This window comes from Lagopus leucura, unplaced genomic scaffold, assembly GCF_019238085.1.
Source record: "Lagopus leucura isolate 7727_CA_CO unplaced genomic scaffold, USGS_WTPT01 Super-Scaffold_100157, whole genome shotgun sequence".
NCBI classification, from domain to species: Eukaryota; Metazoa; Chordata; class Aves; order Galliformes; family Phasianidae; genus Lagopus; species Lagopus leucura.
The window spans coordinates 23214246-23286334 of NW_024962334.1; the positions used below are offsets into that span (position 1 = coordinate 23214246).

At 36.7% G+C, this 72089-nt stretch overlaps 1 long non-coding RNA gene across 1 annotated transcript; it reads left to right on the top strand.

Moving 5' to 3' along the window:
• The first annotated feature begins 27464 nt into the window (after positions 1 to 27464).
• On the top strand, positions 27465 to 52332 carry LOC122189189. Its single transcript, XR_006181737.1, has 3 exons — positions 27465 to 27531; positions 32336 to 32548; positions 52171 to 52332. It is a non-coding gene; the product is annotated as an uncharacterized LOC122189189 (long non-coding RNA).
• Positions 52333 to 72089: the final 19757 nt, after the last annotated feature.

Genomic DNA, 72089 nt, shown 5'->3' on the forward strand with positions numbered 1-72089 from the left:
ATTCTATCTCTGGATACTATTAAATTTACCCCAATTCACTCCTCTGCTTCCCGTCTGTTAACGTCCTAAGGATCAAAGCTCAATATAACTATTTTAGGCCAAGAGTTCAAAATGCTACCATTCATACTATAACTTAACAGGAAAGCATGAGTTGCTTTTACTCCTAATAAATCATAAGTTTTTGGATGTATTATTTTTTTTTTTGCTGAAGAATTAATTCATTTTTTCCCCCATTTCTATAGCCCTAGGATTGTAATCTCAAAGATTACATCAATCTGTTTTCATGCATTTCATCCATTCCATGTCAATTATTTGATGCAGAAGAAATATATCTCTAATCTAAAAACACTGAGTAAGAAAAGGGTAGCTGCATTTTAGGAAGAAGTGTGGGTTTATAATGGAGGAAAAAAGTAAATCTGTCCGTTACTTGTGAATTACAAAAATACTTTTCTTTTAGATCTCTGCTGAATTCCTAACAAATATTCTTAATAGCCACTCCATTTGCAACCTGGAGATTTTGCATGGAAGGGGTTGTTTTAATTAGCTTTTAAATGTGATATCATCAACAGTGGCTTTCATAAGTTTCTGCATTCTCATCCAAAATGTGTTGGCTGAGTGTTGGTTTATCCTGAAATCATTTTGATTTAAATGGCAACCAATCTGTACTCCACATTGAGATTTACTAACACTTTCCATATTGTATTTACGGCAGGACTGTCCATTAAAAGAAAAAAATTCTTTTTCTGTGTTCTCTACATGGCAGCGTTTGCCCCATATGCATTTGGCGCTTGTAATACGATGCAGTTGCAATGCGTCCTGAAGGTGATAATCACATCTCCCTCTAGTGGCTCTCTGCAGCCGGAACAACAGCCGGCTGCCTGCTGACGGCTGAAGAAAGAACTCATTTAACTCGCAGTTCACTGGTTTCAGCTAAGCTTCTTCCTAGGATTCTAGCTCAGTTTGGCCAAGAGCTAGAACACATCTGCTTTTGTGAGTGATGGGCTGTTTCTTCCCTAAGCAGTACAGAAGAAATATTGAGGGTGAGAATGATGCTATGTTGCTTCAGCCTATTAAAGATGGTGGGGAAGAAAAGAGGAGCTCTCAATGGGTGAGCATGCATGCAAACATGGAGACAGTATCATTAGAGTAGTCCCTGCAGATGGTGAAAGTAAAAGAACTGAAAGGTTTAATCTGAACAACAGCCTCAAAGTACTTATTTTATTTTAATCTTTGCAGTTTATATTTAAATCATATTAAATTTGATGTTGTAATGCTCCATCCTTTGTATCAGATGTGAATTTTTCCTTGAAAACAGGACAGTAGAGTGTAAGCGTAAGCTGAGAGATTGGAAATTCCAAACTAATCGTTCTACACTGCTTGCAAACTATTTATCCAAGTCAAATACTTACCTAAGTTATGTTGTTTATAAAAAGAAAGGATAGCTTTCCTCTCAACTCTTACAAAATACCCTCTGATGGAAGTCAGACACTTTGCAGAAATAAACATGCACTTTGGAGGTAGTGCTGTTTAAATGGTGTAGCGTGACTGGCATTGGCTCCAGCTCAAGGTCTGAAACGTCCCCCTCTACAGCCCACCACATCAGGCTCCCTCCTCTCCTACTTCCACCCACCACACCAGCCCTTGCCTTTCCTGCTTTTAAGTTGAGGCCCTGGACTTAGTGAAATAGCACTGTTCAGTTGTACAGTTTGAAGAATGCATATTTTTCCTTCTGCAAAGTATTGTCTTAATCAGTAAAATTTATCTGAAGCTTGACGTTGAGAGGGGTGAAGAGATGATGGGAGAGGGGAATAACCCAGGCCAGCTGTGTGTATTCTGACTGCACGTTTAAGCACAGCCAGGCAAAGGCAGTCAGGCTGTGTAAAATATTACAGGCTTTATCTTAAGGTTTGGATGGGAACATAGGTACACAATGCTTCTTTCACAGATTTCTGCTGTAAACCTTGTCCTTTATGGGGTGATTCAATGCTTTGTAATGAAAAAGGTACTCTACTCTGAACTTCCCTCCCTTATTTTTTTTTTTTATTTAAATTTCTGAAGAATAGTAATAACAGAGACCAAAACAAAAGACAGAAGAAAATATACTCCAGCCTTGTTAAAGGAATCTTTCCTGGAAAATGAAAAGCCATGGTACCACTGGGATTAGCTATTCAAAGGATCTGAAACTTTGCCATAGCCTCCACAGCTGCTCCAGAAATTCATTTGATACCGTTCTGCTTTCTGTGTATGGTTAATTCACACTTATCTGAGAGGTGACCTAACCAGCTTGTGGACAGACAGGGCAGTAAGTACATTAGAAGACATTAGAAGACATTAGAAGACATTAGAATTCAGAAGCAGTACAGTTATTATTATACTGTATGTATTTCCTAGTTCAGTTTCTACATTGAAACATCGGGATTTTACCACTTGGACTGATCTGGGAGTTGCTGTAAAATCAGTATTTCACTATCCACTTAACTAAACCTTAGACACCAAGCACCTGCGGAAATACAAGGCAATTATCTTAATCTTGTTGCTGTTGCGCTTCCAAACTTGTTGCTTTCTCAGAGAGATTATTTATTTGCTATGTGCAGATCTTCATCAATTAGATGTCTGCCTTTTTCTCGGGACATTTGTTTACAAAGTGTGTATGTATTAATGCATGTATGCATACAAATTGCCAAATTGCTCTCTACATTCTTAACTAGTTTAGTTAAGAATTCTTTAGTTAAGAACTTCTTACTGTAATTTAATCCTGACTATGTTAGATATGCACACAAATTCCTAGAAAATTACTGGTCCTTGTTTTAATGTTGAATATTATCTCATGGATTGACAGAAAGCTAATCTCTGAATCAAACGATTAGATCTTCCATACACAGATCCAGGAGACTATATTGAGTTCATGTGCTTCTATTCATATAACCAAAGGGCACTACCTGAAACCTAACAAACTGGAATGCATTCTATCAATATATCAGTTTATCACTAAAGCAAGCTCATATTCCAACTGAGAAAATATGAAAATCAAGATACCAATAAATTGTAGACTTTTTTTAAACTATGCTTTAAAGTAAAGCAACTTGCAAAGTCTTTATACAAAAAGATTGTTTCACATTTGGAAGGAGAATTTTATTAGTGTGATGGATATTAATGATTCAGTCCAATAAACAGAAAATTTAGAGATGTATATCAGTACAGTTAAATTCTTAAAATGCACAAAGAGCCAAGAATGTTTATTTTTCAAGTATACTGTGTTTTATGTTTTGTAGAATAGCAGCTAGGGATTCTTAAAGAATTATTTTGTAGTTCTCACAGGATGTCCTTTGTTTTTTCAAGGAATATTCCCCAGTGTTTCTTTTTCCATCAGATGCATCCAGCACTATCACAGGAAGACATTATTTCCCTCCTACTATACAGGAATATGTATCAACACAGGATCCATGCCTTGCTGTTAAATTAACAATTGTTCAGTAATGTAGTTCTCTCTTATTTCTCTTGTTCCAGTGGAAATTCTTGATTCAAATGTGACTGAAATGTCTGCAGGTTCTTTTGTTGACTTTATGAGCATTGGTGCAGACTCTGTCTGTGATACAAGAGAATCAGCCATGCAGGATGGGAGTGTAATTCCATCAAGGACTCTGGTGACCTCATAAACTATGAGAACTGGCATTTTCTTTAATGGGCACCACGTGGTTAAATTCCCATGCATCAGTTTGAAAATGTAGGGCTTCATTTGATATTGCAGAAGGATACCAGACCTACCATGTCAAATTGTTTCTCTTTCTTCTAAAGGAGCCACTAGCTTTATGTTACAGTCAGTCTTCTTTGGTAGCAAATGAAATATGCTATTCTGGAAAATGAGTATTTTCTCTGGCAAAATGAACTTGAAAAGTACATTTCATAGCAAAGCACATATTTGGGTTATATTCTTTTAAATAAACTTTCTAAAAAGATGGCAATAAATTCAAGAAAAGGTGTGGTTTGTGCAGCATTGGCTTGCTTGCAAATTTTTAAGTATGAGGCGTTTTAAAAAAATTAATCAGCTAAAAATACAGGAATTGAATTGTTTTAGATCAGTTGAAAATCTAGACTATATTAAATCTTTTTTAAGTTAAACTAAGTGAGGTGTCTCAAACTGTTGATGTTAACTGTCCACAATTCAAAGTTACTTTCACTAAAGCAATTGTACTCAGTCAGTTTTAGTCTTGTGTTGCTAGGAATTTTCGAGGGTTCATTGTGATTGACTTGAATCGTCACTTCTGTGGAATTTGCTCAATTGCTTTTGTAAGACACTTGCAAATTTCCTTTGCCTTCACTCAAACTGTATTTTATCTTTTTAAACCACTGTACAGCCATTATTTATACCTATAAAATGCAGCCTGTGACCAGTCCAAAAAGAAGATCTGACAGTCAGATGATGATTCAGGCAGTTGTGGTAACAGGGCCAAAGTCCAAATTTGTCAGCATAGCTTTTTTTTTTTTTTTTTTCCTATCCTAAATGATATCGGTACATAGCAAGGAAATGCTCTACATGTTGCCCATACTGGTGAGTTCATACCGGAAAATGATCTATCCTTCTAATTATGAGAGAAAAGATCAGTGAACTACCTGATCTCTGTTTTCCCCTGCATGTTGTATGTAATTTTATTGTTAGCTCTGTCCATAAATACTGAGCATTAAATACAGACTAGGATATGCTACATTTTATCTAGCTTCAGGTCACAAATCACCTTAAAATTGAAGGGGGAAAAGAACACCTTCTAAATTCTTCAAAACGTGCTTACTGGGGGCTTTCTAATGTGAAGTCCCTGGTACTGGTCTTTCTGTAGGATAAGTTTTGAACTTTATGTGTCATTGTTCCTTACGGTATAATTGTACTCCATGCTTTTCACCAGGTGCATGGCTCAATTGTATGGTATGGCATATACACTTTTTCTGTAGTTTTATCCCTTGTCACATAACCAGGCAGAATAATTATGTATCTTAAGTTTAATTTATGTGACTTAAAGAATTGAAATGTGAGCACATGGGATAAGGTTGCTCCTCCCATGTTACTATCGTAATACAGCTAATCAGATTTAATGTAAAAAGCTCTTTCTTAACAGCACTCAGAATAATTCCAGTTGTAATCTCATGGCTGAGATTGTTAATAAATTGCAGGTGGGTGGGAGGCTGCAATAACCTTGGGATGCAAGTTGTGTTGCAGTAGGTTAGTTTGTACAGGAGGAGGATCTCCAAGGCTTGTTGAATGAATAGATGGATCTTTTCTGAACTCCATGGAAAATAATGTATGTTTTTCGTTTGTTTGTATTACTTTTTCCACATGAAACCTGTGTTTGGTCCAACAATTCTGTGGTTTCTTCACTTTGTGATAATAATTAACATTCTCACTGAAGTCTAAGCAGCGATGACATTTGTTTAGAAGCTCGAGTCTGATCTCTGTTGCTGTTTTGCTTTATGTTACTTTCAGTATGCAACTGAAACCATTTTGCAAAATCTAATGGCTTATGATTTCTTGTTGTTTTTTTTTTTAAGTGTTGTGACCATTTAGAAACTGTTTCATACAATGCGTCCTTTGGCCTTTGAGGTGTGTACCCAAGGGACTGCACTGACAGTAGTAAGTTGAAGGTAATGCCAGCTCTGGATGGTACTAAACACAATAGATAAGAAAGGTTTCCTTTTTTTTTTCCCCTCTCCTTTTATTTTTTATTTTTTTCCTGAAGATACAATTAATACAAAAGTAAAGTTGTCATAAGGTAATTATTCTTAGAAGGTAAATGGGCTAGGAGAGAAAAAAAGAAAGAATTAAACCTTTACTTTTGGGAATCCTGAAGCTTTTGTGAAAACTTATTTTAGGAAAGATGATAATGGTTTTCTATTCTTCTCAGTAATCTTGTAAAAAAGATTAATAGCTTTGGAGTAGATGTACATATTTTGAACTTCCTTTCTGGACTGAGGACAAAGAAAACCTGGCTTGTTTGTGGTTGTAGAAGAATCATAGGTGGCTTTGTAGAAAGGCAGGTAGCTGCCAGGGTGTACAAGCCTCTTCTCTTCCCTTTTTCCTTTCTTTTTTTTTTTTCTTTGACAACATTTTTCAATATATTGTCATTCTTTCCCCCATTTTTTCTAAATAAAGTGAAATGTCAAATCAGCAGAGAATTAAAATGTATTTATAAAAAACAACCAAAAGGGCATCTGATGTTTTACAGACATTCCAACACCTTCAGGAAATTTGAACTCACACCAAAGGGTCTGATATTCATTTGAATCTCCATCTGTGCTGAAGCACATGTGTGCACACAACACACATTGAACCACTACAGTGGAAAAAAAATCCCTGCTCTTAAATTATAGCAGCTCTCTACAATTATTCTGTAGCCACAAAAGCTTTGGTAGTTTTGAGACATAGCAGTGGCTTCGGGCGATCTGATCATAGAGCTCCGTTTTGTTAAAGAAATCCCTTTGTTGAAAGGTATGGAAAAGCTGAAGGAGAAACACAGGGAGCTGCAGGCTCCCAGCATGAGGGCAGTTTGGAGTAAAGGGGAAGGGTTCAAGAAGCTGACGTGACAGCAGACACCCAACAGCCAGAGTTAACATTGGAAACACTGCAGTTTTACTTCCCATACCAGAAATCTCCATGCTTGAAGAAAGGGATATAGTCATTAGTCCTCAATGGGAATATGACCTTTCCCTTAAAATATCTGTGTGATGCTTTTGATCCTTTTGACTCCCTCTAAGGGATAGATTAAATACATGGCACAGTGTCTACTCCTGAGCAAGGATTAAGCCTGGCTTTTGGAAGTAGAACTATATTGCCTAACTTATCATCATTTATCTCGTTCTCTGAGGACCAGTTTTCCATTTTTCTCCCCTTCCCCCATGCTTTTTCTCTGGGGTTTAATATTGACCTCAGCTGCATTGGCCTTGGTTTCACTGTTGTTACTTCTGATTTTACACTTAAACAAGTCTTATGTCTCAGATATCTTGTTAAACAAAATGCTGTTCTGAGGCTTAGTTCTCATGCAATCTGCACTTCCCTTAGCACATTTTTGTTCATGCATTTTAATAGTAAATATCCTTAACATGATTTATAGGTTTATGTCACTCAGTATTTAGGTGGAATTCCCTGAGGATAAGCCTTGCTCTGTGATATTTGTATTTTCACTTAATGAAGCAGTGAAGTATGTGAGTATCTTCAGGACCTCTGTAAGTTCCACTAACTTCAGTTAAGCCCAAGAACACACTTTACTGCTTTACCAAACGGACGCTTAAGACTAGCATGCACATACATATTTTTTACTGAATCAAGTCATAGTTGAACACTGTGTACAATCCATTTTTGTTCCTATTTCTCTTCTAATCTGATGATGTAATCATTTATGTCTTGTAGTATCCTTGTACATTGTTTCCAAGTTAGAAGCTACAGTGGGACTGAAGGTCTTATTCAAGGGAGGATAAAATTAATCCATTCTGCAGCTGTGAACCAGAGAAGTCCCAGCAAGCTTCCCAGTAAAATGAAAAAGTGATGGTATGCCACGCTGGCTCATAAAAATGTAATTTAAGCACTGCCCTCTCAATAAAAATATCACATTTAGGACACAGTAATCCCCTTCTGAACCTTATCTTACTTTTCAACAGCTCTTTGGACTCATACAATTGATGCACTTTGAATTTCCTGTTGGTCAGGTAGCATGACTTTCTGTACCTCCCTCCCACAACCACAGCTTTGCACTTCGCTCTAAGCAGGCAATATCCAGACTCAAGCAGAAAACTGAATACATGGTCTAAAATTCAGCAAGTTTAGGAGCTTTTAGGTACTTAGCAGGCAGTCTTCAGAGCTACTAGTGCTTAGAGCTGTGGCCTTTACACATATTGCATGAAAATGTATGAAACTTCAAAAATGCTTTTCAATTGTTTTCTCAAGACTCTTGCCAGAATCTTTGCCTTCCTTTCATACTTTTTTCATTTTAACGAGCTCCTGATTTATGACAAGAAATCACCAGACACCTAGGTTTTCTGGGCTTATTAAAATAGACAAATTCTTTAGTGTTAGAAAATCATCATAAGAACGTATATTTTTTCCATACTAGATTGAATTGCATGCAAGTTCCCCAATCCTCCTCCCACCTATGGTCTGGAGGTTATGTTTCAGTACAGGGCAAAAATAACCCATTCCAGTGTCTGTCTCAATAAAGCTTTTTGATTTTTTTTTTTTTTTTGTCAATTGGAGGCAGAAGTAAGGTTCCTTTATTGTCCCCAGAGTATTCTGCATTTTATTGATATAAAAAGATCTGCTTGCTTTGCTTTAGCACGTATCATAGTTAATCTTCAAAATAGACGTCATCTTTCTAGCTTCTGTGTCTGAAGTGCACTGATGATTTATAAGCTCATAGTCTATTTTTGTGATGTCTTTCCTGGCTGTCTTCTGTCTCTCCCCTGTGGAGCACTGGGCCTTAAAATCACTGCAGTAAGGACAGGCAATCTGTCTTCTTTAGATATGTATTGCATTTTCCCAGTGCCTGAGCCTATAGAAAGCGCCAATGCTTTTGTGGTTCTGGCAAGGAAGCCTCAGGAAAGTGTGGAGTTTTGGTTTGGATAACAGAGGAGTTGGTTGGGGCTTTTAAAACAAAGTGTTCTTTTTTATTATTCTTTTCATCAGATTATGCTGGGAATGAACAAGTTTCAGAAGGAGTTTTGGAACTCCAGAATGATGTTTCTGCTCAAAATCACAGAGACAGATGTTAGCTTAGGGTTCATTGTTTGCAAGGTGCAGCTCTACTTCAGGCATATGGGGGACATAAGAACGGGCACACCAGACAGATTAGTATCCTCTCCAGATCAGGATCTTCTGTCTGAGAGTAGTCAGTGTGAATTACTAGGGGTTATTTTTGTTTAAGGGCGAGCGGTTATGATAGTTTTCTGACCAAATACAAATTGCCATCAGTTATGTGCAATTTGACTGCGTAATTAATATTATTTAATCATTTTACCACGAATATTTCTGCTCACTTTTCACACAATATAAAATCTAATCTCCTGGAACACCTTTTAGAAAGGATTCACTTAGCTTGCATGTGCTTTGCATGACGTGTCTTGCATGAAGAATCTCTTCCTTCAATGTGCTTTGATACTGCCAACCAGTACTTTTATTTCATAGTTCTTGCAATGGAAGAATCCATTAACTGTTATTCCTATCCACTTTCTTTTTGCCATTCAGTGTTTTTATAGACGTTTATTACTGTTTCTGTGGTCTGTTATCCAAGCAGAACAGTCCTGGTCTGCCCAATCTTCTTCACATAGAAAATATTCCACACCTTTTTCCACTGAAATTTATCTGAAACAATTCTGTGCCAGTCTTTTGTATAGCAGATGTGCATGGTCTAAATTCAGACTATTTTTTTTTCCTGGTATGAATAAGTAGTTAAATATTAGCTGATATTTGCAATCTGGTTTCAGAAAAGGTAGATGCTCCATCGCAGAATGCATGGGCAGACTCTTCCTTCTAGTGCTTCAAAAGATCTTATTAAATACAAAGAAGAGCATTATTTAATAGCCCATAAAGAAGGATGGAACCTCTGTAGCCAAGAGCATTTGGCTTGTGATTAGAAATCTTAGGACTCACTGAGTTTTCTGAATGAACAGGTTATTCTTTTTTGTCTGGGATGATTTATGAGGCCTCTCTCTCCTTTTGGATTTCTCTTTGAAAACTGTTTGTTATATCCCAACCAATCATGAGGGCTGAGGAATGTAGGAAAATAAATATATGATTGCAAAATAGCCAGTTGTAGCTTGCAATGACAGGTGGGACAAGATTATACAGCTTACACACATTCTGTCCAAACATCTCATGTTCATTTGCCTAAATAAAGATGATGAGTACCATTTGAGATGCAATATGGTGCCTGGGACAGCAGTGTGGGGCTGGCAATAAGACTTGTGTCTTTCTGGAGCAATGTCTGATGAGTTGACTGGAAATCTTCAGGCATTTGAAATGGCATAACATACATGTGTTTGACAATCACACTGCATTCACTATTTCCTTTATTCTGGCATTGTCTCTGCCTAGTAGATTTGCTTCAGTTTAATAAACTGAAGCCTAAGTACAATTCTATTTGTAAAGGATGTGCACAGTAAAAATAGCCAATATTTTGAAACCTAAGTTTTGATATACTCAGGTCCAAGCTCCAGAACCATTCTCCCCATGTCTTCTTGTGCTAGCCTCTTGACTGTTTCCTTTAAAGACTTCTGGCTTCTCACCTCTTTTGGTGCCAGCTCTGTGTTCAAAGCAGAGGATCTCTAGGCCTATTTGACTTTGCCTAGAATTAGATCTTCCTATATCCTTTGGACATGTTTTCTGCTATTTCCACATAATCTCCTTATATATAAATACATTTTTCTCTTGCTGGATCTGGAGTGTTTACATAAATCAGTGACAGCCTACTGATCATAATAAGAAATTCAGAAGTTACCAAAGTAGAGATTATAGGGAAGTCAAACAACTGCAACTGAACATAGGCAAAGCAGTAACTAAGAGATCCAGTGAGATATATTGAGATACTTTTATATTTGTTTTTTAACAATGAAATATGAGACCATTTCAAGATTCACTTTTATTTTATGATTTGATTAATCTCTTATTAGAGGCATGTCCAACCTGCAGCCCCAGCAGTTTGCACTGCAACTACACCCTGCCCCAAGCCACTATGGCAGCAGATCTGCCTGACGTGGCCTGGCCCAGCCCAAAGTGCACAACCATTACTCAGCACCAAGTGAACATCAGTGCATTATTAAACCTATCTGGGCTGAAACCAGGGCACTGGGAGGGTGCAGTGCAGAGCCAGATCAAGTTAAGACAAATAGTTATGGATTTTCATACACTGGCTAAACACAATCCTGTGAATAGCAAAAAATATGCAGCCGTACTGTTTTGATAAAGGAATTTGAGAAAAAGTTTCAAGACTGCCAAAATGTCATGATTTTTTTTTTTATTATTTGCAACTTCATTTTCAGTCAACATTGTCATGGTTTTATGATTTTTGGTTATCGATATTCCACATCATAACGTCATGAAGTGCACTGGGAGTTAAGGTGTTAATGCTCCAGTTCCGGGCACCTGTCCGGAAGAGAAGAAGAACTACATTCCCCAGGGGACTTTGCGGTCAGAGAGGAGATATAACCCTTGGCAAGGTCACCTGATGGGCTCTTCTTCATCAGGCTCTTCTCCCTGCTGCTCAACTGGGCTGAGTATCTCACGTCAGCGTTATGGTGAGGCCTATCCACCCTTTGGACATTCTCTCTCTCTCATTGTATTTGATTTATTAGCTTCAATTCTAATTATATTGTATTATGGTGTGTTATCTTGTATTCTGATACCATATTTAGTAAATTAGTTTGTTTCTCCTCAGATCGTTGCCACTGTTTTTAGTTATTTTGGGGTCCCCTGTTTCCCTTCTCTGGAGGCGTGGATTTTGCGAAATCACTCTGTCCCACTAGTCATGGAACTGGGCCAAACCATCCCGTAAACTGTTGACAAACATAAATACATTACTTGTGAATTTTCAATGGAATGCATAGAGTTTCAATCTAAAATTTGATCATATCTCTACCAGACTTCTGTAAACCCTCTCATACCAGAGGGAAATACAGCTCACTTCACAATCACACCTTATTCATTGTCGCTTTTGGCAGTATGCACACTTGTGAACAACTCTTTTCAAGGATGAAGCACAGGAAGAGTAAGATTTCATCAAAAATTCTGATGAATGTCTTAAGAACTCATTAAGAATTGCAGCCATTTCCATCAAACCAGCCTGATGCGATGGTTTCATTAAAACAAGGTCAAATATTCTGCTAGTTTTATGTCTTTGTTTCTTTTTTATATATTTGAATTAAAAAAAACCACAGAACATTAACAATTAAAATGAGTTTTGTTCTTATGTACATTATATTATATATTTCATGAGGGCTGCTCTGAAAGTAATGCTTCCTATTTTATTATTGTGGCTCATGATGTCAGAAGTTGATGTTGGTGGTATGACAGTAGAAGTTATACCTTCCTACCAATACTCCATCACATTTTGTTGCCATACATAGCAGAAATGCTAAGTCAGGGCTTGAACCAGTGATTCAGCACCTGGTGGGAAGGCAGAGCCAACCCAGTGGTGCTCAGGTGAAAGCAATGCACCTGAGTGATGGAAGGGTTTGAGCCATGATCCACCCCTTCCCAGACCATATTTAAGGGCTGGCAGTGGAGACAAGAGTCTCTTGGTGGAGATTCCCATGTACTTGAGGCCACTTCTAAGGGTAAGTAGGTTTTTCCTGTGTTTCTCTGTCAGCGGCTGCTGCATATCCTTGCTTGATACAGCCTACTACTTTGTTACTGTGCTGTCATTGCTGTACTTTCCATTGCATTATAGCACTACACCATGTGACAGACAGTAGGAGAGGGGTAGTCTAACAGAATGGTGATTGACAGAATGGAAGTGCATATGAAGCAAAAGTGTCACTGAATTCCTCCATGTGGAAAAAGTTTCCATTCATCAGCACTTGCTGAACACTGATGGAGAATGAACAGTGGGTGTGAGCACAGTGAGGGTGGTATGTGTCAATAGGGGTGACAGTGGGTCACCTCAACTGGTGCAGATTGTTACTGCATGCAGGCGTTTGTTCATTGCTGCTGAAAATGCTTTGTCAGTGGTGATGACTATGTTGAGGAGTGCTTTGTAGCTGAGCATTTGCTCTATTAAGTAGTGTTATTGTTGCTGTTTTTATCAGCTGCTGTTTCCATGGAAATAATTAGGAGGCATTAGTTCTGGAACAACCTTTGTAGATGTGGCACTAGACAATTTCTCTTCACTCAGTGTGGCCCAGGCAAACCAAAGCATTGGGCACCCATGACTTACTGTGTAGTTACAATTCTTACATCAACCTCTAGTATTATACTCTGAAATAAAGCTTATGAGAGTACGTTATCTTGCCTAGTGATGCAACTTTAAGGGGAAAAATTGCTTTGAATATGTTTGGATTTGTGTTCTGTGTTCTCTCAATTCCTTGCAAGGTTTTGAGGAGAACTGGTAAGCAAATTCTACAAATAGATGGGTAAACAAACAGTGCTGCTGCAGTCCAAACAATCTAACACAACTGGGATGTTGTACGTATGTTCGTTAATGGTGATGACTTGCCACGAGGCAGCAACTTGTGACAATTTTGGTATAAACTCAAACTGAACTCTGGAAAGAGGATGAAGCCCTGCTGGTCCAGGGGTGAAGGGAATATACCTCAATGAGGTTGGGGAATATATTTTTCCTAACTGCAGTAGACATATAGTGATGGAGGACCTGTGTCACAGAGTAAAACTTCTGCAGTAGGAGGCCCACAGTGCATATAGCATCAGAGACAATAAAAAGATATTTGGCCTCATGAGAAGGATATGAACTACCTGATATTTATTGAGGGGACACCATAGCAGGGCACAAGAAATCCAGAATCTTGCTGGAGTGTATAGAGGTTAACTTCCTGACACAGGCAACTGAAGAGCCCATGAGGAAAGAGGCTGATATTTACAAACATTGAATTCACTCTGAGCACAGTGATCAAACAGGATCAGACAGTTGTGAGGACAACTGCTGCTCTTCCATTCAAAAAGGACAAGAAGGTAGTGGGCTGATCAATCTCACCTCAAATGCTGGGTAGGTGAAGGAACAATTAATTATGAAAAACACTTCTAAACTTGAAGGAAAAGATGAGTCGTCTTACAAGTAGTCAGCATGGGTTTGTGAAGGTGAAAATCACGATTGACCAAGCTGATAGCCTACATTTGAAATGACTGTGTTGTTTGATAAAGGGAAAGCATATACATTTATGTAGTTCTCAGCAAGGTTTTCAACTCTTTCTCTTGTAACATTGTCATAGTGAAAATGAAGTATGGACTAGAAAGATAGAGCAAGGTAGGCAGAAAAGTAACTGAACTACTGCCATCAGAATGTTATGATCAGATGCATAAAGTCCAGCAGGACTGCACTCACTATTGGTGGGACACCTCAGGCCCTTGTACTGGGGTCAGTACTCTTTAACAGCTTTGTTAATTACCTGGATAATGGAGCTGCATGCACCCTCAGCAAGCCTGCAAACATAAAGAATAAAAGAGCAGTTAATACACCAGGTGGTTATACTGTCTTTCAGGGGTACCTTGACATACTGGAGAAGTGGGCTAAGATGAATGTCATTAAGTTCTACAGGGAAAAACAAAGTACTGCACCTGGGGAAGAACATCCTGCATGCACCAGTATATACTGGGACCCACTCATCTGTAAATCAGCTTTACAGAAAAGAACCATCGTACTTGGATGATAGGAAGTTCAATGGGAGCCAGTCGTGCACCCTTGTGGCCATGGACAGATGTGGGTTTTGAGAAACCCATTTGAATACTGAACAAGAAAGACCTAGGGGATCTAGGTACCACTGGAATTTGGTGTAAATTAAGGCTTTTGGGATGAGGGTTTTTTGTCTGAGGCTTCTGAATTTTCTGTCCATCTGCACTTTAAGTTTCCAGGTTGCTCATTGTTTCTCATCTTCAGACCTAACCATGCACAACCAAGAGATGAGTGAAAATGTCCACAGCCATCTCCAAATGAGTAAAAGGAAAATGATTTTTTTTTTTGATCTTTCTACACATTCCTAACTTTGGGCCACATCATGAATGGTGCTCTGTGCCAGCAGCCCTGCATTCTTAATTTGAATATGTATGTAAAATGGATGACCCCCACCTTCTTACAGCTGTGCAACCATTATAACCTTATAACTTCAAATAATGTTTTGCAGCTGAGGTACAGGGCTGAAATACATGTGGTTACTTACTACTTTTTGTATGGTATCTTTCATTTACAGTGTATCTGCTGTTCCTCAGTAGGGCAAATATTGACATATAGTGTTTTGCTCTCCTTTACCTCTTACACTTCGCTTTAACCAGATGTACCAAACTCTTTCCTAAGCTATTCTATGTCTACTGCTATGCATGTTGAGACCAATAGACTTGTGAGAGAGTAGGCCTGTCAGCAGTGGATATTTTTCTCTTCCATTCCACTTGGAATAAGGACATCTCCTTCTTTATATGATTTTGTGTCCTACAACCCAATAATCCAGTGCAAACCTCAGTGTCTGGCTGCGAAATACCGGTCTGTAACTTCTCTAATAAACTCTAACAATGAACATCCTTGACTGTAAGAAAATGGTGTGCTCTGTGTTCCTACTATTCTGCTTATTAGAGAGTAAAATTGCTGTCCTCCATTTCTTCTTAAAGTCAGACTTGTTCATTATACCTATCAGTATGGCCAAGATTAATTTAAATTATGGCAAGCAAGATAATACATTGTTATTTTATAACAGAAAATTTACTTGTTATTTCAAGTATTTTCCTTTTTTTTTTTTTGTTTGTTTTTCTTTAAAAGAAGAGTATGAACCTTCTAGAACAAAACGTGCTCAGGATGGCTTTCAGCTGCTGTATTGTTAGCTAAAGCCAAGGCCCTTGGAAGTGCAGGTATGTTTACATCTGGGTTTTATTTCTGGCCCATCATTAATAAAGATGCAACAACAGTAAAGCCAAACGCAACATGATAATATATGGCACATAATACAGATCTGCCGTGAGTACACAAGGGGTTCAAATTTGCTTTCACTCTATCTCTGTGAAACTCCACTGTTCAAGGCTTAACCTTTCCAATTGTCAGATTTCCTTGTGGTTCAGAAGGAGACATTTTCCAGAATAATGAGGTCACCTGTTCCTCTATGCCATTCTACAGTATTCTGTTTATTCCTAGAATCTCTGTTCTTTCAGCAATAGCTGATGCTCTCTATAGCTGTTACTCCTGGGGGAATTGAGATTTTAAACATTCATTAAAAAGTGAATTGCTATTGTTGACAAAATACAGATGGCCAACCCTGAACTAGGGACACCTAGGAATACACTTCCAGTGCACTGTGATTTAGCCACAAAAATGCTCTGCTTGCTTATACCGAGTCTGTGTGTCCTTTGTTACCAGACTGGCTGAGCTGAATGCTCATATTCCTTTACAAAAATATTGCATCAAGCTGCTAAAGTAATTTCTTTTAAATACGATCTGAACTTGTTTCTGCTTTTGAGAGTGAGGAAAGATTTGCTTTTTCACACCAAAACTATTAGAGAACGATATCCACAAAAGACTCAGCTCACAAAATATTTGCCACTAGCCAAAGCTGCACTTCAGGCTGCTGCAGACACAGTGCAGCATGCTCCCAAAGGCTCTGATTGGAGTGTGGGGGGTGCACCATAACTGTGTCCCTCATTGTCAAGGGGGGACCTGGTGGGGTGGAAATAGGGGTATGGAGGAGGAAGGAAGGGAGTTAACAGGGAGCTGGGCACGCACATGTGCACATGGCTGCAGGAGCTGGGAAGCATGCCTGGATTCCACAGGTTAGACATAGCCTTAAATCAGCCATGTATGTAAATACCTTATTAAGTTGCAGTCAACAGACCAGTCTCTGTAGATCGTAGTTAGATGCTACAGCAGGGTGTAGACATGGCCACAGCTTTAAATACAGCTTTAAATCAGTTATGTACGTAAATATGTTATGAAGCTGCAGCTGACAGACAAGTCTCCGTAGGCCACAGCTAGATGCTACAGCAGGGTGTAGCATGCAGCATTGCATTGCACTCCAGGTTCGCATGTGGAAAAAGTTGAGGGAAGACTTAAGCATTTAAAATTCTCGATAATACTCAGTAATACTGTATGATAAACTAAAACCGAGAGAATCTCTTCTGTAGGCAAAATAACTGAAAAAAATGAAAGTTTTTTTTTTTCCTTTGGACCCCTTTAGGCAGATGGGTAGAAATTACTTTAGCTCCACTGAGCTTTGGCTTATGCAGGCTTGATTTCTTTTTTTCTTGTTTTGACATTTTCTGTTCATCTTCAGTATCTCTTACGTATTTTTATAATCTTTTTATTTATGATTCATTTTTTTCAGTGTTTTCATGCTGTTACATTGAAATTTTCTGCTTTTTCTTCCTTCCCTTTTCTTTTAAGAGCTATTGTCCTGCTTTTTTTCCTCTGATGTGCTGTCTTCTGTTTTTTCATTCCTTTCTTTTCAAAGTGTAGGAAAATAGCAGTTTCTTCTCAAATGGTTGAAGCATTTCCCATGTTATTCTGTGGGTGTACCTATGTGTGTTTGTGTGTGTAAAAGAGGGAGAGCAGAGGAGATACTGTGTGGTTGCCAGCAAAAATCAAAATTGGAGGAGACAGGAGAGCAGAGGGAGTAAGAGACTGTCTTACTGAACTTGGAGAGGAATGAGGCCCACCTGGGGCTGAACCAGCCATTGGGAAGATTAAGGAAATAAAATAATTATGGAAAGTTAGTGCTGGAATTGTGAATGGGCCTGAGAGACCTGGCTGGAGCTCAGGAACTGGGAGTGGTGGCTGCCTGAGCTGAATCAAATACTCAGTCACTCAAAATGGAACAACTAAGGATACAACAGACGCACTGAGAAATTGTACTTTTGCACTTTAGCTTGACTTTTTTAGCCTCATGAATTTAAAAATTTGACTTTCTCTTAAAAAAAAAAAAAAAAAAAAAAGAATTTGAAAATTAAAAACCCAGCTCTATTTGATGAATGTTTAAAAAGTACAATGATCAAATAGCCAGAAACAAGAAAACATTCCACAAGGAGTAGTTCCTCAAATCTCTGAGCTTTCAAATCAGTGCAACGCTCTCAGCATCAGCGCACTGTAATTCAAATGGGGTCAACACAGCTAAGACAGGCATAGCTGTGAGCTTAAAGTTTCTACTTCTGCCTGTTTTTTCATAAAGAAGACTTAAGGTAATCTCTTTCTAACTGAGTGGATATTGTCTGCTTCTCAAATGTATAATCCTGAAGCTAAGGTTAAAATGGAAAGTACAGGATAAGTAGCTTGAAAATTCATTTTTCACGTTATCATCCAAATTACTCCAGTGCACACCACAATATGATTTTAATACTCTGTGGTTTTTGTGTTGCTGTCTATTTGAACTTTAAAAAGTTCATTGAAAAAGTATCTTCCATTATGCTCCTCTATTTAAAAAACAAAGGAAAAATGAAACACTTTAAAAGATCTAATTTAGTTTCTTAGTGCGTTTTTCACAGCAGCGGAGTCTTATTCAGTAGTTTGTGTATTTTTTTAATCTTCTTTGAGTTGTGGCTAGAAGTTTACAGCCAGCTCCTCAGCTGGCATAAATTATCACAGTCATTAAGTTACTTTGATTACACCTGTATCTAGAACTTGAAATAGGCCCACTTTAAAGGTGCAAAAAGGTGGTGGAAAGATGAAAATGAGATGATTAATGCAGCTTTCATTATCAACAATGCAATCTTTGATGTTACGTATTAACTACTATAGAATGCTCTGTAAGTACTTTTTCAATCCTATGCCATATGCAGAACTTGAAAGTAAATATTTTAAATCTGACTTTGTATAGCAAATAACATCATTAATAGATGCAGTGCACCTTTTTTATGAAATGGAAGCAAGTTTAATGCAGTGATAAGTCTAATGAAAACTCCCATTCCTTTATTCTAAACCTTGAAGGGCATCAACATTTTATTACTGAGGGATTTGAGAAGGGATGGAGAAGAGAGAGCAAGGGTCTGAGTAAAATATCTATTTTGCAAGAGAAAAGGTGCAAAAAAAGCAAAACCAACTCATAATTGCTATATGCTACATTTTTTTCCAATTGCAACTTGCATCACTGATATAGTAAACAGAACTGTCAGGAGAATACGTCAGTACAAGATGGCACAAATCATTCTACCAGTTTCTGTAGGTCATACTGTTCTTAACAGTCCGCTGCAGAAAACATACTATTTTGAAATGCTTGGAGGGGCCCACCAGATATTAACTTAAGAATTATTGGTTGTGGGTAGAAATAGGCTGAAGGCATTTCCTGCTGTGAACGACACTTGGAAGTTCTCTTTTTGCAGTACTGTAGAAAACAACGGCAGAATTTATGTAGCATTCATAGACAGCAGATTTCCCCAGACGCTTCAGAAATGCTGTCAAATTAAAACTGCTCTTCAGTAGGGCTTCATATTTTGTTTTTGTTGGCTGCTTAACATTAAGTCAAGTGTGAATGTAAAATGAATCTTATTTACTTGCTGGTGGAAGTGTGGATATTGTAGGATATTGGAGTGGTTCTTTCTTTATTTATTTATATATCTACTTTCTGTTCTGGTGGAGGTGGTGCAGACTTTCTAAATGATAGCTGCTAGAAACGTACTTAATCAGGAACTATGTATACTTACCTAGTGTGATCACAAGCAAGCCTCCGCTCTGTCTGACCTGACTCTTGGCCAGAAGATTTTAAGCCTATACACATTTTCTTTCTCTCATGTATTCAGTTTTATAAGTCTTGTTAAACGCTTCTTTACCTAGAAGGTACAATATAAAAGACACAGATCATATACTGAAGAAAAGCTTTCTCTGTATATGTGCTGATGACATGAATAAATATGGGTCATATTTTTACTTACTCAGATACCTTTGGTGTACACTGGTGGTTCGTAGCCTTTGAAAGGTATTTAATGCTATCTATTCATAGCAACCTTTACTCTTGGATAGACATAGGGATGGAATAATACCAAGGCCTTCCCCACTTCCATGTCCAGGTGATAGCAGGTAAGCATGACGTGGATGCTCACTTCCCTTAGGTGTCTGTCATCAGAGATGGATGTTGGCTTATAGCAACAGGAGGTAAGCAAGGATTTTGCTGGACAACCATAGTGATCATCTGCTATATATGAGCTCACATGAAGATGTTGACATCAGCTGCTCCAATAGTAGATTAATTACTCATTAAAGGAGGCAGGAAAACGTTTTGAATCTTGCTTGCTTTTTCTTAGTCACTTTTGGATGTGGCTGCTATTTGGCACCTTGAACACAAGCACCTCACAGGCACACAGGCTTTGCCTTCTGAGGTGTTTTTCATGTTTTCCTTTAAAAGCACAGACTGAATGTTTACTGACTGAAAGTTGTGCTTCATTCCTGTGAAAAGGTGCTGAGAAGTGCGATGTAAGTTTTATTAAGATATCACTGAATTTAAAATAAACTTTGTAGACTTATTTTTCTTTATGATACAATAGGATACAATGATAGGATTGACTAGATTCATGGGGGAATGGGTTCTGTATGGCTGGCTAGCTACAGAAAAATTAATGGGCTGAAAAAATCTGAAATGTCAATTTAATGCTGTAGCAATTGCTTGAAGAACCTGTAAGAAGTCAGTCCACAATCAACTTTCCCTTCTGTTTGGAGACCAAGGAAAGGAGGGATTGTCATCTCTGTCCAAATATGTAGATAGATGAGATAACAAATTCTACCTCATAACTTTTGTTTAACTATAGCTAAAAGTGTAGTTCATCTGGTTTATGTTAATGAGAAAGATGTATTGAATATGGCAGGATCCCCATTTACCCCTATTAGAGTACAAAGGTCCACTAAAGAATGACTTTTCGCTAAGCCTAAGGAATACATGACTGTTTTATTAATTTTAAATCATTATGTGTATACAAGGAATAAGATGCTTGGCACATAATTCAAGTTGGGCATATTACTGATTTTTGGTGTATTAGTCGATTTGCACAAGGAAACTGAGCCTGTTGGTGTGTATCAATTTGCACCATGTTAAACAGAGGAATAAAGTCATTGGTAATAGCACGATTTCTAAGGAGCTGTTTGAATTTACTTGACTTTAGGGATTAGCGTGGATTTAGATTTGGTTGCTCCTAAGGTTGGAAATAACAGAATCTTTCTTATTCAAAGTACACGGAGAAAAAACTTACTTCCAAAGTTATACCATAATGCAAGGGGAGAAAAAAAGTGCTTAAGAAAGGCAAATCAACACCTTTTATAGAATCTGTAATGATTTTTAACAAAATGGGAAAAATCTTCTTTCATTACACAGGTAAAAATTGAGTATTACATTTGCAGAAAAGAGAAGGAGAGAGGATGACTGACTGACAATAGGCAAATTTAGCTTCTGTCTCTGGTTGTTAGTAGGACATAATAATTCTTTGTTATGGAGCAGCTGGAGAGTATTTCACTGGAAGCTGTTCTAATCAGTGGCTAGAATGGTCTGCAAGGGGCACTTATCTGTCCCAAATATCAACATGTGATCAAGCCCACTCAATAATGTGTTTGGATGTATTGAAGTTTGCCTGACCACAAGCCCCATTAGGAAAACAAAAGCTTTCCTTTGTTTTTGGGAGTATCTGTATTGGACGTTACAGAACTTCAGACAGGATCTCCTGTAGTATTTGAAAATGTGGAAGGGAATGAAGCCTGATGTGCTGGATATTTTTAAAGAGTTAATGAACTGGCATATGTTTATACTTACTACTGATAATCTTTCTTTGGAAAAATTGTCTAGCTTCTTAACTGTGCAAAATTGGCATCCTATATGACCTAAATTGGATTTGAAAATGGCATTTGGATAAAAATAAAAATATATATATCCCACTGGTTGTATATGATCACTTTATTATGTTTGATAAGAATGAAAAGCCCATGGATTTGATGGTCCCAGAGCCTGGTATATAAAAGATGAAGTTCATGAATGTAAATTAGACAGGTTAAACTATCCTTTAAAAGACCCTTGATGGGAAAAAGGATGTATTTAAAATCCAATAAACTTCAGAACTCCTTCAAATGGCTTAAAATGAGGTCCAGAATGCTTGCTAAGTAGGAAATCTACTGTTTTTTATTTAATAAAAAATTTTTATAGTCCAATTTTTAAAAAGAAATCTTGTCACTGTATTCACCTTGCAGAAAAAATATGAAAACATATGGAGAAGCAGATTTCCACACATGTATTCCAGTTCAAAATGAATTAACTGTAAGTTCTCTTTAGTAATGAGGCAACAGTAAATGTTTTGAATTTTTCTGCAATTATTAAAGCAAATACTTTTAAATAGTGTATGATATTTCCTAAGCATTGTATGAAAGTAGTGCGCTTATGGTAGAAATTCTGAATAGATGTCTTAATTTTTCTTATAAGGTTGAGGTGTCATAAGTAGGGATGAGGTATTTTAATGTTGCTAAGTTGCATATATTATTGGCTTTGCTGGTTAAAAAAAAAAAAAAAGCACAAAAGAGTCTTTGTTATACTCTCAGTAGAGCTATTTATACATTGTGACTTACTGTGTCCAAAGGCTGCTTCCTGCTTCTGTTAAAAAGTAGTCCCTCCAAATAAAATAAAAGCTGTAAACCCCGACATTACTGAAGTCCTGTCTATTGAATCAACAAAAAAATCACACATGATTTTGCATTGCCTACATAGAATATTCTCTCTTGAGTTTACTTAAATACAGTTCCAGATGAAGCATACTGTGAAAGCAATGTGATGCCTTTCAAACATGAAACAGAAAGACGCCTTTTACTCTTTTTTCTTTTTTTTTTTTTTTTTTTTTTTTGGCTTTAAAAATAATGATGGGCCAAGCAATCGGCCCCTACAGGTGCAACTGTAGGGTATAGCTGAAGCTGGGCAGGACTGCAGCATTTCTGGTCACTGCATAGACTGTAAGCTCTCTAGCCAGCAATTTTATACTTAATATTTCACACCATTTTCATACTTCAAGAGCACATGGGGAGATATGATGCATGCTTTTGTCTTGGTGAAGTGCTAATGCAATAATATAGTATTAACATCTATCTCTGAATGTCTTTTGTCCTCCCAATCCCCATGATGCACCAAAGATGCTTAGGTAGGTGGTGCAGTTTAAAATGGTACCTGTGGTACTTTAAAATTGCACAGCTGATGCTAGCTGCCTAATAATTGATCTGTTAGACCACTAGTGCCAGACCACCTGTGTTTTCTCTTCAGCTCCTTCAATACCTTTCAGTCTTGGACAAGGCAGTTTTGACAAGGCAGTTTTGCAGTGTGCCTGACAATCTTGATAAGTAGTTTGTGAAAGGAGGAAGATGTATCCCCTGTGGGCAGGTGCAGCTGAGACTGAACTAGCTGGGGATTGTCTTCTCCTGGCTTGGATCAGGGCAGGGGCTATTTCCCCTTTCTCTTTATACACCATGACTATAATGCTGTTCCCCTGCCAAGTGAGTGCAAAGGGCCATGGAGGGAAAAACACTGAACTGTGCTGTGAAATGTGGCCTTGCAGGAACATGCAAAAGAAGAGTCAATGCCCAAGTCCCATTGACTGCTCTGACTTAACAGGCCTGTCTGTTTTCATTTAGCCTTGGAAACGCTGGCTAAGCCTTTCCTTCTAGAGAAGGACAGGGCAGGAGTTGAGATCTGTCTGCAAATCCTTGCAAGGTTAATTCATCACCATCATTTTTTCTTCCATATCTGGATGTGCTCATTAATGAGTTTCTTTTCAATTTACTGATATTTTAAAAGATGATATGTTAGGTTTCTTTTATAGATCTAGGAAAAAAAAAAAAATACAACAGACAAACCCAAAACTGAGAAAAAGAATTAACCAGAGAAGATTTGCACTCATGTTGGAAGCGTGCAACTTTTCATACCCTTATAGTGTTGAGAAACAACCCTACTCCAGAAAGATTTGAAAATAATCTCTTCCCTTTCTTATGAAGACTAGAGCTCAGAAGATGCACAAATAAGAATGAATAAAAAGTCAAATGTAGGAAGTTTTCTCTGAAAATGTTCTGTATCATGTAAAAATCTTCTGTAAGATGCCAACTAACTCTTAGCATGGCTTTCTTATTAGACAGGAAGTAATTCCACTGTCCTATAGCTCTCAATCTTGCTGCTCATATTAGGAAGTTTTAACTTCAATAGAACAAATGTGTTTCCTCTCTGGGTATCACAAAATAAAGAATTATCTAGGTTATCTTTCTAAACATTTTTTTCCCAATATACTCAACGTGGCTTTTTTTTTTTTTTTTTCTATCATCATTACACAGTGAGCCATGGGACACTAGTTAATATTTTCTGTGTCAGGAACAGTCTTAGTTGGCAACAGTTATTGGTGTGAATGGCAACAAAGTGAAAATTGAAACCATTTAACTGCATTCAACTCCTGTACATACAGGGACATATAGATCTCTATCCACTGAGCACTTTCCAGTCTCAGTTTATTTTAAAAATATTAATAGCATTTTCTGGAATTATTTTGGTTTAATTAGTAAGGTTTTGTTTCAAAGTTAAAACAAATTGGAATTCGGCACAATCTCTGAACAATCTTGATTCTTTCATGCACGTTTCTGCACTAAGGAAAACAGACTCCATTTAGCATAAACTTACCATTTACATTGAAATGCCCCACCAGTATTTAATGAAGTCACGTCAGTACACACACAAAAAAGGAAAATCCTGCTGATTACATCTATATTCCCTACTTTTTAATGACAACTTCTACTACTGTTCCCATATCATTCCATTACCTAGCAAAGTAAACTTTAATTTTCATCACAATATTTTAATCACAGATATATTCACCCATTTCAGGAACAAATAATGCACACAAAAACTTATTTTAAGTGAAAAGAAGTGTTCACGCTGATCAAACATTCTCTTAAGCTTTGACAAATTAAATTCTATAAACTCTGCAAGTTTCCTGGGAAGGGTGTTTGGAACAATTTGGAGAACTCCATTTAAATCCAGAACTTCTGCACTGGAAATTTATAATTTTTATATAGAAAGTTAAATTTTTAAATTATATGGAAAATACTTTTATTCACGTTCTTATGCATAAATCCTGAAGCTTCTGGTTATTTTTTCTCGTGTCAGGTTGAGTTCCCAATAATGTGAATGGAAGTTCAACTTTTGTAATGATAGAGTAATAAAAACTGGATCCGGATCTCAGGATTTGGCACGTGGACACTAGATCTATTAAGTCATCTTGTCCATATTCCTGCCAATGTAGAATTGTTCCCTTCAGCATAACCTCCAGTGCCTTATTCAGTCCAATTTTAAATGACTTGGGTGAAGCGGTTTCCATTACTTCACTTGGTTGAAGTATTACTTATTCCACAGACTAATATAATGCTTTTCAAGCTGCTTCATTCTCATGGATCGCTTCCCAATCCCAACATTTCCCCCAGACATACAAGTATGAGTAAGGGTAAGGAAAATGTGTGTAGAGCATAAAGGCCAAAAGGAAAAAGTGGCACAAAGTCCTTCCCCTCACTCAATTTTTTTTTATGTCTTTCTCCTTGCTTCATGTTTCTAAAGTCTGCCCCTTTACTCCTGCCAATGACACTTGGACCAAACACCCTGAGAAACAGATCCACTGTGTATTTTTCTCTATTTTCTGCATGCAAATTGTTACAAAACAGTCTGTGAGCTTCTCATCTTCTCCACACCTTTCTCCTTTTATTCTGTATTATATCTCATCATTTTTTACTTCTTTTGTTGTTTGTTTTTTATTTTTATTATTAGTAAGGCACTGCCTTATAGCATTTATTGCTGATCCTTTATTACTCTCTGCATGCCACTTAACTCTTAAGATACCATCCTCATTAGAAGAAATTTTTTAGAGGCTCTACAGACTGTTTTTTGCAGGTGAATATGAACACTTGAAATAAAAATGACATTTTACAAATTATCAGGTATATTAAAGAAAAGAAACAAACCTATTGGAATAGTAGACAACGTGATGCAAAAATTACTGAGGAAGTGAACAAATTTTTGTGGGCCCTGCTTTGTAGCATATCACGTGTACACAGATAACAAAGGATTTAAATCACTGTGCATGCAAAATTAAGTTGACATATTTGGTGTTGTAACTGAAATTCCATGGTAGGATCTTTGTTTCAGTTTTTAGTTATAAGCACAGTAGATGTTACAAGAACAAAGACTGAATATGGCACTTTATTAAGATGTAGAAATTCAACAGCAGGAAATAATCTTCCTTGAAAGAAACCCCTATTTCCGTCCTCTTTTTTTTTTATATATCCTTTAGTAGCTGATCACTTAAAACAGGTGCTGTAATTCATGATTGCACATTAAACATTTACGATGGATGGTGTCTGTGTTTAGAGACAACTTTATGTACCAGTGCTTGTAAGGCACTTCCTTTCAGGAATCAACTGGAAATAAGATCGTATAACACTCTGGCAGATTATAGATTCAAATATTACAGCTGCTTGAATTATTCATTGGAATTCAATTACTCAGTTCATTTTCATATATGTAATTATTCAGAAATGAAACTTGATCTCTACAAGTATGTTCCTTATATAGAAGTGTTCAATAAAAGCAGTCAGGAGAGGATGCCACATGGTTACAAACATGCCTGAGTCTCATGTGCTACCAGTCCTGCCCAGGTGTGTCAGATGTGACTGTTGTGATGGAAACATCTGGAAGAAGATGCCACTGGTTCAAGAGGGAGAGTATGCCAATGCAAAGCTGGCCACGTTGAGAGGAAAGGGAGGGAAGGGTGCTGAGGCAATGGTGAGAAATGGTGTGTGAGCACCAAAAAGCATCACTACAGTGTTGCTTGACTTATTCATGCTCTCAGACAGAAATCAGAGCTGTGAACTACCAGTTCCTATCCCTGTGAGTCTGCACCATGCAGAACAATTACTGTTACAGGAATATACCCACATTTAATGGCTTAAAAATCATTCTTTGCTGACATGTCCAAATTTACCTTCAAGTGTTATCATCTATGATTTCAGCTATCTAAAGATGAGCGTACCTGCTGATTCAAGTCTGCACTGTACTGTGATCAGACACATGTTTAATTACAGTGACTTTTTAGATAAATATATGTACATAAACACTGATGGGAGGTCCAGCACCACTGACCCATTGCGTGGCTGCATTCTCATGGCTGTGTAGCCATTTTCTCCGCATGAATAGAGGCTTTCTCTGCTTTACCACTTCCACAGCAGTAAAAAGTCACCTGTTTTAAGGAACTTGTAAAATGGAGAGATATCAAACTCTTCCAAAGGAAAGACACACATTAATTTTGAAAGGCATCCTAAACCATGTAGATTTTCTTCCACTGCTGAATTGTCTGTGACAGCAGACAAGCTGTTTACGTTGCATTTACTGCACTCCCCTATTCCTGTGCATGTAGAAGAGTTTGCCTTTCCTCAGCTGCAGGCAACTGTGCTATGTGTTGCAGGAAGTTTTAAGATCACTGAGTACGGACTTCAAGAGGAGCCTTTCAGTTCTCCTCCAAAAGCCACTTTTTTCTATTAGCTCTGCTGAGCCCATACTAATTACCAATTTCTCTGTAGGGCACGTTGGCTTAATTTCTATGCTGTCTTCTCATTTTTGTCAGCAAGCAGAGTGTGTTTTGTGTACCAGCAGAGACAGAACTGCAGTGAGGTGCTTTGATAGTTACACACAGTTTAGCTGCTGGGCCCAAACACATTTCTTGCTATGCCACTCTAAGTAGCTAAATTCTTCCAGGTGGTAATGATCATTTCAACAGTTAAACTGAACCTGTAGCACCTGTGCATCTTCTTGGACAAAGCAGAAGTAGCTTCAGTTGTCAGGAATTGAATGTATTTGACTTTCCTTCTCCTGAAGAATATGTAGGTGAGTGCTCTTTTTTCTTGTCTTTGCTTTGTGTAGATAAAGCTTATACGAAAAATAAAAAAACTAGAATAGACAACAAAGAAAATCTTAGATTTGAATATCCTACCCATAATGAACCGTGAAGAAAATTAGATTTACTAAGCAAGATATGCCCTGGCGCTAAGCATTTAAGGTTCCTTTAATGTGTTTGTTTGTTTGTTTGTTTGAAGTTGGATATTTAAAAGGGTACTTTTGACTTTATTCAAATGCTGTCCAATCTGTAAATTTATTCATGTGTTCTTTAGCACAGGAGACATAAAGAACATCCATACACTTTTTTCTTCTTTTTTTTTTTTTTTTCCTGATGCTTATTGTACATGGTCTGCTATTATAAGGATAAAAAACAATGAACCAAAAATGGGATGTCACCCAAGAAAAAACTGAGAAGCAAATAGAACCTGGAAAAATGAGAACACAGGAAAACAAGACACAATACAGAAGGTATGTCAAGTAGGAAACATTACATCCTCCTTCTGTGGACAGATATCGTCAAACACACTATTATCAAAACAAAAACTTCTTTGACCATAATTGGTCATAAAGACATTGAGTCCTTTTCAGGCTAGCTCTGTGTTGAATTGAGTTATTCTCACACTTTCATTAAAAAAGGTTGCACTAGTGATAAGTTTGCTTGAAAAAAAATTATATACCATCAGTGCCTCTAAGATCCTGCTTCACCAGGAGAGTACGTGAAATGGGAGGAAGTATGAGGGACAAGAGAGCAGCCAGATCTATCCCTGTACTGCTGTAATATCATCATGGAATGTGGATTTTGTTAGGTATACTATTGGAGCAAACTCATAGACAAATCTTTTATGAAGTCCTAAGTCACAAAATGGTCCAGAAGACAAGCCCATGGAAGAGCCTATAATGTACATTCTTACTCTAAAATTATCTGGGTAATTGCCACCCTCTGTGCTCGTTCCAGACATTGGGTTTTTGCTTACCTGCTTCAGAGAAAGGGTGCATCAAGCAAATATTTTTATCATTACTACCTAGGCTATAATTAAACATTGTCCTCACATGAAGAAATACAATATGTAGGACCTTAGCTACCAACTCTCTAGCTTGCTAACAGCTGTTGGCTGGTATCTTATAGTACAAGCATAAATCTGGCAGGTTTTCACTGATAACTAAAAAGAAGGAAAATACAACATGTTTTTCATTTGATTAGGTATATACAGTGGTTACTGCTTTATTTTTCTAGGTTTTTATGTGTTGGCTTTTTTTTTTCTTTTTTTTTCTTTTTTTTTTTCCTCTATATAATTCCTCTAAGTATAGAAAACACAAGCCAGGCACTCTTTCAAGAGTATAGTTTAGGAGCCTTTAAGAAACACACAAAACAAGCTAACAACAGCAACCTCCCAAATGTACTCATACTGGGATCTGGAGTGCTGTAAGACCACTATGCAGAGCTCTGGCAGTAAGCCCACTGTTGAACAATTTACTGCAAAGAAGCTGAAGACTACGGTTCCTTTGTAGGTGGCAGAATGTGTTCACAAAATTCTGGAGTCCATTGCAGCAGTGTCTGTCATGATGATATATATATATAGTATATATATAGATATATTAAGTAGTAAGCTGAAGCAGACAAAAAACAAAAACAAACAAAAACTGTGAAAGTGTGTTGGAGCTAGAGGCTTAGAATTCTCCTACTTGTTAAGGGAGAATTGAGCATCTTTTGGTCAAAAATAAGGAAGCCATCCTTACCTTTTTGTACTCCCTAGAATCTGAAGACCTGGACTTTAAGAAAGTTTTTTAAACTTCCTTCTTCAGATGACAGAAAATCTGAGTGATTCTTAAAAGTTATGGAAGTGATATAACATATATCTTTCTTTTACTGCCCTGAAAGGATCAATGTACTTAGTGAAGTATTTGCTTTCACCTAAGCCCAGCTATGTCTCTGACAGCTGCTGTGCTTTTGGCTTGCTATGGAGGATGCTGTGCTATGGGCAGAGGTTTACAGAACAAACAGGAACCTTTGTTTCCTTTCATTTACCGAAAAGAAAACAAGGCAGAAGGAGGAATGTTGAGCAGCTGCCCAAAAAGCTGCTTTGTTTCAGCTTCATTATGACATGATGCCTGAATTGGTTTTGTATTTTATGTATTAGAAGGAAGCGCAGAACTATAGATGTAATAAGCAGTTTTATTTAAAATTTTTGCTGTCTGTTGAATAGAGACAACAGTGAAACTTTTAGTAAGCAGATGCTGTGCTCTTTGAAACGGGACACTGAAATCTGATATAATACCTAATAATGGAATTAACAGCAAATATGATAAGGCAAATGCACAGTTGTCAAACTCTGCTTAACACCTATTTCATCATATGGAGAGCAAAGAAACCATGACAGTACAACACAGTGGCAGCATGAGTATCTGTCTCATTTAACATCATGCTATCATTGTCAGTTGGGAGAGCAGTTACTCAGTTTGGTGCTTTCCGCTGAATATCCAGAATCATTTGAAGTCGGTGGAAATGTGAGTCCTTGTAGTGTCTGTTTTTTACATTGTAATGTTCTGCAACCTTAAAAACAGATGTCTGAAATAGTTTATAGTGCTTTTCCTCAAATATTATACAGTACCGGTATGCGCAGAGCACAAAGGATTACCTCAGCAGCATTGTGCAAGTCTTTGTCCTTAGTTTATAGTCTCTGTGATCTATTGTATGTAAACCTTTTTATGGGACTGGGAAGGGATGGTAGCCTAAGTAAAATTAGCCTAAGTAAAATTAAACACTCTACTATGCAAAAAATTCTAGGGCCCTGCTGCTCTGTAAATGGGCACACTGAGGACCCAAAAATAGAATGCCTTTGGAAACAGTTTTCATTAAGTAGTTTTGACCCATGAAAGCATTTTAGATTAGACAACAGAAGATGTTTGTTTTGGTGCTAGCAATAACAGGATTAATTTTCCCAAGGAAACGTTCTCTCCATTCGCTCATATTTTGAAATTTCAACGAGGAAAGCTTATCTGTTTTTATCTTCTTGTCTCCCAATTCCTGCATCACATTCATCTATGAAAGACAGTGAAAGTTAGAGTCAAGTACCAATGTGGCTGAAGTCCAAAGAGCAGTAGATGTTTCCAAGGGAAATGAGTGACCTATTACAGTGTATTTTTCAAGCATTTGTACTATCGTTCAGTAAAATAAATTCTTGTCTTCCTGCCTGAAGAATCATGCCAGCAGTAAGCCCTTATACTGACTATAGAAACATGCTATTTCTCAATAGAAAAATGTTAATCCAGTCTGTCTAATTTACAGCTTGATTTAGCGGTCAGATCACTGTTGGAGATTGTCACAGTACTGTAATAACATTGAACTAGTCATTGTACAAACCAGGAAGCTACTGCTCACATTTAAAATTATTGATCACCAGAATGTGATGGGAATCAGGTGGTAAGGAGAAGGGGTGCTCAAAGATGCAGAGAGCACATTTGAAAATCACAGTAAAGGAGCTATGTGGCAGTCATTTGAAAGGCATTGGAGAGGATGCAGCAAGAGTCCATGGATTCATTGCTTTGGTTTCCCATTTCCTAGATGTATACCTTTACCAGTAGCTAGGGAGTAATGCGGCTCTTTGTTCTCCTGCTGTTATTTCATTAGCTGCTGTCATCAGATGGTGTTGATACATCCTTAAATGAAGAGAGATGAATACACAGAATTTCTGTAGCTGATCACTTTGCTAAAAGATAGAATGCCTATGTTTGAGGCTTGCAGATTAGGTAAGGTGTCCTGTGCTTCTGGGACATAGTATAAACCCAGGACATTTTGTCTCACAATATAAGTTTGTGATGGTCTTGGCTCTGTGACTTATGAGGAGTTCAGTCTTGTGCCAAACTATGTTTTAGAGGGCAATGCTAAGCTGAATTGGCTCAGTGAGATGTAGGTACAAACAGATACTGTGCAGCTCAGCCACAATGAGATGGCAGCATTTTGTGAGAGGCACAGTGACAAAAACAGGGTCGTGTGAAAATTACCTGCTGAAGCTGCAGATGTCTTAGTAGTTCTTAAATCTGCGTAATATGTCATAGGCTAAATTCAGTAAAAGATTAGGAAATTTGCTGTATGGAACAGAGTTGCATGAAACCTGAAGACAGTACCCTAGTGCCATATAATGCTAGATCTGCCTGAATTCAGATGTCCTCTCACTGTAAGCTTTAATTTTGAATTGTTGGTTACACTTTTGGTTGTCTGTATAGCTGTGCCTGTCTAACTCTGAGGAGGTGGGTACTCAACTTTCTCCAAGACTGAGTTAGAAACTTCAAATAGTACATTCCTCTTGTCATTTTTTTTTTTTCTGAAAGGCTTAGCATGGTAGGCCTTCAAGAAGACTAGAGCTTAGAGTCGCATACTATATTCATCCCATGTGAAGGGATATGTTGTGGCCCACTGTGTTGTGGTCTCATCTGCATGGGAGTACTTGCCCTTGTCTTGTTTTTGTGCATTTCTGTTAAGTGTAGTGAAAAGATCTTTAAGCACTGTTGCAATTCTTACTAGCATAAGGCTGCCTTTTGTCACAGTTTTTCTGAATATATCAACTTTTCTACAAGCAAACTTTGCCTGGAGCAATCCAGAAATCCCAGGCATGCATTTTGTTTATACATATTGAATCTACAAATCACATTCTTTAGGGCAAATGCAAAAAGTTCAAAGCTTCTTGGAGCTATATGGCCTATTGTATGTGTGGTATATGTATTTTCTGCATGCAAAAGGCAAGGTAGTAACCTCCTCTACAAATAATGAATGCATGCAAATACTTTTGTCTAGGTTAACAATTTTGTATTCTGCGTGCTTCATGGTCCTACATGCTCAGAGTTGTGACTCCCATGAAAATTCCAGAGAGAATGAAAAGGCTCCTGTCAGTAACTTCCTTCTCAGCCATCGCTACATGAACTCCACACACAGGACCTTTCCTGTCCCAGTCTGAAGAGTCCAGTGCCTTCACTGGATACAGCCTCAGATGACCATCTGTACTTTCAGGTATTTTTATGTGTCAATACCTCTGAAAAACCTTTCAATTCCTTTACAACCTCTGATGAAATGTTAGCCTATACTAAGTCTTAAGGCTAAGTGTTTTGGCTTGCACTTATACCGATAATGAGAGCTGCACTCCACTGCACACAATCACTAGAAGATTGCACCAGTGTTATTTAGGTGTTTTAACAGGGAATTATGTTTCAAATTTTAGACATCAGGAGCTTAATGCTGTGGTCACAGTTTGTGTGTGTATCACGGAACTTGTGGTTAAATCGCTGAACTGAAATTTTTTCATCCTTTAGTTGTCCTAGAAATCGTTTCATTAGAGCAGTGCAAAATGTTCACAATCAAACACCAGACCACACAAAAGTCACCTGGTGTGGAGTTTTGTTACAAAGTAGTAACGCAAACCATATTTATCAAAAGATTTGCTTAGCATTGTGGAACTCCTGAATGACCTGAACTCAATTTTAAGCATATATAGTGTGTGGCTTTGGATCAGAATCATGCAAAATTCATAGCATTGCATGGTTTTGATGTGAGGTGCAAATAAACACCAGGTGAAGCACAGCCATTTCAATTGAGTTTCAATTTGATCAGGATCTGATCCTCACACGGTGTTAATCGATGTAGTTCCATTGAAGTCAGTTTTTTTGCTCCATTGTGGAGCTACACCAATTTACTCTAACTGAGGAACTGATTGGAATTTTCAGTTTGCTCAAATCTGAAAGTCAAAGTCTAACTCAGTGGGTGTGAAACTATTTGGATCAAAATGAAAGAAAATGTTTGGACAAAAACTTGTGAAGTAAAACTAGTTCTATATTTTGCAGCTGTAAGGTCACAGGCCTGAAATATATATTCCTAATGATATAACCATAAGTTAAAATCCAATGTTACTTTTTTTCTTACCAGTGAAATGACTTTTTCTAAATCTACATTGTGATATAAGCTTAAAAGGAAAAAAGATGTTTCTACTCAAGTCCTATAATAATTTCAAATCAAACAGAAGCTTTAGGGATGGCTAAGAAAACTCATGAACTGGACTGCAAAGGAATGCCTAAGAATTGTGTATTTATTTTTTTTTCTTCAGTACTAATACATAAAATATATATGTCGAAAGGCAGCAAAGGTATGCTAGTACTACTTAGCATTGCAAAGATAGTTTTAAAAATAATGCTTTCCAAGCCAGAACTGCAAAAAGATCAGAAATTATGTCTTTAAGTCTCATTTTAATTCTACTTCCTTTGGTTATTTCCTTTCAAAAGGTTCCGTCATTCATTGGATCACTCTCTACTGACTTTCCTTTTTCCTTGAAATTATCAAAGAGAAAATGTAGGGCTAGTAATGCAACAGGCCATGTGTTTGAAGAATTGCTATGTCTTTCAGAGAAGCAGAAAGATAATTGCACGCAATATTAGTGATCAGGATCTCTTCATTGTCTGCATAGAAGTCAAGGCAATATTCTTGGCTGCTGAGATTTGTTCAAATGTACTGCTAAATTGCTACAACACTCCAGCATGACCCTACTTTGGGCCACTTATTTCTGGCACAGTGCAGAACACAGCATGCACTGGTGACTATTTCCAAGTGGTACGTTGCATGTAGCCTTGTACTTGGAGAATGGGAGAATTTAATAGCAAGGTCTTGGGCCGGCGCATGCCTGTTATTTACAGCAGCCAGGACTGATACACCTAATTTACTGGTGTAGGTACACCCACTGTGCCTCATTCTTGGCCTGTCAGCCACCTTACGTATTTCATTTTTTCTCTTCTTTCTTTCTCTAATGTTTGATTTATACATTTTATTTCTCTAACTTCAGTTCAGATGTATTGTGTATGTTTGTTGCACTTCTTAGTATGACAAATTGTCATCTATCTTCTCGTATATACAAAAAAAAAGTTTTTAATAATTAATAGAGTTCTTTGCCTTCAATGCAATCTAATTCAGGATGCAAAATACAGTTTTTTTTAGAGTACTTTATAAAAGAAAAATGAAGGTGGGTTTCTAGTATGAAGAGAATGTTTTTTTGGTGAATGGATGAAAACTGAGAAGGAGCAATGAAGGAATCTATTTTTCTCAGTGGAACAAGTGAAAACTGGATTGACACTGGTAAAACACACTATAGCTGCTTTCTCACTTAGATTGCAGGGTACTGTTAACGTTTACGTTCATTTTTCCTTTCTTTAGACATAAAAAAGAAAAAAAAAGTTAAGATATTGTGGACTGAATAACAATTTCTAAAGTCATTGATTTTGCTTATTAATGAGAAATAAGAGGGAACGTGTAGACAAATATCAAAGATTTTATGAGAAATAAGTACTAAAAACTTCCCAAATATTTTAGAATACAAACTTCATCTTGGTTTTCAAATGACATGCGGAGAACTTTTTTTTTCCTAAAACAAACAACTGACGACATTTACCAAAACCTTCCTGTTTTTTGGCAAATGAAAGAGGCAGGCGTTTCACTAGAATGACTTTCCATTAGCATATTCCATTTGATCACTGGAAAAATTTCATTGGAAAAATAATAGTCCTTTCCAGAGAATTCTTTGGTTTTGAAATTGAGAAGATTCTGACATAAAAAGAAATTGTGCAGCAAGAAATATACTTTAAAGTGAATGCACAGGATGTATTCAAAGATATGAGCTAGAGCTTGTTTTGTGATCATTTCCAGGTGTAGGATAACAGCTCCTATTTTGCCCCTACCTGAGAATCCATTCGGAAAATGTAACAAGCTCCCTTTCCTCTCTATTTACTAATGCTGCTGATCCCTGGCGACAGTTATGCTACATGTCATGGTTGTTAAGCCATAGCAGGTTAGATAAACAGGCCTGAATATTTTAAGTATGAGAAAGAAATCTCCTGTTGTAGGACTGGGAAACCTCATGCTCATCTCTCTTCCCCTGAGTGGGTGAATGATGAAGAGCAGGATCATGCAGAGAGGACTGGAATTAAAGAGTGAGAATAGCGTGAAGAGGAATTCCCCAAGACATCTCATTAGAGCAGAATCCATTGGAGAGGAGGGATGATCCAGTGGTTGATGAAATGTCTAGGCTGAGAGGTGGGAGATCTATGGCAGCCTGAGGTAGTTCTTGAAAGGTTGGCTGCTTGCCTGTCTGTCTGTTTGGGGTGAAGTTGAAGCTGCAGGCCTGCCAAATTCTGAGTGCACCTCTGTGCTCTTTTGTGAATTAGGACTTTGAGTTCTGACTCAAAACCAAGTGCCTGTGTGCACTACACCTACCAAAATATTTGGGGTATTGTCAGACATTGTAAACTTATTTTGGGGGTGTGTTCATACAGGGCTATTCTTACTAGCATTCGTTATGAAAATAACACTTTAAGAGGTGTTTTGAAAAAGATCACTGGTTGAAAAGTTAATTTCCTGCCCAAATGGATGAAGCCTGCAAGGTAAAATAAATGTATTTAAAGAAATCAGCTATCTAAATCAGTCTATTTCAAAAAAAGTTTACTTTTGTCAATAACACAGAATCTTGTGAATCTGCACACTTCATAATTTGCACATAGGGTTGGCAGTTTTTCCCCACTTTTTGGCAATGATTTAATAGCAGAGAGCTGTAGCAAGGGCTCATATTACTAGGATTATATTATATTACACAATATACTGCAGCGTATTAACAGAAGAAATTTATTAATTTGTATTAATATGAATCCACCATCTAAATTTGAATTTTTGTTTTTTAATGCACAGCCAGAATCACATTTCAGCCTAGCACCCTAAACAAGTAGCAACGCGGTATGATGCTGGAAGTGGAGAAGGGACCAGATGTGAGAAATCTTTCTTTTAGGTCATTTGCCCCCATAGTATTGGACTGGTAGTCAGGAGACCTGTGTTCTGCTCCTGAATCAGGAATTGATTTGCTGTATGACTAAGTAACACTTAATCTTTCTTATTCAGTTCAGCAACAGTCTGTGAAATAACGATAAGACTTTGATGCCTTTGATATCCTCTGCTCTAAGGTCTTGTGTACAGTTTGTATGAGGTAGTGTTATTTGCTTTTACAATATTTCTAGTGATTGCTCATAAACCGGTTTATTTGGAATCACTGAAAAGTGGAGTGGCTTAAATAACCCTTGCACTGGGTGTAAGCGAATTGAGAATTTGGTCCTTGTATCTGAAGGACTTCCTGCAAGGAATTCAAGATGAAATCCAAGTTAAGTGATATAGAAAGCTGTTGTCTTCAGTTAAAAAGAAAAAAAGTGGTTCTTGAGTCCAGAGTCAGTTGGGAAGCCCTTTTGTTTATCTGGACAATGATTAGGAAAGAACAAAACCTGGCTGTATGTCATGCTTCCTAACGTTAATGAGGAGATGATATTTATTACATCTGAAAAGGTGTTGCTGGCTAATTACATAATTAAAAATTTGGCTTCGTGTTATCTGAGCTTGTACAGCAAATCTGACCTACATTATATAGGATTTCAAACATGATTACTGTGAAGTAGAGAGCAGCTAATTAAAAGATGGCAGGTTTCCAGTTTCCAGTTGATGACCTGCTGCTGCTTGTTGCTGTCCCTAGGGTGAATGGAGTAATAGAGTCCACTGCTTTGGGATGTACAGAATGTTCTGCAGTGTTTGAGTCAGGCGTTCTATGGAAACTTAGCAGGGTCTTGCATCCTTAGTGTTTTTCATGCCCTCTAGCTGGGGAAAACTGCCAGAAAGCCAAATGAAACATTTTTATGGGTTTCCTCAGGCCCTACCTCAACATCTTGTTGAAAAATTAAAGCACACAATTGTGGGTGGGTCTGTTGAAGCAAGTAGACGCTATTATTCTAGGTTTTTAAGTTTGTTTTTTAGTCTATGAGTCCAGTCCAGTAAGGAAGAGCACGTCTAAACTTTCTTCTGAAATTTCACTTGTAAAGCTTCAGCCTGGGTATTATATACTGCTCAGCAGCTGCAACAAGAAATTAGAGATGGCAGAGAATTTGCTAAAAACACAAGTATCATGGAAACTTAAAAGTTTAGTTTTACTGATGAAATAGTTTCAGATGAAGCAGTCCAGTAACACCTTTGTGTTACCTATTTCTCTCCCACTGTTGAATTCAAATACCTAGAACGAAATCATGTGGGAATTATTTTACCCCTTATGGTAAGATGGGAATATAAATCCTGTGACCAAAGCGTTACCTGTGGCAGTTTGGTGTTCACTGTATGTTAGCCACGAAAATATTTGCCCAAAGTTTGAGATTAAGTTTTCAGTTCATAGTTTGCTCTGTGGTTGCTATGTTTATCATCACTTGACCAACTACTTGCAACTTCTACACATTCCCTCAAGCAAGTTATAAATCATACTCTAGGCATGTCTTTATCACATACACAACAATGCCAGACAGTACACTTCTTTTCTGATGCAATTTTATTGCATTCTTTCTACATCCCCATCTTGGATCATCCTGACTGGGCAAGAAGTTATTCCAAGTTGTATATTTGTTTCATGTTATAGGAATTAGAATTCAGCATTTCAAGATCTGTGCATACCTAAGAGTAATTAAAGTGACTTTATTTCCATGCCCTTTTAAGAAAGTAAACAGTAGATGACAATTGTACCAAAATGTTTTTCTAGTACAAACTCTGCAGGAGCCAAAAAAATACAAGACATCTTCAACCAGAGTTTTTGCCAAGTGCAAGCATTCAAAATATAGATGTAATGCAATTGGGTTGCATGGCACCATTTAACCTGAGGACAAATTTGCTGAATTTCCTGGCTAACAGCCTTAAGCTACGCAGTTCTTATGACACGTATCTCTGAAATTGATCCATGCTGGGATTTGAAAGCCTATTATTTTTTGGATTGAACGAGTAGTGGGAGCTCCCATTCTTCGTGTACCTAAGGAGCTTTTGTGCCTAAATATTATGGCTTCCTAAAGTTTATGATGAAGCTTACTGTTTTTCTTGTGCTTAATCCATTTGGCTCCCTAAATGATATGAATGTTATAATTGCAATTCACTTGCATATATTGTTTCAAGAAGGGTTTCATAATTCTTAAAAGGAGATAGAGAAGAGAATAAGCTAATTTATTTTTGTTTCTGCATTAGTAGGAGGGGAGAAATGTCAGTCTTGTTCTAAATTCAATCTCTCTCAAATATGCTTTATTCTATGAATTGATCTCTGCCCACGTGAATGTTTTAGAATCCTCAATTCGCAGCTACCTACAGGCTCCTGGAACTGTTAAAGTCTCATTTTGTTTCTTCAAAGTGGAAAAATGAGCCTGGCCCAAATTAAACTAGGGGTGCTGTTCCTAAGGCATACCAAGCTTTATGGGACCTCAAGCACAGTATTTCAAACTCTTAATTCAGAAGTATAGGGAAAAGCAATCGCCACTATATTATACCTCTTTTTCTAAACAATCCAGTATGTTTTCTTTTTGTGTAAATGTGATGCAGCTGGTTTTAGTGCCGTATTTACAGTAAATATCCTCTTTGGTAAACTAAGGGCTTATTGAGTCAGTGCACTAATAATGTGTTAAAGAATTCAATCCTCTTTTTGTGCAGTTACTAAGCATGCATTTTTTGAATGAATAAACGATCTGAGCACGTAGAGCAAAATGTTAGCAATGCAGAAGATCATAAATGAACCAATGTTTATATTTTTATTTTCTGCTTGTGAGGGATTGCTGGTTTTGAAGGAATTCTGACTTTGCCTGAATTTAGTAAAATAAGGGCTCTTCTGTAGCAAATTTCTTCAGAAGTTCTAAAGAAAGTATGGAACTTTCAGTTGAAACCTATTGCTTGAATTTAATCAACTAATTAGACACAGAAAGATGTTAAGATGGTACAGCACAAGCATACAATCAGACAGCCTTTCTTCCCTCCTTTAGTAGTATCAAAAATTGACTTGTGTTATGTTCTATCATCAGTGCAATCTATTTTAAATATCGTTTTATCCTGGTTACTTTTTCCTACATCTTTTTGGATTAAATGATATTCTTCATTAGAGATGATGGCTGCATAGTTATCCAATTGAAAATAATCAACCTATATATTCTTCTGCTGTTGCTTCTAATTTATGTAAGAATTCACTGCTGCAGTTGAAAAAACACTGCTTCTGTAATATAGTTTGTCTCCTTCAGAACAAAAAATGAGCATCTGGAACAAAAAACTGTCTAGTTGAGCATTACGTGAGTACATGAAAGATGTGAGAGAAATGTAGGAGTGGAAATGAATTTCTGTGCTGTGTGCAAGTATTCTGCAACTTATTTGATATACTACTGATATATTTTTGCAGTTTATTAATTTTTTTCTGAAGAACAGTTTTTTGGTTATTTTTTGTCTGTTTGTTTTTTTGTAACTATTCTGGAAAAAATCTTTCATAAGGAGGTTACCACTCTAATAGCTAGACATCATCTTCCAGTTTCCAGCCTCATGTAATTTGTGATTGCTGCTCACTGACTTACTGTTGTGTCAGCACTAACTGTTGGCTTATATATATATTTTCTGATTTCCTGATGATTTTTTTAAAGGAAACTAATTAATAATTATTTAATTATTAAGAAATATAAGAAATATTTTTTTTTATATCAGTTGAATTCTTAATTTCTTCTCAAAAGATAAAACATAAACTCCTCTGACTATTCTAGTATGTCATCTCTACAACTTTTCTAGTGCTAAAATTATTTCCCTTGAAAACAAGTTGCATGCAGTGTTGCAGATGAGGTCTTGCAAAGTTTGCAAAGTGGTACACTAAGAATTTAATCCTATTCCTCTACTGTTGTCTTAACAAAGGATTGTTTTTGTAGTTTGTACTCTTCCTGCAGTCTTCTGGTATTTCCAGAGCAGATCCTATGGAATCTTTTCAGAAAAAGTTCTTAGCCTTCAGCACAAGTTTTGTGATTCTCCTCACTGAATGGCATCTCATCTCATTTCACAAATATCCATTCCTCTGACAAATGCCTGTTATCTTTGTGTTGCCTGCAGACTTTTTCAGCATACTCCAATGTTCTAGTGCCACGGCATTAATCAAAATAATAAACAAAATCAGTAGCAAATCTTGAGAAAATGTTAGTAACCCCACCAGCGTGATCCTCTCAGTTTTACTCACTACTCTCTCCATTTTTATGTGTGGGGCTTCATGCTAACATATGGCTTATTTAGAGAGTGCACTCTGTTTTTGGACCAGGGGAGAGAATCTAACTCAGCATTATTTTCTCTGGCAGATGTCTAGAATATAATTGAGAAGTCCATTAACAGGCTTTTTATTACTTGTTTAGGTAGTTGGTTTTCATACTAGCTGTAGTAGCAGAGGTAAGATCAGCACTCATGCTGGTTTTGTTTTGGTACTGGAATGAGAATTTCATAGGTTTGCCCATAAATTTGGGTTTTGTATTTTTAAAAATACTTGTTTATTTAGCCCACTAAGTGAGAAGACATTCAAAACACATCATCTAATTAAAAATTTTGCTGAGACTCTCAACAACATGCAGATGTTCTACATTTCAGTCATGTGTTATTCCAGATTTTGTTGGATAGTATAACACTCAGTTAGACTTCATGACTGACATTATCTTGTCCTATATTGTCTGATCAAACAAGCCTAGGGTACATTTTATCTTGCTTATTATGAATGTAATTCTTTTTTTAAGTATATGAGTTTACAAATTTCTGTTTCATTTAAGGCAGAAGTGCATGAAGATCCTTATGAACAGCAATTTAATCATACTCCCTCCCCCAGCAAACTTGGAATACTGGCTCTGTTGCATCCATAATGTGTCTGCTTTCTTTTATGGCTGTGTGTGTCAGAGTGTACGAACTAGTTAGCTAGAACTGGAGGTCTCTTACCCTTCACTACTCTGGGAAAAGCACCAATGTGGAGTCCAGCATTTAAAAGCAAAAAGTTCTTATGAGATCATTCTTCCGCTCTGCTATTCAGCACAGTGAGTGTCTATTGCTCTCTCTATTTGTACCTCAAGCTTTATAAACCACTATTCTTGGCCTCAGCTAAAAACAAGCATAAAATCAGGGAGAGTTTCACAGCGGAATCCAGTCTATAACTGAGTTACACCTCATGTGGGCCAATGTTTCAATGCTTAAATCACATAAACCAGCCACTGGTTCCTCTCACTGGCACAAATAACATTTCCCACCAAGGAAATGAGTCTTTCAGGCTGAATTTTGCTGCTTACAGTTCTGAATGCAGATTCACAGTTTGGATTGAAGCAGTTAGATCTCAGCAGGCTCCAGAGCCCATTACACTTCATCATCTTGAAGTTCACAAACATTGCTGTTTTTTATATATATACAATAAAAATAATAGAAGTAGATATAAAATATAAAATAATAGTAAAAAACTATATATATGTTATATATATTTATATATGTAGAAAGAAAAAAACACTTAAAAATGAAGCGTGCGTTCCACGTGTACTAAGTATAACTTTCATTGCTATGACTATTTCCATATTCAAGAAATGTGAATTTATATGTGGTTTGTTCTTTACAAAAGAAACTATATATGAACTTTCTGTTTCAGTTGAGTAAGCACTGTTTAATGTGTAACCTCTCAGAAGATTAATTACAAAAAGAGAAATAACCACGAAAAATGGAAGGTTTTGGTTATCTAGATTGATTTAAAAATAAACAGGTTCATAGTGCTGGCTAGTCACACATTAGTCTGAACTGGTACCAGAAAACACAGAAGCACCCTCTTTTTTGGGGTGGGAGAACAAGTCTGGTTAAACTCGGTATACCAAAGAATCTGTAGCTAAGACCAGTAGAAAAGCCTGAAAATTAATTAGTGGATTCACTTTTTAGAATAGCTGTGTCTTGTGTACACAAGATTTATAGTTCTTAAAAGATGTGCCTGTCATGTAACTGGTTTACTATTTGAAAACAAGATAGCAGTGTTCTTCTGTCCACAAAAGTTGAGGTTGTGAATTAAAATCAGGTTTATGTTAGAAGCTACTGACTGAAAATACAGGAGAGATTTTTTGGGGGTGTGATTTCCATGGGTTTAGTTGCACAGCACTTAGGTATGATTTATTTATATTGTTAGTAATAATGAAATACAAGAATATTTTTAATCGCACCCTTATATCCTCCCTTCACCTGGCAAACTGGGTTAAGTTCTTCAGTTCTGGTCACTGAAAACTTGAAAACTGATTATTCATTCTGACTCTCTGCTTTGGTTTCTTAGCCTCTTTCTAATAGCAGTATTTTACCTCTCACCCTAATTTTGTTGCCATGAGGCTTTTTTGTGCCACAAAGCAAACACCACTTTAGAAAAGATGAATTGTGAAAAACTCCTACAGGAAATTTATCAAGCACTTGGAAAAGACTACATATATAAACAAAAACAACAACCCCAACATTTAAAGGAAAGGAAGTAATATAAAAACATATTTATAAGATAAATTTAGAAAATAATGAAATAATGAAAATATTAATGTTGCCCTAGTTTGGAAGCATAACTATAACAGCTCTGAAGCAGTATGTGAAAGCCTGAAGGTGAAACAGAAAACGAATGTGACTAACTCTGGGATCTCAGCCAACCACTGATTGCAAGGAGCACAGATCTAAAGGGGAGTTAGGTGCTGAGTGGACATGCTAAACATAGTGATTAGAAAAGGAAAGAATTAATAAATACAGAACGTGCATAAAAGGAACCTTCAGGGCAACGGATAGTGCAAAAAGGAAATTTATTGGGCAAACAGAATTCTTAGTCATTTACACATTCCAATAAGTAAAAAGATATCATACAGGAAAAGGCAACATGACTTGTAAAGTATCTTAGATATTTGCAATATTCACAGAATGAGAGAGATGAAAGATATATTAAGTATAGTTTAACATGCCCCAAAATATAACACTTTTGAATAACATATGATGTTCTGAGATGCAAAAAAGAAATCTGAATTGGATTTCCTATGACACAGGAGCTTGAAACGACATGAAAGTCAATGTTTTGGAACAGCAGTCAATCTAGGGATAGAAGGTGACATTGGTCTACATGAAGTAACACAAAGAAAATGAAAGGAAAAGTAGGACGGAGACATTTTATGTTCATAATCCCTACAGGTGCAATTAAATTGACAAGATGAAGAATCATAAGACAAAATAGAGACTAGCTGAAACCACCAGCCCGTGTATTGACAGTGAGCCAAATCCTGAAGGTGACTCATTATGAAGTTGTAAACAGTCTTGGTCAGTGACTCAGTGGTGAGGAAGCTTGGCTAAGATATCTGCAGTCCATTTAAAGAAAACAGGATGATGAGATTTCTCTGGGGCATGGTAAGATAAACTATGGGACAATAATATTGCACGTGCCTATGATAGCCTGTAGAAAGTTAGGACATTCTTACCCTTTATAGTTCATGGAGGAATGTACATAGCACCAACAAAGGAAGCTTTGATTGGCATTTGCCTGGGGAATCCGAGAGGAACTGTGGAAATGGATATAGTGTGAATCTTCTGAGAGTTTGCGGAGGAAGGAAGAGGGTGGGTGATGGATATCATGATGCAGGGAGTGAATGCTGCAATGCAGAGGACATTGCACGTTTTGACCAGTTAATTTGTTAAGGCTTAGAAACCACCACCTGTGGTTTCTCCACTTCCTTCCAATTCAAAAACTGACAGTATGTGCACAAGAGGAAGTGAGGAAATCAGCAAAGTATTATAAAGAGCACAGATTTTCCTGTAGTTCTCATCTGTAAGTGATGGGAATTATTTTAAATAAAAGCTGAAGATTAGGCATACGTATTTATACTGCTTGTCAAAGTATGGTAGGCAGCAAGGAACTCAGCCACTAATAGAAGTTAGCTTGAGTCCTAACACAGAAACTTTGCAGAATGATAAAAGGATAGCTAAGATAAGATCATGTTCCACATTGTTTCAGTCTGCAACAGAAGAGAAGGCAGTAGGTGAGTGCTTACGAAGGCTGATTACAATCTTCACAAAACGCGTGGAGGTGATACTCTTCCATCTGTGATGTAGTTGCTAAAAAAAATAGGGATCAGAGATGGCAGGAAAAGATGTCAGTAGGCACAATTTGTGACTCAGGCTTGGAAACAGACACCCTTTTGAGAGATTCTATAGAAATATATAGTAAATCAAAGATCCTTGAAACTTTCCATGATCTATGGAGTGAATACTACTGAGTCAGAGTTTGGCAATTCTGTGAGAATAAACAAAAATGTAACATCAAAAATTTTCTGCAGTAGAGAGAAGTATTTCATGTTCAGCACTAAGATAACAGTTTTTGAATTGTTTGTTTGTTTGTTTTTTCAGATATTACTCTGGTTCTGCGGGAGTTTATTTTCTCCCTGTAACCGTCCTTTCTCTAGGGAAATAGCATTCTTCTTTATCTTCATCTTTATCCATGTAAGAAAAATAGAGAAGATTGTTAGCAAGTCACCAGTGGAGTAAAACAGAATTATGATAGCTGTTCCTCTGATGGGGAGAGAGCTTTTCCTCAGCTATTCTCTTGTCTTTCTTTGTTACTCATTCAGATTGCAATACCATGCAGTTTCTGAGGTACTGTTAGATAAAAGTTAAAGTGATGCAAAGAATTTGTTGCAAGGGATAAGGAGATGTTACTTTTATTGGTTACTGCAATTAAACTGAAAACTTTCATTCAGGAGTTGCATTTTGCAGATTCCAGTCTTGTTTGATATTTGGGAAATGTATATTTTTGAACTATGTTGGACTTCTGCAGAATTTTCTCTCATTTTTAAATTTCTTAATAACTGACTTATAATTAGCTTTAATTAGCTACTAAAACTGGAGAGGGAAATTTTAGAATTCCATATCAATGCTGCATAGTATAGAAAATATTCTAACTACCTTGACTCAAATACAGAATTCATAGCAGCCTTTGTTGCTTTTGTTGTCTGTTAAACGTTTGGGACAAAATTAACTGGATTAATTGGGCACAACTTCAAATTCTCAGGCTGAGAGTTTGTGAAGCTGTCTATTCAGTAAGAAGCAGTCTCAAGTTGAAGCTGCTCTCAGCTGCAAGGCACAGATCAGTGAAGTACTGGACAGGACTGTTCATCCCATTGGCAATCAACGTTGTACCTCCTGAAGTCCAAACAAAGTGATGAATGTCCCGTATTTGATTTGTCCAAAATACAGATCCATCAGTTTGAAGAGAGAAAATTAAAATGGAAATTTTGAAATTTGAGCTCAAAGAACATAATAATCATAGAGAGATCTGTTGTGAGATGTAGGAATAGTACCGAAAGAGGAAAAAGGTGGCTTACTAAAAATGATAAGAAATTCTCTTAATTCTAGGAGATCTTTTGCTGGTGGTTTGAACTAGTTTCAGTTGCTATCTTATTTGTAGGAAGCAGCAGTTGTTTAACTGCTGAACAGATTCATAGTGCTGTTTTTTTTTTTTTTTAAATCCAATGTAAGGAACTCCAAGTATCTAATGACTTTGCTGTACCATTAGACATGCTCCGTGGGTATTTGAAGCATTTTTGAAAAATTAGAGTGAATGTCTAAGTTGCTTAAGTGCTCCTGAAAACCTTACATCAAATACACATCTGCCTATCTGTAAAACAAGTTCTGTCCTTATATACAATAGCATGATGATAAACACACCAGATATGGTGCTCAGATGAGTCATCGTGTCAGTTCCTCAGGGGACCCAGACCATGAATATCCCTCAATAAGCCAAATTAGGTAGCAGTGAGGGATGACCCTGCAACCCAGTCTGTTGCTATGTTTCAAACAACCCAGTCTGTTTCTATGCTTCAAGCACATACTCCTTGTTAATACCCAGGGCCAGCTACATATTTCACAGTTAGCATCACAGAGGAAGTGCTGTTACTAAGCGGATGTTACTCTCTCTGTCCCTCTTGGGTAGTTAAAAAGAAAGAAAAGGAAATTTCATGTTGTTAACCCCTGAAATTTTAACTTTTGACCTTAGAAGATATTTAGTGACAGTAGACTCAAAAATAAGAAATTGCAAGCAAATTACTATAAATGAGCCATCCTCAGATTCAGCTACATTTGTCCACAGTATATTTTAAAGCATCACCTCCTATGTTAATTGCAGTTAACACGTGATTTGATTTTAGAACCAAACAATTGTAATGTTGTTAATGCTTCTGTCACTGAGACTATTCTCATTTGGATTAGCTGGACAATTCTGGTTTTAGGACTGCATCAGGGATTGATCAGTTTAGAAGCTTTGTGTTGCTTTAAGTCCTTTATGACAAGAAACAATATTCTGAGATTATATCTCTCAGATCACACAAGCTTTTTCTTTATTTTTTTCCCTTTTTTTTTTTTTTTTTTCCGCAGATGATCCACTTTGCATTGAGTTTATCCACCTATAACATTTAGAAAGCCATATTTTAGAAGCAAAATTAAACAGTGATCTTCATTTCTCTCTTTTCTGGCCCTGAATGCATGATTTCTCAACCTCAGTTCTGTTCCAATCTATTCTTGAATCTCTTTGTGCGCTTCAATGATATATTACTTATGAGATAATATGGAAATGTGGAATTTGAACAATATCCACTGGTGTGTGTCATAAGGAGTTTGTTGGTTTTTTTTTTTTTTTTTTTGAGGGGCGTTATGTGTTTTTTTTGTTTTGTTTTGAACAGCAATGGTTTGAACTGCTCTGCTTCTGCCACATATTGGACTTCACATCTCTAAGCTGACACCTGTAATTTGCACAATAGCTACTTTTTATGTTCTTTGAAGTTGTGACAGGTGTTGCAAAACACAAGGCTTTTTTATATTGTGTTGACTTACTTCTTATTAAAGCCAGAAAATAGCTTTTTTCAATTACTTGTTCTGCCCCTCTTCCCGTGGTACGAAGGAAATAGATATTTGTTTCAGGGTTCATATGTTAAAATTAAGGAGAAACAAGGTCTAATAGAAGCGCAGAATTAATGATCCCTACCTTTCCTGTGGTTTGTTCTGTGAGTGCTTATCACATTGGAACCCGAGCAGGAGGTGTCATTGCTTCTTGAGTGAGAACACTAGTGAGCAACAGCCAATGAATGGGTTAGCAAATATTCTCAGTTCTTTTTTTGCTCTGCATGCTTCCTTCAGATCTATAGTAGCTCTTGCAAAGTCTGCTCAATTTTTTGCTGAGTCCATGACGCTGAGCTTAAAAAAGGTTTCCCTTGACCTACATGACTTTCTATCTAAATCAAAGTGGAAAGCTAATAGGAGTTAATGAGTTTCTGACATTTGCTCTGCCTCCTTCTGATGAATGAAGTACAATATTTAATATTATTATTATTGTTAATATTGTTATTAGCTATACAAAATGTTTGACTAAACGTAACAGCTTGCTGATTAATGAAGAGGAGAGATAGCTGGGGGGGAAGGGGGGAAGGAGAATAAGGAGAGGTTTGTTTCTGACAAACCTGAAGTGCAGGTAACCTGGAGATTTATCTGGTCTATAAATTCCTAGGCAGATTTCTGGGGGCTGAAAACTATCTGATTTTTCTCTTTCTGATTTCCGGTGAGTTCTACACTTAACTCCAGTCTTCTCAGAATTGTGGCCTGGTGCTCCCCGGGTGTATTCCCTTGGGTATTTCACTTACTTGTAAGTTTTTGAAAATCATGCAAGATCATGTTGCTGTAACATTTTAACCCTGCTCCACTTGGGAATTGATATCTTGCTCCAAAAACTAGTTGACATATTTTGGCTTCCCAATATTACAATTTAATCAGATTTCTGCGATAGGCTTTCAGAATAATTTAAGTAATTTGTAGTGTGATTGCTTGCTTTGCATCTGCACTTTACGTGGACTGTAATTTTAAGCATATGCTTTAATTGAAGCTTTTGCTTTATTTTGCACACAATACTTGAAAACATCTCTAGATACTTCACTGAGTTGGGGTCATTGGTCAGTATTTGAGCAGGTTGCCGTATTATATTTTATGCCAGTATTATAAATAAAAACACAGTGTAATTTTTTCCGGCGCTGAAGAAGCTGTAAGTGAAGCTATTAGGTGTTCATTGCTTCATTTACCTCTTTCCCTTCATTCTATGGCACATATTATAAATGAGGAAGGATTCTAGGATTTAAATGAAATGCTGGCCTTGTGGCCTTATTTCTTTTGCACTGAAGACTGGATGTGACTGAATATCATTCAAAGTTAAGCCACTGGATATTTTTTAAAATTGTCATGTACTGCTCTCTGATACACAATTTTGGACAACTTTGGTAAAACCGTTTGTATTGATACATACACATTTAATTTGTATGATTTTTGAAAAACCTCTACTTTCTCCAATTGGATTTCTAAGCAACATTCTGCATTAAAAGAAAAGATGCATTTCATGAATTAGTTGGTATATTCTTAGCTGGTATGTCTGAAGGTTGACTGTGCCCAAGGGAATATATCCTACCCCTCATGAAAATGTAGCTGTGTAGCCTCTGTGTTGAAGCTGGATTGCAGCATGCTGGGACCAGAGACACAGAGGAATTGAGAGAACTGACTGCACCTGTCTGTGCAGACATATCTGCAGTCTCACTGGATATAATTCACCTCACAGGGCTGGAAAAGAGCCCATGCATTTTTCAAATCCCACTGGAGCCTTACATTGAGGACTCGGTGATAGAGAGGTCTCCTGATACCTATATATTCTGTGTTGAATTTTACTTGCTTTGTGAATGCATATACTATACCTGCATGTTGCTCTGAGGTGTTACTCATAGGTAAACCGTTTCCACTGAGTAAAACTCTTGCAATATTAACTGCCTAAAAACATCTAAATGTTATTCAAACAGATGCTTTATTTTTCATCAGTTTCAGTCTACTGAATCAAGGCGTTGAATCAAGGCGTTTTCTGCTCTGATGCAGAACAATCCCAGAAGTTGGTATGAGCATATATGCAAGAAAGAATCCACATTGTGTATTATTCCAATTCATATTATGGACTTTAAATATCACAGTAAGAGTGTTTGGTGCCTTTCCAGAAGGGAAACATCTCAGTACTAGCAGCTTTGGGCAAGCTGCTGTGGGGCTCAGCAATGAAGTCAGCCAGGAAGAGCTTCTTGCTTCAGAATAATCACACCAGCCTTCTGAGCTTATAAAATGTGAAGCTATTAAGACAAATTTGTAATTTTCTCTCTCTCTTTCTCTTTTTTTTTTCTCTCCATAAAAAGGTACAAGAGCTGTGTTGCTGCAGCTCTTTGATTTCAACATTGGGATACTGTGTTGCATTTACAGACTTGTATGAGGAAAATAATATTTTACGTTGAAAAGACAGGAAAACGTTCTTGTATTCTTAATGTTTGCTGTGCAAACATTGTGGTCTCTGTTGGTGGTGTTTAAGGCAACTACAGACATTTTTAAGTTTGGTTTATATAGTTTTGGACCTCAAAGTTTCTTTAGAAAAATCAGTATTTTAGAGTTGTGAAGGAAATGCTATTTGTACAGGTAACTTTGAATATAGTCCTGTGAGATGCTAAGCATTTGTAAAATATTCTGGAATATAAAGGATTTTTTGGGTTAGACTGTCATTCGTTTTCTGCTTTCATGTTGCACTATGTTTTTATCTGTTATCATTTGGATTTGCAAGGTTTCTCATGGCCTTCAAGCTATCATTTTGCTACCTACAGAGTTAATGGAGTTGATTCACCCATGCCTGGGGTCACTGTTATGTATTCAGGCAGTAAAGCTTCTCAGAAAAACACTCAGCTATACAGATAGCTAGCTAAAGGAAGCCAAATCTATGGAAACCAAAAGTGTTCAAATGCAGGAGAGTTTTACTGACCTGTGGCCCATTTTATTTGTACTGTGAACTAAAAGCACATCCACTGTTGGATGTGTAATGACTTTCTCTTGCTTTTGCTGTCACAAGAAATGGTCCTGCCATTAGGAGCATCTGTTATTAACTACCATTTATCTACTTCTTATTACTGGCCGAGAGACAGATTTTACTTACATGTAGTATACATAGGAGCAAAACTGCTAAAACAATCATTTGCTGTCGGGAACAGAGTCCTTTGGAGAGAGTTAAATGGAAAAAAAAAGACAGAAAATCTTCCATAGAATTGTGTGTTGTTTTCTTTAAAAGAAAATACCAAATGAAAGCAGAAATCTTGTCCTTACCCCAAAACAGTAGCTAGAAATTAGTAGCTGCATTTGTGATGTTTGTGAGTCAAAGATAGGCCTTCTTTTTTTGTGGCATATGGTAAGGATACATTACCTTCTTGATAAAAATATTTGCTTTCTTTTTCTTTTTTTTTTTCCTTCTAAAATTCATGCCAAGGCTACGTTTATTAACAGGAGAAAAGGAGAGGGTGTGAAGGGATAGGGAAATATTTCCATACTGTTTTCATTTTTGAATACAATACCCTTGGAAAAAAAAAAAAAAGGCAGAAGATGACATCATAAATTTGGAATTCCAAGGTCACAAACAGGAATTCAGACAACAAATGGGAGGGTTTAGGAATGCACACTGTAAAAATAAATCTATCAAATTTAAAAAGAAAAAACAGTGGTATTGAAATGAGGCATTTCCAGATAGATGTTTGTATATTAAATGCATCCCCTTCCTTAAAGGATTTCTTGATATATTTTCTGTTTTGTTTAGTCATAGTGAAACATCTGAATGCAAATATTAAGATGTTTTATATTTGTCTTTTTTTTTTTTCCCCATTGGAAAATTACCATCACCGTCTTAATTTTGGTATTTATCACTCCACAGGAATACTTAATTTGATTTTGAAGTTTCAAATGATACAGCATAATCTACATCTCTGTATAGAGCAGCCAGGGACCTATATGTAGAGTGATAAAACTTTATTGAAAACTACACAACAGGAAGCTTTTGAGATGGAATTTTGAAACTTTTTTTCTGGAAGGAATATGACTACCTCTTTGTTTCTCTCTTTCTCTTTCTCTCTCTCTTTTTATACCTGGGTTTTTGACATAAGGATGGCCTAGACAAGAACTTGAACTGCTGCTTCTTTAACAAGATTTTCAATTTTTTTTTTTTTTTTTTTTTATTGCGCAGACTAAAATCATAAAAATCAACTGTAGCATGTAAACCATGTACTGTTGTTAAAAAGTGGCTTTTGCTTTGTAGGCTACCATACCTATTTGTTCCTGTTTTTTTAATATTGTTTTCTCCAGATGTTGGAAGTTAAGACGCTCTTGTTATTTTTTCCAGTGTCACTCTTTGTTACTTTCCATAGGCAACGTTCACCAAAGCCAGGCAGTGGAGGAAATAACAGATGTGTTAGCCTCAAATTATGGGCATAAAAATAACCTTAATAAAATAGGTATTAAGTGACAGCACTTTACAAAAATCCAGGTCTAATTTACTCTAGCCTAGAAAGCAATAACTTAAGGGGACCTCAGCCATGAATCCATGGACTCCAGATAGCTTGCAGCATAGCGACAGTAGCTTGGATGATGACAATCCCAGCTTGCTGTTGGCGGCGCATTCCAGGAGAGGCTGTCAGGGTGTGTTTGTGCTCTCTGCTTTTCTGCCTGCACTGCTATTGTTCTCTTGTAATTAATATTCCATTATAGACCTGCTAATTCTGCCAGAGAAGTCCTCCCTCCTCCTCCTAATAATAGTAGTAATAATACTACCACTAATAAAAATAATAATAAAAAAAAAAATCAGCCACATTCTGCCTTTGAATTTGGACAAAATTGTCACCCTGGGTTTACTCTCCTTTTACCAGGCCTTTGGTTCCTGCTGTTCACAGAAAGCTGCAGATGGCTGCCTCAGCAGGAAGCCCTTCCCCCTTCCTTAATGGAACTCGTGGGAATGCGGGGATCCTGGAACCAAAGCCCTCCTTCCCTTCCAAACCTCCTCTCCAAACCCCTTCTGAGTAAAAGGAAAAAAATCCCCACATCCCTGGAAACATTTTTGCCAGCCTGTTTTTCAGTAAAAACTTAAATTAACCACTTCACTCCTGATTATATTAAAGATTTGTTATTGAAACAGCTTCTCTTTAATGTATTGAATCATTTCCACCCGCTTATTGAAGTTGTCCATTTGGGTTGAATTATAGCGTCCCGCTTCCATTATGTAATAATTTCAAATAAATGAAAACAGGTTTGAATTCTCCAACAATTAGCGAACTTTTAGCACGTTCCCCCTCCCCCCCGTTATTCCCAGACACCCCTGTGGAAAAAAATGAGATTAAACCAACTCAAACCTTTGGCTAAGTTACATCTTAATTTTTGTCCCTTGTTAAAATCTTCTCCTAGATTTGCTCAAAACACATCATATGGGTTAAGTTATGGCTTCCCTTTATATTTATTTTCAAGTGCAAAATAAAAGCCGCTTAAACATTTTGATTTGATATTAGGAGTGAAAGAGTTAAATGCCCGAACAAAGCACTCCATTTATAATTTTTGTTAGGAGTTCCACACTGAGCATTAGAGTGAGGTGCGTCTTATAAAGAGGGTGTTTATATTGGATTTGATATAGTTAAGAGATTCAGCTTACATATAATAGTCTCCTATAAGAAGAAACATAAAACAGAATGAGTTCTGTGGGATTTGCTGAAGTATAAAGTATAGTATAAAAATCTAATCTTATAGACTACTATCAAGCACAGAGGAATTCATCTCTTGCAAAATATCCAATGCAGAAAGGAAAAGAAGAAAATGAGGCCAAATCTGTAGTTGCTATTTTCAGCAGTAACCTTAAGGCCTCCAGCATGCCCTACGTTTGCTATTCTGACTAAAGGTTACATGTCTGAATCAACGCTGTGGGGTGGAGCCCATAGTTCCAATGAACTGGAATATGTTCCTCATCAGAGGGGAAAAAAAAAAAAAAAAAAGCGCCCACTAGCGCCCACTATATTTGTGATGCTTTCACTAATTCAAACAATGTTTGAAGTCCTGAAGTAAATTTTGAAACATTACAAGGCAGAAAGAGAAATAATACAAATTTCTGATACATCCTTCTACCATAAATGGGGTGGCAAGTGCCTATTGAAAAGCCTTAGGTAATGACCTTAGACTCAGAATTCGGATGCCTTCAGTAACTGTGCTATGAAAATAATAACTGGAAAACAAGGAGTTTCAGATTGGAACCGTGAGCAGCCCAACTGAAAAATGGATGACAAGTATGTTAATTAAGGCTATCCAGGATGGCTCAGCTAATTGAGAAGATATCACTGCAAGGCAGCAAGAAAGTGCCCCCCCACCCCCACCCGGAAGGGCCAGATTCCGTGACTTCTGTAATGTACAGGGATAGGCACCCGGGACTGGGGCATTAACACTTTAATACCCTGTACACTACATGATGTTTTGATACGGAATACTGAAACCCAAAAACAAAAAAAACATAGAACTGTGACACAGGTGAATGGGTGACAATGGGGAATGAACTGTTCTGCACTTGACTTAGGTAGGTAGATTTGGCTTTAGTTACACGTCAGGGTGATACAAAGGTTCCAGTTTCTTCAATGCTCATAGAAAAACAAAGCAGGACTTTATATATACTGCAGAAATAAGGAAATAGGAAGCACACTAAAAAGAATTCTTAAATAGTAAGGACCATATGATGTACCCTGAAGGCCAGTGGGATTAAAGCAATGGTTTCATTGGCTTTGCAGTAAGAACAGTTCAAGGAGGACTGCGGAGTGGAAAAATAAATATACATCTGCACTTAAACTCTAGTCTAAAAAGAGGAACATATGGTAACCTCTGGGTGCCAGTTTTTCTTAATGAAGGTTGCAAAGCCTGTTACATTTGATATAAAGTCTGAATGAAGACATAAATATTACACAGCTTCTTAGAACTGATGGTATCACACTCCAGGGTTGTTACTTTGAGTTCATTCACTGCCAGTAGGGCCATGATTCAAAATACCATCAAAGGTTGAAAGTTTCCAAAACTGCATCTGTGTATGTAATTGTTAAGGAATCTTTAGAAATACATATGAGGAATGAGAGGGTTTAGTGGGAGGAATGGGCAGCTTTTGAAAGCAGTTGACACCATTTGTGTTGGAAAAAAAAACACCAACAAAACAACATTCTTGCAATGTAAGTGAGTGCTGTTTCATGACAGATCTGAGGACACTGCCAGTAGTAAAACAGGAACGAACAGAAAATTACTAAAAATAGAAGCACCAAAAAGGCAAACAGTAGTTCTTTTTTCCCTTTTTGTCTTTTTTTTTTTTTCTGTCTGAATATGAAGAGTATAATCTACTCAATAATGAAAAGTAAGTGGCAAGTGATATTGTCATAAAGTATTCTTGTCAAATGGTCAGTGTTTGGGCTTTGTGGTTTTTAGAAACAGATTTATTGCCCAAGATGAGGGGAAAGTTCTACAAAATCCACTCCATAAAAAAATGTTTTTGTGTATGATCTCATTCATTATGACTTTTACTATACAGCAGAATGAGAAGTGATCATACTAGAGATACTTGAAAGGTAAAATGTGACCAAATGTTGCTTAAATATAATAGATAAAACATGAATTGCATTTCAGGAAAGAGAAGTAGTTACCCTGGAAATACTTTAAATGTTTGCATGTGTAATGGTTCTCCAAGACCCAGCACACTAATGATAGGCCATTGCGCTGAGCTGAAAAGGAAATCCATTCCTGTACACTACCCCTATCCAAGTCCATTAAGAAATAATGGTTGTAAGATGAAAGTCTTGTTAGGGTTTCAATGAAAATGTTTGGCACACTAGGATGAAAAGTCAACAATCTGCTTTTAACGAGAGACACTGGAAAAACTTTGGTTAACATACCACTGAAAATATTAATTCTCTTTAATGGCAGGATGCAACACAGCTTTTTATAGTTTTTGATCCATGTCATAAATTTGGCCGTGACAAAGGGATACTCCAGCTTTAGCTCACTGGCAGGAACATTAGCTGTTTCCCAACACTAAAAGGTTAGTCCCTTGAATTCTCTGTAATGCACTAAAGGGCCAAATTCTTTGCGTGGAAATAAAATGACATAGGCTAAAAAGCGAGAGGAAAGAAGAAGCATAGTCAATGGGAAAGAGGTGTAGCAGATTTAATTTGACATTTCAGTGTAAAAAGACATAGGTTTTTGGTGGTTTTTTTTTCATCTGCTGCATTGCTAAGGGGTCTAAGTGTAAGAGCAACAGGAACATTTATATTTAGATGAAATATGGAAAGCTCACGATAACATAAATGTGGAGGTTCCAACTATTTCCTATTTGTTTCAGATCAGTAATCTAGTGGGATTGCATATCTCTGTGTACTTTTTCTAAGTGTAGTTGTATGCTATCGTGTAGTACAGAGGGAGAAGTTTTTCTTTTATCAGGTCAGTGTAATGAAATTTGTTATCCATTCTGAATCAAAATCTCTTATCTGAAACAATGCTCCATTTATTCAGCATATAAGCGTAGAGTTGCTCTTTAGTAAACCTGATATGAAAAGTTTGTAATTTATTACTTCAATAGCAAAGGCGTCTACTAGTTAATACCACCTTTGGGTCTGGTACAGTACGATCTATTTCCTTTATAATAAATAGAGGTGAACAATAGAAATTACACACCAGAAAAAGAATTCTTGTTCAGACCAGCTTGCAAGTACAGCATTGTTCCGTATACGGTAAATCTCAAATATGAAATCTTGCAAGTTTGGCAAACTGTGACTGATTTGTGCAGAGATAACGTTTCACCTATGAAAGCTGTCTGTAAAAGAAATGTCTCCTTTATGTAGAATACTGACCTAGACATCTCAAAGCACTTTATAGAGATATCCTATCATGATCTATTTTATAGATCAAGTATCTCAGGCAATCAAAGTTTTTTGGCGGAATTAAACTAGAGATTCCCTGGATCCCAGTACAGAGCTGGGTTTAAGTGCGTGTTGAAATGAGGAGCTATTTGGTAGTTTTCCTAAATGACCATTTTGGATTCTTCTCCTGCTTTTAACTTATAGGATGATGTATCCTTCAGTTATCCCTCATTAGTAATAAAAATGATCACCTTCACTGACACCAGTCTACCCAGAAATCTGCTGAAAAGCAAAATAAATGCTTCAGAAACTCGAACTTGTAAAGGACATCATAGAAGTCAGTAGATTCTGTTCACCACGGGCCTTCAGCAGGAATGTTATGTGAGATTCTTGAGACTGTAGCTGTCAGTGTCAACAGGGACAACCCATGGAGAAGATGATACAGTCCTAGTATTTGCAACTCTGTGAGTAACTGTAATGAAACAAAGAGCATCAATATTTATTGCCACTAATTTACTCTTCTTTAATTTTTTTCTGATTCTGACCGGCACTTGGAGCTTCATCTAAGTGAGACATCTGTGTCATCTCCATGCATTAGAAGTGCAGGGAATAGTACAAGCTATTGCTTCATGTTTGGTCCTGGAGTTTAATCTTGATTCTAACCACTGCTTTTTAAAAAAAGATCTAATTCATCATAGTATTCAGGGAGACTTCATAGTGATTTTATCCTTAGGATCAAAATACTCCCTTATTCCTTAAAGGACCATTGACTCTTAAAGATAAAAACACTGTAATTTACTTAAATGTGCTAAATTATATCTTAACTTGCAGAGCTTGTCTGTCACAGCCTTTCCTCTCCCTGTATGAACTAAGGGAATTGTTTGACGTTTGCTCTTATGTTTATATTTTTCTCCATTTTATTCCTTATTTTCTCCTCCTGAACTAGTACAGCCCTGAAAAGATGAGTGTGGAGAAAGAGAATCAAAAATTTTTCTACTAAATAAAAGAAAGAACTTTTATTCTGTTTCAATAACTGATTTCTATTACATATTTTATTTTGTCTTTATTTTCTTTCAAATTCTACCTTTTGATTCAAATTTGATTTTTTTAAATCAATGACTTAGGTTTGGATGATATTCTTAAAAACTTTCTCGCTGCTGTTGAAAAAGGACATATAGATGGGAGAGAAAGAAAGAAGGAAGAAAAATTTGAAGACTGATGAAAATGTTATTAAGCTTTTCAGTAGACAGGACTTTTTTTCTGTGTTTTCAATAGTGGGGAACTTAGATTTGGCCAGCCTGGTGCACTCCTTCCTGGCGTCCAGTTAACATTTTTTGAGAGGCCTATGCTACTGATTCTATAAAAATGGAAGGAGGTAGTCCATTAAGTGAGAATATCATACAGTAATTAAAAAATGAGTTCTAGTAGAAGGAGATATCTTACGGCATGTATTATTTTTATGCATCTTTCCAGATATTAGCACTTCCAATCTTTTCCTGAGACTCCTTGTGATTGCTGTCATAATGTTATAAATTATGGTGCACTTAAATTGTGACAACTTTTTCCTCTGGATTTTTAGACTATTAAAGAAACAAAGGAAATTAGATTATTAAAAAAAAAAATTAACTTCAGTATTTTCACTGTGAAATCTGTCTCCTTTTGCCAACCAATTTACTTCATGTAGTAGAGTATTTGATTATGCACAAAGATTACAAACCTGCATGATGCCTAACAGTAGCCTGGAAAAACATTCCAATGGGCAGAAAAGAACTTAAAGTTGATTTGTCTTACTAGTTAGTGTGTACTTTCTCATTTACACTTTCTTATTAAAAAGTCCTGGATAGCCTCCTGTTGTTCCAACAACACCATCAGGCTCATCAGTCTGTCTTCTCGGGATGGAAAGAGAGGAATACTACTGAGATTTTAGGTACTCTTTGAAGAATCAGAACAGGACCTGGAAAACTGCTGCTTTCTAAAGAGGTTTGCAAGTTGGCCTCAGTGGGTGGACCTTGGACAAGACTTCCCTTGGCAGCTTCAGTTCCCGGGGCTGAAGATAAAGCAGAGATTTCAAGAAGTGACAGTTTTTTTGTTTTTTTTTTTTTTTGTTTTTTTTTTTAATTATATTTATTTTCATTTTCATTTATTTTTAGTTTAAGCAGCTAAATGGCCCACTGGGAACTGATAGGCTTGCATTCTTTGGACCTGCCTGGGCATTGTAAGAACTGATTTTACTGATTAGTGTCACAGTAAAATAATTTAGGCCCTACCAATTCAACTTCCTTTCAATAACTGTTGAAGTGTTGTCTTCTATTTACAGACGTAGATTGTCTGATTTGGATAACCTTTGCTATGTCCAATTTCTCTGTCTGATAGGATGCAAAGTGGGGTCTGCACCTTGGCTGATGTTAACCTGAAAGATGAAGTGCACATCAATGTGTGTTCAGAAACTTTCTTGTTAATTCAATGGGGACTCTGGCAGAGTGTGTTTTAAAGCAAGGATGTTGCATCATCTATCCACTGGAGGAAAGGAACTGCTTTTCCCAGCCAGAATCTATTCTTCTGGCTAGTACAGGAGGGGCTTAGTGCTCTGCTTCTTTTCTTGGCTCTCCATTAACCTCTGGCAGTGGTGCCTGGGTTTTCAATTCTTCCACTAAGTCTTTTATTTTCTTTACTTGGTTTGAACATAGTTGCACTGCTAAGCTTGCTTGTTGACTTTCCTGCTGAGGCAAGTCAGTTACATAGGCAGATTTTCTTTTTTCAAATTGTAGAATTACATTTAATTCTGCTAAAAGTGTGTGTGCATGTGCTATAAACTATTGCACTTTGTTCATTTATATCAACAAGTTATAGCTAATCCAGATAGAAGATCTCAGAATTTAGCTCAATGACTTAAGCATTGAAAGTGAAGCCGGTATTGTGTATAACAGAAGAGATTTAAAAAAGAGAGAGGTGGAGCATGACTCATAGTATGTCAGGGCAAGATATCCTTTGCCCTTGCACTACTGGTGCTGACTGCTACAGTGGTCCACACTCCTATCCCCACACCTTTAGAACAGTTGCACAAAATGTTTTGGTCCTTAACAGCAATGATGTATGAAATAGCAGCTGTGCAAATATCAGTCACCCAGAAGTGATAGGTAATTGTTTGGATTAAAAACACTGAAATTAGCCCAGCAAGCCAATGACATGTAGCAGTCCTTCTCAGGGTGCCTCAAGAAATCACTGCCCAACTCAGAACTCAGGCCCTGGGGACATTGCCAGGTCTGACTGTCCCTTGTCAATCCCAAAGCTCCTCCACTCTTCCCAAAGCCCACATAGCAATCAGCCTCTGCTCCAGCAGTGTCGTAGTAGGTCGGATCTCCAGCTCTGCTGAGCCATACCCTACTTGCTGCTGGCTACTAAACTGGGCCAACCTGCCTACAGGCCAATGGCTCATCCTAACCTTGGCCCATCCATGTCCCCAGGGAAGTATGTGATGCCTGGGACTAGGACTGTCTTGTTATCCCCAGCCTCCCTGGGGTGTTAGGGTGGGCCCTGGCTGCCAGACCCCATATCGCCCATCAGCCCAAGCCCTGATTATGCCTGGGAAATCTTTGGAGGAGCTCCCAGCCTCTGGATTGGCCTGGCACCCACGCCTGTGATCAGAAAGAGATTGCAAAAAGATGAACAAGCCACGGTCACAAAAAATTGCTCTCTTTGTTTTCTACTGTAGCAACCCATCCCCAACTGTGGTCTCTTTCTGATGTGGAAGGGAAAGATGACTATACAGAAAAGAAAAAGAAGGAAGTGTTGTTGTGTAAAGCAGAAAGGAAATGTCTTCCTGTTTTTTATATGGGAGACTGAAATCTTGAAGTCTGAAACATGTAACATAACATAGAGGTGTAATATTTATGAGTGCATATAAGGTGAGGGGATGTAGGAAATATTATCTATCAGTTATAATGTTTGGAAGGCCTGCAGTTGTATGTGATCAGTTTCCCCTCACTGTCCCTTTGCCTATGTATCAACATACTTATTGTGGAAGGACAGGCCAAAGAAATTTTCACTGAAGCTCAGTGAAAGTGAAACTGTAATACAGAGAGAGTGTTTCACCTTAGAAAATCTATATTACATTCCCTGACTTTCCATGTTTACTTGTCTTCGCTGACAAGCCATTGCCATGGTTAAGGATAGAATTTTACTGTGCTGGTGTACAGAAAATGAACCTTGCAAAATTCTTTATCAACAAAATTGAAAAGCATCTTATTATCAGAATTTTTCCCTATGTGTGTCTGTAGCCTGCAACCAAGCTTATGCTTGCTAAGTTGTAGGTGCTATTAGCCTTAATTGAGAATTCTTGCTTTCCATGCCTTATATAATTTCTGTGACCGTCTTTTGAACTCCAGTACTTGATATCCTCCCCAGAGCAGAGGCACAAGTAATGCAACAGCACCTGGAGATTACTTCCTTGTCATAGCTTAATTCCTAATTTTACACATCTAAAGAAAGCTGGGGGATTTTTGTGGTCATTGCATTGGACCAAAATACAACTCTTCAGAATCCTACATGAGTGAAAATATTTTTGGGAAAAATAATCCAGCCATATCAATAAGGAACAGATTTCACCCTTAGTAATTAGATGTTAGCTAAGTCAGTAGTTTTCCGTGTCCAATGTTGCACCTGTTAGAGTTTCTTTTGCTACAGTCAATCTCAAAATCTATATTTTGAAAACTATTTGTGATAGATTGAAATGAGAAATTCCAGAACAAGTGTTCCAAGCTTTCCTAAAGTGCAGTCTGCTCATAAGAGTACATTCTATTTCAGTAATGGCCCTGGGGCTGAAAGGAAAGTGGGTCCTTCACATTCAACAAAATAATAACACTTTGGGTGATGTAAACCAGAGAGTTAACTTAATATGTTTGGAGTTTCATTGGTTGTTTTTTTTTTTTTTTCCGTATTAATTAGTTGCTTTCTTTCTTTTCTCCCTAAGAAGCAAGAAGGGCTGGAACAGAGTAGATGAAAGAAAAACATAAAACTAGAAGCTAGAAAAATAGTATCAGGTTTTGATAGGGTTAGTTTGGATGAGCTGCTAGGACAACCACTGTCATGCCAATGTGCAAAAAGAGAAAGTAAAAGCGGGAATTGATTCCAGCTTTGCCAAAACTGCTGTGAGCCCGATGAAATAGCTAATGCTTACCTTAAATTTTTTAAATGTAAAGGGCAGCTGATTAAGAAATACCTGGAGAATCACTGATTGAATTTATTAAAGGAATCAATTAATAGTATTTTGCTACAGACAAATTGTATTCTTTAATATTCAAGATACATTTGAAATTTATTATAGAAAGGAATTATTTGTAATTTCTGCCTCAAGCAAGCCCTAAAAGCCCATTGACAATTTCATACTTTTTACAGTAAGACTCTGTTATCACATCACTGAATGTTTGTTTGGATATTTTTGTTTGTTTTTATTTATCCTCACCTAGTGCATTAACTAGTCCATATGTCAATAAGGTGGGACTGAAAAGCACATTTTCAAATGGTGAAATAGGCATGGAATTATTCTGTATATTCATGTGAAAAAGATCAACTCTACAGCTCCAGTAACAGTTCTTAAGAAAACTGTACAATCACTAAATTGTTTTGAGTTCTGCTGTAAGATGATGCAAACATCTTTACTGATACTTAAGGACTTCAAGAAAACTATCTGAATCAGTCCTTGCAGCTGTTCTAGAATGTTCTCCGAACTATTGCATGAATTTCCCTTTGCTTGAATGTCTTGTTACTTTATAAGATAAATTATGCTGTATATAACATACTTTGCACAATTTGCTGAAGTTAGAGTTCCTAAAACTTCCAACATGGGGCAGTAGTTGCCAAATCCTGGAAGAAGAGAGCCACTGATTTTTATCTGTGAAATGTAGTCCTCTTTTTTTTAAGTAGGCAGAGAGAAGTTACTCAAACAAACCACTGGGAATCTGGAGAAGATGGAATTTGCATTTTTTTTGTGCAGAAATGTGGTTCAGAAATGTTCAATTTCTTCCATTCTTTATTATGGTGCAACCTACAAGTTAATCTTTCATGTAATGTAGTTTCTTAGTTTCTGGTTAGGACTATGATTCATCCTCTAATTACTGGAGGTGTTTTTAATCCCTGTGAGTTGTTTTTCTAGCTAATTCAGTGTTCAATACCACTTTTGAATTTCTTCCCAATAGAAATTGATGCTTTGCTCACTAGATGCCACTGCTATGTTTTAAAAGACTTCTGGAATGTATAATTATTCTGTACTCACTCATTGTGGAACTTTGTTCCACCCTTGGATCACATTTTTACCACACTTGGAGGTATAACAGATACATGTGAGGCTTTTGTATCTAAAAATATTTTTATTCTCCAGTATAGCAGTTCCAACAGCATTTGCTCATACTTACTGACAAAGAAAACCTAATAAAACAAACAAAAATTTTGGCTGAATTTTTCATGCTTTTCACTAGGTTCTCTCACTGAGCAAATAGAATGTTAGCTCCAAATTTCTCCTGCTTTCTCCCATCCTCTGAGAGTCTTTTCACATATGCCTTTGTCTTCTTTGATTTGTACCTTCACTACTTTGTTTTTGACACTCAGGTTTGTGTACATGAAATACTGTATGCGTCCCAGCGCTGCATTCTACTCTGTTCTAGGATAACTTACTCTGATTTCCAGATGGGGACTCTCTTATGCTTAATATTCATATATTGCCTTTCAAAATAAAGCATAAATAACCATAATAATCTTGATTGAGTACCTGCTTTTGAACAAAGCATTGTTTTATATATTTCTCCTTTTTTATTTTTTTAGATATATAAAACACATTACCACAGTTTCCACATGCTCATCTTTTGCACTTATCAAAATGCAGCTATTGTATAATCAGTGTCCATTTGGTCAGCCAACAGCAGAAATGTTTTTATTGAGACCTTACACTGAACTGAACATAATAGCAAACAGGTGGTCAAAGTAGAAGAAAAACAAGTTTTTAAAAAATCATTGACTGAAACAAAGAAATGCATTTTCATAAAGCTAGTCAAGTGTTCAAGTATTGATCAAGAAGAGGTTAGGAACCAGCGTGTCTGGACGTGTGCTTTAGGAAGAGATCTATTGAAGCAGTCCTTGTCTGGATGGAAAGGTTCAGCTGGCAGTGAGAGTTGAAAGGAAAACTCAGTAGATAATTCAGTAGATATTGTTTGTTAATTTTCTGCTTTCAGCATACCCATAGATCAATACTATGTGACCTTTGGTAGGTGTAGATAAATGTATTTAGCTGATAAGCTAAAACCCAAGTTGTGGTGAGATGTTTGAATTTTGACACTCATTTTGCATAATAATATTGCTTAGTGTTGACTGGCAGAATAGCAGGATTTTGGTCTTGGATGAATGTTAATGCTACATCAGAATATGAGCAGGAACGGTCTCACTTTTTTGGGAGAATTTTAAAATTACTAAAATTACTAAATTTCCTCTGATAGAACAAGCTTGAGATTTTCCTTTCCCCAAGAGTTGACTGGCAGTAAAATAATCTGCAAACAAATTTGTGCAAAATAATCATAATTATCAGAAATATTATTTAAATATCACAGATAAGCACATTGCAGAAGCATGTATATGCTCACAGTATATCCAAAATCAAACATCAGGATAAAAGAGCAAAATAAGTGAAAAAAAAAAGCCAGTGTACTAATCACTTGTAATAGGAGCAAATAATCAAAATCCATTACTGTAAATGTAGAAATAATAGTCAAGGATAATTATTTTGGCATACAAAAGAAATCGTAAACTAATAATACTTTATTAAAACACATTAAAATGAAAAATACCGCATTATCTGAAGAAGACCAACTGAAGAACCCACATTAACCTTGATACAGCACCATATGAAGGAGTTGCCACAAAAATGGATATTCATAAAGCCTCAGTGATGTCTGTTTGCACAGTGATGCGATTGCAATAATAAGAAGTGCTTAAACCCAGTGGCTTGGGTTTCTCCAGTGAACCTACCCTACAGTAACATTGCAAAACTCAGTAAGTCTGAGCAGTTATAAATACAGTAACTATTTATTCAAATGTTAAATGTTAACATTAAACCAGTTTAACAAACGGAGGGGAATCAGGAAGCTCATTTGCAGAGCTGTTCTGAAATCTCAGCATTGTTCCTTTTATTTTTCTCAGCAGCATGGGTTCAGGATGGAGTTGTTAGGCTTAAGTTAGAATTTCCTGGCCTTTTTTTTTTTTTTTTTTTTTTTTGGTTTATGTTAAACCTCAGTATTTTTAAACATACTTTCACAAGGGATTCCACTGGTCAATTCTTTTCCCTCTTTCCTTTTTCCTCAAGGTTGCTTTATGCATAGGAATCATTTTACAGAAAACATACAACAGTTTGAAGCACACTTTTTCCAGGCTATGAATTCCAAACTGAAGTAATCCAATTTAACTTGTGCTTTATATTTTGCTGTTCCAGTGCTTATTTTGTATTTAAGTTGCCTTGCCTTCTGGAGAAAAATTTTAAAACATGATATTGTGGCTTTTTCTTTTTTCTTTCTTTTTTTTTTTTTTTTTTTTTTGGTGAGTGTATGTGTGTGTTCAGGGAGATCTAGCTCCAGCCTCACTATTACAATTAAGAAATGATAGCTGGCTTCTTCTCTTTTTTTGCCATCTGCGTACTATTGTTGTATCATGATACACCTCATTTTCAGTGGCAACATACAGCTACTCTTTTCTGTTAGATCCACTACTATGACTGAAACTAGCTGAAAAAATACAAGCAAACTATACTATGTTAGAAAAAGATTGGAATTTCTTTTTACGTTCAGATAAATTGTGTTATTAATTGTAAGGGTCAATATGAGTAAGCAATATTAAAATGTTAAGATAGAAATACTGAAATCGAGTTCAATTTCATTATTTTCCTGTTTGTCAGAATAACTTTTTTTTTTTTTTCTTTATTAATTTGATTTCTTTGAGTCTCTTATCTATTTGCTATTAGTTTTCCCTGCTCAGTAAGTTGGGCTGTAATGATGTGTACTGGAAGCAGGAGTTCCACGCTTCGTGCGAGTCCAAGCCAACCTTTTGTGATGTGCCGGGCCCTTTTCTTGGGGCTGAGCTATCTCAGAGAAGTCATTGAGTATTTTATGAAAATAGAATAGAAATTCATGTCAGAATAGAATTGGGTTTTCCTATACATTCTCACTGCAGTGAGAACACATTGCCTTTATACATGTATTTCCCAGTCCCTTCTTTAAATTACATTCATAAAATTCTTTGTGTGAAGTAGCCAACAGGTGTTGCTGTCTCCATCCTGCTGAAATACTCCTTAGCACTCCCTGCTGTTGCAAGAATAACCGGCTGCCTTTCAAGCATTACATTTCTGGAGACCACATTTCTCTGTCTGCATTCTGTTCCAGCATTTGTACAGTTTGTTCCAATATTTTAAGCCAGTTCTCCTTACTACGAGAAAGACAGGTTTATTAAGAGAAAAGGCAACTAGAGATTTCAGGAAGATGATAAATATTTTTGAGACTACTGATAAAGTCATAAGGTTTTAAAGTAATTCTAGGCTGTAGGAAGCAATATTACATCTTTTACACTGCATATACAGAACGGAGAGACAAGAAGACTCATGCAAACATCAGATGGCTTTGAATGTCATGTGAATCTATAATTTGGATACTTAAGGAAACGTTCAACGAAAAACACACACACAACTACTGAACAGGTGTACTGTTCAGATGCCTGTCCTTCCTTGCCCATATCAGATTCTTTCATTCGTGTTCTGTTGATGGTCAGAGTTAGCATAGGGAAAAACAATTATTTTCAGTGGTGAATTCAGTGATAACTTCTCTGCTTCAGTCAGTAGTACAGACTTGTCAGTACAGCCACTTCCTAGAAGGGATTTTGAAAACACTAATCTTTGTTTTCTTTTCAAACAAAAGCAATAATTGATCTATATTTAACTGCTTGTTTTATTAAAGTTATTCTATTAATCCTATTTACCAGGATATTAACCACAAAATCAAAACCACGCAACTTTTAGTGTACCAACATTATGTAACTCGTCCTCAAGAGAAATTTAATAGCATATAATTTTAAAATTAGAAATGAATTCACAATTTTTATTTTCAGTAGAAGTCTTTATTTGAGAAATGTAATCAAATTGCATGTTTGGAATTTCTTGATGAAAGACCATGTTTATAAAAATCTGCCTTTGTGGTGTTCACTTGTGGAATTTCCTTGCCTTCACTCATTCTTGTTTGTGCATCAGGGGGATATGTGCTCTACAAATGGAAATTGCCCATCAGATAGATAAATAAGAGTAGGCTCAATTCCTGTTTCAGGGACCCAACATGCAGATTTTTTGGATGTTGTCAAATATTTCAGCTGAAGTGGGTATGTGTTCTAACTTAATTACTGTGGGAAAGCCACAGGCAACATCCTAGTTTTATAAACTGATCCAGTAACTTCAACTTTGCTGATTTATGTTAGCTGGAGATCTGACCCAAAATTTAAAGAATATTAAATGTATCAGATATAAAATTGAAAAAGGAAAAAAAAAAAAAAAAAAAAAAGATGATTGGCTTCTTACAGAGCTCGTAGACAGGAGGATCATTTAAGCCTTGTGCAGCGATTCGGTATTGTAAATGGCGATTTGATGGTTGAACGGAGTAGAGCTATTCTCATCTACGCTGGCAAAGCAACTAACACAATCCTGTATGCTGCTAGATTCATTTGGCTGCTTTTGCCTACTGTAGAACATTACAAAAGCAATGGGACAGTTGGCAAGCCTAAATGGCAAAAATATTCATATAAATATCTTCACAGTGCATAATTAACTACTGGATATCCTTCCCCTCAAACTTTTAAGGGAAGGAGATTTGGAGTACAAAATCTCTTTCTTCATGTTACAAATAAAAAGCCAATCCTGAATTGTTGTATTTTACTTCCTGAGTTGATTGCAAGTCACTGCGTGGTAGGTAGATGCTTTCTTTTGTGCATGGTGTTGCTTTGTTTTCATTATGGATGAACACAGTGGTGGTTGGAAGAAGAAGATTCTGTTTTTCTTTGAAGCATTTGACACATTTCCCTGCCAGAGGAAATGATCTTGGCTTAAAGGACTCATCAGTTTGACCAGGACTAACAATTTCCAAACCTTTAAGTCAATGGAAGGATTTGCTAGGTATCAATTCCTTAGTATTTTAGACAGTTAAAAAAAAATCTCTATTCTGGCTTCTTTCCAAATTTTATTTTGTGCCTGGAATTTCAGCCTCCAGCCTTTCACTCCAGTTCACTGGAGTTTACCCAGTGATCATTTGATGTTGATGTTTTGCTTTGACACGGTGCTAACATGATGTGCTGAGGATGGAGAAAATATCAAAGAGCACAGAAAACTCTTTTGCTGTTTAAAAATATTTGAAACCAAATCTAAACTTTACTGATAGCTGAATCCTTTCTTTTTGTGATTTTTGGATCAGATAGGCGTTTTATACAAACTATTTATCCTAATCAGCAGTTGGAGGAGAGGAATGTTAAATAAACTATTTTATTCTGATTCTTTCTCTGGATGTTTACCAGGCTGTTGACAAAGGCCAGGGAATGTTTAATGACTTGGTGGGGAAACTTAAAACAGAAGTGGGGATCACACTGGATGCTCCTTATTTGCTTTCTTTCACAGTGCAACAAAAGGGAAATGATGACAGACCACCTCTTGATACCCAGTTTGATTAAGAAAATTTATCATGTTTCTTGTCATGAGTTCAAGTCTCCCACATTGAATAATATAAACATTCTCAAACAAAGCCAGAAATAGGCAGATAAGACTCAGATGTCTCTTCTAGAGAATCTTATGCAGTCTAGAAACATGAACACGACCTCAAAATAACTCTCATGTAGAACAGGAGAGGTTTTAAAACTACTTGAAAGCCTTCTCCCTGTGCCATCAACTCAGGGCTCCCAGTTTTTTGAAAGGAAAAGTGTTGTCCTCCATTTCTGAACTCTCTAAAGTCCTTGAGCTGACAGTATTCAGACATGTAATCAGGAACTCATTATTTCCTGGTACTTTGAAATTGTTTTCATTTTGACAGTTCTTGTATAGAAAATTATTCCCCAAATTAGAACAGCATTCTGGCAGTCACATTAGAGAATGCTACAAAGGAGATAAAAGAAGCATACAGCAGAAATATATTTCAAGTGTCATCAGATTTACCTCACAAAAGCAAGAAAATTGTTTTTTGACATTAAAAACTCCACATAAGCAAAAAAAAGTACATGTTTGTTATTTAAAGAATTTGTTCTGTTTGTGGTTTTCCATGCTTCTGAGCAGCATTGCACCATGGTAGAAATAAAACATTTATTTACTTGGCTTAGTTACAGAAATGATACATTTTAATATTGTATTCTGAATACAGTTACGATGAGCAATAGACACTTCTAAGAAATCAAAGCTCAAAACTTTTTTTCACATGGAATATTGTATGCTGCATTTGTATGAATGTTTCAGGTAATGCATGGAAAGGAAATCTGAGATCACAGATAGTGCTATTTTTTTGAGTGTCCTCCAAACTTAGATTGCAGTAGGAAAACTGTAGAATGAAGATATCTTCTGTCTTAAAGCAGTCTCTGCAAGTATGACATATCCATTGAGTAGAACTCTTCCAAATCAACCCAAAAGCTTCAGTACAACCAAAGCGTTCTTTGAATTTCCTGAGAAACAGAGAAAGAATTCAAACCAGTAAACAATGTGCTGAAGCAAATAGCTTTTCCAGCCCTAGAATCAGGGCTTAGTGCCTTAGTCCTTCATCTCTGCAGACATGATTCTCATTCCAGGATAGGTAATAAATAACATGTTTGTTTGGTCAAGCGTTTGTTTTCCATTTGTCAACTTTTAGAATTATTATCATATATCATAGACTGGCTTTTCACAGGTTGATTATCTTCTGTTTAAAGTACCAAGCAGAATTTTCAGCACACTGTAGTAGCTAAGTAGTCTTTATAGGTGGGTGGTAAAAAAATAACCTTTATTTTTATGCAATACATATGGTAGACATGTGGCTGAAAACAGAAAATGACAGGGGATTTAAAACACCATCAGAGAAAATCAAAGGGATAAAGTCAAATAAAGCAGATGGGCTTATGATGTTAGTGAGACTTGATACAAATCTTCAAATAGAAATTATGTAATAACTTTGCTTACTATATCTCTTCTAGTATAGATATAAGATTTTTACAATAAATACTATGTCTGGTCCCTGAAAATTCCAGACGCATCAAAAACTGAAAAAAAGAAAAGAAAAGAAAAGGAAGTAATGCCTGTATAGGTAAATAAACTTTAAAAGATGAATTATAGCCAAAATCTAAGGAATATGATTTTTCCAGTAAAATAACCATGAGTACATTCATGCAAAATTATGTAAGAACATTTGCAAATGTATTTCTCTACGTTACATTGGATTGTTTTGTTTAGAAACTTTTAAATCTGTATTCTGAACTTTGACCTTGGGGTGAGAGATCAAACAATAAATATGGTTAAATGGGGAGCATTTCTGATCTGTGGATATTTCGCCTTGAGATGCTCTTCTTGCATGAGTACCATTGTATGTGTGTACTTTCAGTCCTAGTTCTTTTACTAGCTTCCTGAATTCAGTATCTGAGCACTCTCAGTAAGAGACTGAACTATTTCATGGGGTATTTGTTTTTCAGTTGTTATTCTCACAGGGAAAATTATGTTCAGATTTCTTTTGGTAGAACCTTTCTTTTTTTTTTACTCATTCTCTTTTTCTACATACAATTATACAAGTGCAGCTTAGAGAAGCTTTGATCTCAGGGTAAAATGAGACTTCTAAAGATGTTACTTGGTGACTGGACTCATTTCATGGTTTTTGAAAAGTCTGTGAGAAAATGCTATCACTTGTTTAGAAAAAACTTTACTATAGAGAGCTTCACTATAGAGTAGGGCAGTCACTAAGTACATTCCTCATCCCATATTTGAAGCAGGTTTATAGATGCTGGTGCCCTGAGGCATGGATAGTAGAATAGAAGGGCTGAGATTGTTGCAATGACCAGTTTATGTTTTAGCACGGCAGCATAACTCTCTGTGCCTGAAACTTGTCTTAAACTGAATCTCCAATCAAGACAGCATTTTCATTGTGTATTTAGGCTGAAGATCAATCGGTATAAGATGAGTGTAACAGAATACAGGATGGACAGGATAAGTGTCATGAAAATACTAGTGAAGACAGCAAAAAGATTATTTGCAACATTTTTCAATATTAGTCCTTCCAGTTTACACTGCAATCTCCCAGTGTGACCTAAGTGAATTCACCAATACCTATAGCAGGTAATTTCTTTATCAATCCTTATACATGCATTAAAAGAGTGCAAAATACAGCTCTCAGAATGAACAGTATCGTCTTCTTTGAGACATTGTTTTAATGTTTGAGAAAGTTTATGAATTTTTGCCTTTCTTCTTCGTCTAATTGTCTATAGTTTTTTTTTGGTTGGTTGGTTGGTTTTTTGTTTTGTTTTGTTTTGTTTTGTTTTGTTTTAAAGAGTCTCTTTAGCCTGTTTTCATGTTACCAAGTATAAATAATATGGACTTTACTGGAAAATCTAAGTCCTGAAGAAGTAGGTGGTTTTCTGGTAACAGACATTTCATGAGTTGGCAGTGATTTCAGCCTTTGTCTCTTTTGCCCCGAGTAGGACAAAAGATAAATGTATGGAGTCTAGTTTTGTATTTCTGCATTTACATCTGCTGACAGCTCTTGGCAGTTTGATCTATGTATAATATATGGGAGAGAGTGTGGTATCATGATGAGTTCAGTTGGAAGACTATCCATCTCATTTATTCACCATCATAGGAAATGAAGGCCTATTTCATATTGCAAACTGTGGCACCAAGCTGTGGATTAAGGTGGAATTTCTATTTTTACAAGAATTGGAGACATAATAATATAACAGAAGTTGAGGTAACATTCAGGTGGTCAAAGCAAATTCTTATTAGATCAAAGATGGATCTTCAGGTCTTTATATGCTACTAGCAAAATGATGGCTCTTGTTCCAAGAATGTCTGAATGTTTTAGAAGTGTTTTAGAAATGTTTGGAAAAGTAAAATCATTGAAAAGTGTTGAATTAATTGCAATATCACAGTATTTAAGCTAGAACCGGTGGAAAATAATGCAGTTGTAAAAACCAACCAGGTCTAAATGATTAGCATAGCTAGATAAAAGACAGACATCTTGTATGTTACATAAAGAATTTGGAAACAATGCATGTAGATAGAGGAATTCCACTGGAAGCACAGGGCAAGGGGAAGAGAAACCAAGAAGGAAATGACATTGTAGAAGATGATTAAATACTTATTCTACTGTATGATATACTGTGCCTACAATAGTAAACAAAAATGTAAGCTTTTCCATTAGGTATCAGTGCTGAATAAGAGAAGTTACTTGTACTGACTAGTATACTTAAGGTTATTTCATTTAGTTATTTCATTGAAAGTATGAATATTTCCGAAGGGATAGTGTTTTGATGACAGTGTGAATAAGTGTATGTTCCTAGATTCTGTTGACACGCACCCTAAAGACGTAAGGCAAATATTTAAATCAGAGATTGAACTGTATATGAGAACAATTTTTAACTGTGTGACACTGTGCAGATTTGGTAGTAATGTTCCTTATATTCCATATGTGTATATAACTGCAAGATCTGATATACAACTGTGGTATCAGTATGGTATAGCACAATTATGTTTGGAACTTAAGAAACGGTTTCATTTTTCTGCCATTTTGTCTTAATTTCAGGGAGGTATTAATGAATCCAAGAAACAAATGTTGAATCAAACAAAATGATTTTGGTTGATAACAAGGAGTTTACATCCACACTGATAACATGTGTAGTGTCAGTCTTTAGAAAATACTGGG